Source organism: Pseudophryne corroboree (genome assembly GCF_028390025.1).
Source record: "Pseudophryne corroboree isolate aPseCor3 chromosome 5 unlocalized genomic scaffold, aPseCor3.hap2 SUPER_5_unloc_4, whole genome shotgun sequence".
Lineage (NCBI taxonomy): Eukaryota > Metazoa > Chordata > Amphibia > Anura > Myobatrachidae > Pseudophryne > Pseudophryne corroboree.
This window is the reverse complement of record NW_026967601.1, coordinates 99,072-167,500: the sequence shown is the minus strand read 5'-3', so window position 1 is coordinate 167,500 and position 68,429 is coordinate 99,072. Positions and strand designations below refer to the sequence as shown.

Sequence of the window (68,429 nt, the reverse complement as noted above, 5' to 3'; positions counted from 1 at the left end):
GGTCTGTCTCCTGCTGGCCTGGGGATCCTGGGAAAGTGTAGCACATTGTCTATCCGTTATGTTCCTGGCCCGGTGTCGTGAGTGTGGAGAGTTCTGTTAGGGTCTGTCTCCTGCTGGCCTGGGGATCCTGGGAAAGTGTAGCACATTGTCTATCCGTTATGTTCCTGGCCCGGTGTCGTGAGTGTGGAGAGTTCTGTTAGGGTCTGTCTCCTGCTGGCCTGGGGATCCTGGGAAAGTGTAGCACATTGTCTATCCGTTATGTCCCTGGCCCGGTGTCGTGAGTGTGGAGAGTTCTGTTAGGGTCTGTCTCCTGCTGGCCTGGGGATCCTCGGAAAGTGTAGCACATTGTCTATCCGTTATGTCCCTGGCCCGGTGTCGTGAGTGTGGAGAGTTCTGTTAGGGTCTGTCTCCTGCTGGCCTGGGGATCCTGGGAAAGTGTAGCACATTGTCTATCCGTTATGTCCCTGGCCCGGTGTCGTGAGTGTGGAGAGTTCTGTTAGGGTCTGTCTCCTGCTGGCCTGGGGATCCTGGGAAAGCTATTGCAGAACACTTACTGTTACTCAGCGAGCCATAAGCAGCGATAGCCTCTGTACTACCTGGTGATCATTGCCTCGTGCCTCATCTGTGTCTCATTGTGGTAACTGCAGCTGTCAGTGCGTACAGGGGTCCTGTATATGTAGTAACTATTATTTATTTCTAGTACCCCTAATAGGTTGAATTTAATTCTTTTTGATGGATAATTTTTATTAAAGAATTTTGAATACAAAGAATGGATATTATCCGGTTAAATATACATTCAAATTAGACTGGAGTAGAATTTAAGGGTACCCCTTGTCAAATACAGTATACAACATCAGAGGAACAATAAGATCCCATTAAGGAAGATATTATATTCATATAGGGTATGACCCCAATTATAGAAAGAAAAAGGAAACAGAAATAAAATACATAGAAGTGTATAATAAAAGTCAGAGATATCTGGGGAGGACATAGACAAGACACAAGAGGGAAGAAACTTTGAGTCATGTCTCTTGATGAGAGATAATGGAATTTAGATCTGAGCCGAAGAGTCATTAAACAAGGCTATTAGAAGACATGGTTACAGTGTCAATACAGATAAAAGTTAACATTTCTCCTGCAGGGTCCACAGGTTATCCACAGGATAAACATTTGGGATATGAGGTAGGGACAGTGGATTGGCACCAACGATCAAAGCTTTCAGCAATGCAACAGGCCAGTCCCCTATATCCCCACCTCCTGGCTCAGGCAAATCCGTTTTTTTGTTTGGTGCGGCAGGAGCCGGACCATTCACATAGACATGAAACAACATCTTCACAGTCTACACGTTTCAGATTGGGACTCTTTGGAGGATGAGGACTCATCGCACTCCAGTTCTGCATGCAGAGATGAGGATGAAGGTCTCAGTTCAGTGAAGATACCTGAGCTAATTAGTGCTACGCACATGGAAAACTGACTCAGAATCCAAGAAGGTTCTGGAGTCTTTGCCTTTTCCTGGAGATATTCTTTTTGGTAAAGAATGAAACAGTATTTTGGAATCAGAAGCAGACTCCAAGAAAGTGACGACTTCCAAGTCAGAAGATAAGCCATCAGCCTGATGGTGCGGGCCTCCACCTGAGGACCCCGGGGTGGGATGCTGATTTCTTCATTTTGCACAGATCTGCCAGTAGTCCACCACAGATGCCTGGGTGCAAGGAGCAGTATCTCACGGTTATGCATTTGCTTTCAAGAAACACCCTCCACAAAGGTTTTTTTGTACCAGCCCGTCTTCGGTGGAAATGAAGGCCAGGGCATTACAATAGGCAGTTCAGAAGTTGCTTCAGTCAGGAGTGATATTTCCAGTTCCTCCTGCACAACGAGGACAAGGTTTTTATCCCAACCTGTTTCTAGTCCAGAAGCCAAATGGGTCGTTCCGGCCCATACTGAATCTCAAAGTGCTGAACAAATACATTTGGGAGCCTCGGTTTCAAATGGAGACTTTACGTTCCATTATTTTGGCCATGGAACTGGAGGATTTTATGGCATCTCTGGATAACCAGGATGCTTATCTACATCTTCCTATAGCACTGTCCCATCAGCGCTATCCTAGGTTTGCTATCCTCCAGTTTCAGGCCCTACCATTTGGACTGGCCACAGCTCCCAGAGTATTCACCAAAATGATGGTGGTAATGGCAGCTTATCTCCATAAGCAGGGAATAAGGCTTTTTCCATACCTCAATGATTTATTAATCCTGGCACAATTTCAGGAATTGCTTCAGTGTCATCTGCAACAGAAAATAGCTGGTTTGCAAAGACACGGTTGGTTCATAAATTGGGCAAAGTCATCCCTGGTTCCGTCGCAACAGATGACTCGCTTGGGGGCTGTGTTGGATTCAGGCCTTCAGAGAGTAATTTTACCTCTGAACAAAATATCCAAAATTCAGTCAAGGTTTCAGGAGCTGCTACACAGTCAAAGGGTATCCATTCACGCAGCAATGCGTGTGATGGGGTTGATGGTGCCGACATTCGACATGGTGGATTATGCTCCGTTCCACTCGAGGCCTCTGCAACGTCTGATCATTTCCAAATGGAATGGTCTTCATCAGAGAATAAAAATGCTGACTATGGTCCTTCCTCTGGAAGTAAGGAGGTCATTAGCATGGTGGCTACAGACATCTCATCTGGACAAAAGACCCTTTTGGATATCAGATTGGGAAATTCTGATAACGGATGCCAGTCTTCAGGGCTGGGGGGAGCGGTGTCAGGAAAAATTTGCTTCCAGGGGCAGTGGACGAAGGAAGAAAGTTGTCTGCCAATAATTATATTGGAACTACAGACCATATATGGCACTCATTCAGACATCCTTTAGGGGAAACCAGTCCATATCCGCTCGGACAATGCAACGGCAGTAGGGTACTTCAACCATCAGGGAGGAACTCACAGCCAAAACGCAATGAAGGAGGCAAGTCGCATTTTAAGGTGGGCAGAACTTCATCATCCGGCCTTGTCCACAGTGTTCGTTCCGGGAGTCCTAATCTGGGAAGCGGATTTTCTCAGTCGACACACCATTCATGCAAACGAATGGGCTTTACACCCCAAGGTCCTCCAGACTCTGATAGAAGAGTGGGTGTTATCGGAGATAGATCTCATGGTGTCCCATCAGAACAACAAAGTTCCCGCATACGGGTCAAGAACAAAGGATCCCAGAGCGACCTTTGTGGATGCCCTGTCAGTGAGATGGGACTTTTCGTCTGGCCTATGTGTTTCCACCAATCTCCCTGTTGCCCAGGGTGATGTGAAAGGTAAAGCAAGGAGAGGGCGCCGTGATAGTAATAGCTCCGGCTTGGCCCAGAAGACATTGGTACAAAGATCTGCAGAGGCTGTCGATGGATGCTCCATTCCTACTCCCACAGCAGTCCAGATCTACTGTCACAAGGTCCTTGTTATCACAAACACCTGGATTGACTGTCTTTGACGGCGTGGCTCTTGAGACTTCCATTCTGAAAGCAAGAGGATTCTCACAACATGTAATTCAAACAATGCTCAGAGCAAGGAAACCTTCCTCAGTTCGCATTTATCACCGAATATGGAAAGCCTGTATTCAATGGGGCAGTGAACGGAAATATGACCCTAGGTCTTTCAGAGTTTCCAGAGTCCTAGCATTCCTTCAGGCAGGAATGGACAAAGGGTTACAGGTGGCTTCCTTGAGAGTGCAGGTGTCAGCATTGACTGTATGGTTCCAAAACAAAATTGCTAACCTACAGACTGTTCGCAATTTCTTCCAGGGAATGCTTTATATCCAACCTCCTTTTGTTCCTCCTACAGTGCCTTGGGATTTAAGTTTAGTCCTAAAGGCGCTTCAAGTTGCCCCATTTGAACCACTAAAGCAAGTGGATCTTAAATGGTTGACAGCTAAAGTTCTCTTTCTACTGGCCATTGCTTCAGCTAGAAGAGTTTCAGATTTAGGAGCGTTATTATGTCGCCCTCCTTTTTCTGATTTTTCATCCAGATAGTGCAGTTCTTAGGAAGATAATCAGATTTGGTTCTAAGTTGGTGTCTAAATTCCACCTTAACGAAGAAATTGTTGTCCAGGCCTTCTAAGGGCCGGATCTTTGTGAGGGAGTTGCATAATTGGATGTAGTCTGTGCCTTAAGTATCTACGTGGATTGTACCAGTGCTATCACAAAGACAGACACTTTCTTCATTCAGATTTCACAAGAGAGGATGGCCTGCTAATAAGCAGACATTGGCGAGGTGGCTTCGGATGATGGTTTCAGAAGCATATTCTCAGGCTGATCTCCCTGTTCCAGCTAATGTCTCTGCTCACTCCACTAGTTGGTTAGGTCCATCATGGGCAGCACAACGTGGTGCTTCAGTAGAATAGATATGTAAGGCAGCCATATGGTCTTCCATTAACACATTCATTAGACATTATGCCTTTGATACATTTGCTTCTCAGGACGCTGAATTTGGGCGAAAGATTCTCCTGTCCAATCAGTAGCGTCCCCACCACTAAATTTGCTTTGGGACATCTCAATGTTTATCCTGTGCATAACCTGTGGATCCTGCAGAAGAAATAATAGTTATGGTAGACTTACCGCTGATAACTCGATTTCTCCTAAGTCCATAGGATCAACAGGGATCCCACCGTGATGCACCTGATTTGAGGATCCTTTCACCTACTAACCTCTTCCTTCTTGTACGGCAGGGTGTGCATGTGTGTTCTCGCCTGATTAGGGCTCTACATGATGCTCCTGCCTTGATCTTTGGAAAAACATCTAATTTGCCTGAACCAGGAGGCGGGGATATAGGGGACTGGCCCGTTGCATTCTGGGAGGCCAAAAGCTTTGATCGTTGGTGCCAATCCGCTGTTGCTACCTCATATCCCCAATGTTTATCCTGTAGATCCTGTGGACCTAGGCGAAATAGAGTTATCAACGTAAGGCTACCATAACTATTATTTCTAAATGATATCAAATTGCATTAAATTATACAGAAGGAGATACAAGTAAATCTCTCTGGAGAGGTCTAAGTGGACATATATACCAAAGATGGCGTTATTAAAAGCATATTCTAAAGACAGAGTAAATCCTTTTCCAATGAGGTTTGTTAAAATTCCCCATATACATGTTATATATATCATGCATACAAACTGTGAAGATACCGGGTTTAAAATCACTCAAGCTTGGTAGTAGATGAAAAACCAACGTGGTTTATTGACAGATTGGGTTATAACACAGTTCAGCACACTTCTGTAATCCAATTCTACACGACGATTCCCTCCTGGAACTCCTGACAGAACATTACTTCTTAGCCAGTCTCCTGCCACTCTCTGACCTTCTGTGTAGATCTCTCCCTCACCAGTAGAGGTCACTCCTCTTGTTATACCCTCCCCTGTCTTTTCATCACACAAGCTGGTCAGTGAGGAGGTCACAGAGGAGTGGAGATGAGGTGTCTGGGCTCCTGTACACAATGGGGTGTATAGGATCAGATTACCTGCAGCTCCATACATAACCTGGTTACTACTTACCTGCTCCTCCTAATCACATCTGACTGTACAGCTAGGGGACTTACATTACACAATGACCTGATGTAACTATGTTACTAACACTCTGGCCTACAATCACACACATTGCACACAGTATAACCAAATAAACTGCATATCCTAATATAACAGATACACATAACTGTACACTGTAACAATAACATCATACAATATAATCAGAGGCGTAGCTAGGGTTTTTGGAGCCCAGGGCAAGATCAATAATGGCGCCCCCCAAAAAATAAATAAATAAATAAAAATAAATAGATTTACAAAAGAAAAGTATTTGCACATGCCACCGGTGTCACTGTATATAAAGATGTCAGGGTGTGTATGTATAGATGTAGGTGCAGTGGTCGAAGTTGAATTTTTGAAGGGGGAATGAAAAAGTGTAGATAGCAATTATGTGCGCACTCCGGAAAAGGGGTCGTGGTCACTCAAAAGGGGCGTGTCCTTCAGTGTAGTAGGACCCCTTATACTATCTAGTACTGGTGCCCCTTTCACATTATAGCACACGGTGTGAGCTGAAATTCACATTACCTCACACAGTATGAGCCGAAATTCACATTATAGCACACGGCACGAGCCGAAATTCACATTATAGCACACGGCACGAGCCGAAATTCACATTATAGCACATGGCACAAGCCGAAATTCACATTATAGCACACCGTATGAGCCGAAATTCACATTACCCCACACGGTATGAGCCGACATTCACATTACCCCACATGGTATGAGCCGAAATTCACATTACAACACACAGAATGAGCAGAAATTCACATTACCCCACACGGTATGAGCCGAAATTCACATTACCCCACACGGTATGAGCCGAAATTCACATTACCCCACACGGTATGAGCCGAAATTCACATTACAGCACACGGTATGAGCTGAAATTTACATTACCCCACACGGTATGAGCCAAAATTCACATTACAACACACAGAATGAGCCGAAATTCACATTACAGCACACAGAATGAGCCGAAATTCACATTACAGCACACAGAATGAGCAGAAATTCACATTACCCCACATGGTATGAGCCGCAATTCACATTACCCCACACGGTATGAGCCGAAATTCACATTACCCCACACGGTATGAGCCGAAATTCACATTACCCCACACAGTATGAGCCGAAATTCACATTACAGCACACGGTATGAGCTGAAATTTACATTACCCCACACGGTATGAGCCAAAATTCACATTACAACACACAGAATGAGCCGAAATTCACATTACAGCACACAGAATGAGCCGAAATTCACATTACAGCACACAGAATGAGCAGAAATTCACATTACCCCACATGGTATGAGCCGCAATTCACATTACCCCACACGGTATGAGCCGAAATTCACATTACCCCACAGGGTATGAGCCGAAATTCACGTTACAGCACACGGTATGAGACAAAATTCACGTTACAGCACACTGAATGAGCCAAAATTCACATTATAGAGCGAGGGGATCCTACCCCCTTACTTAACAAGGCCTGTGGGGCACTGTGGTGAGGGGAGCCTACCCCCTTAATTGACTAATTGCAGAGTTTTGCAGCGGAAGGGTTGCAGCGGTTTCTCACCCCAAGCTGCGGCGCTTCTGCCACCTCCGACACTCCACATGATCGGCGCCACCCGGGATGCAGAGCACCGCACCGGGCATGCACCCTTTTCAGTGTGGTCTGCTGCGCTCCGAAGGGGTTCTTCTCTCCAGCTGCAGGATCCCAATGTGTGCCGTCCTCCCCGCTGTTACTGCCACGGTAAGCATTAGTATCGTTTACCGCAGAGGCTATTTACTGAGGCATATGTTTTAAACCTCGGGAACTGAGATGCCCTTCTCACCGTACAGCTGTGTGGCCGAGCCGGGCGGGGGGACAGCCAGCAGCAGCAGCATGCCGGATATCAGCAGCCGAGGGTGCGGGCTGTACATATGAGGCAGCTGGATATTCAACAGTGCTGAGAGCCTCCGGAGCCCGCACCACCGGAGCTGCCGTACACCGGCAGAGGACACCCATCCCCCGAGCCCTGCGTAGCCCAAAGCCGGAGATCGGCAGCATGTTGAACGCGGAAGCAAAAGCCGCTTGTTGCCGGTCAACATGCTGCCGAACTCCGGCTTTGGGCTCCGCACGTGCCTTACAGCCCCCACCCTCGGCTGCTGATATCCGGCATGCTGCCACTGCTGCTGGTTTTCTACCCGCCCGGCTCGCCCACCCACCCAGCTGGATGGTGAGTGAGATGGGCATATCAGAGCCCGTGGTTTAATACATATCCCTCTTCGGTAAATGGCCATTAGTACATCCCGCCCACACACACAGACTGCCCCTCCCCCTTACTTGCACACACACACACACACACACACACACACACACACTGTAGAAGACACACACACACACACTGTAGATTACACACACACGCACACACACACACACACACACACAGACTGTCCCTTACTTACACACACACTGTTGATTATATACATACACACACACACACACACACACACACACACACACACACACACACACACACTGTAGATTACACACACACACACACACACACACACTGTAGATTACACACACACAGACTGGCCACCCCCAAACCCCACACACACCCACTCAGACTACACACACATTCTCATACTTTCCCCTCCCCCCCACACACACACACACACACACTGGACCTGCAAAAAGTAACACACACACACACTGTCCCACACACACACAATTAACACACACGCACACTGTCCCTCACCGCCCCCCCCCCCCCCTTCCGACAGGAAAGTTTAAACAGCGGTGGCCTGCTCACCTGCACCTCCGAGGTCGCGCACGCGATATGTAGACTGTGCAGGGGGGGGGGGGGGGCCTCCTGGCTGCCACTGCCTGTACAGTGTGACAGGCACAGCAGCCGGAGCCGGGGAACAGAGGCGGAAACCTTGTCGCATGGGGCGAGCGGGTCGTGCAGGTGCCGGTGGCGCCCCCTTCTGCTGGGGCTGCCACGGCACCCAGGGCACGTGCCCTTCTTGCCCCGTGCTAGATACGCCTCTGAATATACTGTAATACAATATTGCCTAGTCTATAGCCAAATACAGATCAGCGATTAGTGTAGTCCATGGGTAGGACCAGGGCTAGGGAAGTAGCTGCGTGTCTTTTACCACTGTGTGACACAACGCGCCGGCTGTGTTGTCACATTTCCTCCCTCTACTTCCAAGCCCGGTGTCCTGGGTGGCTTAAGCTTGCTGAGAGTAATGGTATTCTCCTGTACCCTGGGTATTTGTAGCGAGGGATTTCCTGGGCTTGCTCGGCGCTTGGTCTGGTTCCTGCTGACGGGACAGGCCATCTGCGTTCCCGTGATCTCTGCCCTTTTTGTGAGAGATAGAGAAATTGTATAGTTGTAGGGCTAAGCTCCATCTCAGCAGTCGTCCATTGTCTCCGGCAGTGCGCTGTAACCAACTAAGGGGACTGTGGTCTGTTACCACTGAGAACTCGCGCCCGTACACATATGGCTGCAATTTCCTGAGTGCCCAGACTATGGCCAGGCACTCCTTTTCAATAGTGGCATAGGCTATCTCACGGTCCATAAGTTTTCAGGAGAGAAAGGCAACTGGGTGTTCACAACCATCCTCCCCTACTTGGCTCAAGACAGCTCCTATTCCACAACCCGAGGCATCTGTTTGCACAATGAACCGCCGGCGGAAGTCGGGGGCTGCTAACACTGGGGATTGGGACAAAATGTCCTTCAGCTGGGAAAAAGCCTGCTCACACTCTGGGCTCCAGTCAATTTGTCGGGTGTACTTTTTTGTCGTTAGGTCAGTCAGGGGTTTGGCAATGGTGCTGTACTGGGGCACAAATTTACGGTAGTACCCTGCTGTTCCAAGGAAGGCACGCACCTGTGTTTGGTTAGTGGGGCGAGGCCATTTCAGGATGGCCTCAATTTTCACTGGCTCTGGACGAATATGGCCTCCACCAACCCTATGCCCGAGGTACAACACCTCTGCCATCCCCATCTGACATTTGTCAGGTCTGATTGTTAACCCTGCCTTGCTGATCCAACACCTGGGCCACATGCTGCAGATGCTCCTCCCATGTCTGACTAAAAATGGCTATGTCGTCAAGGTATGCCTGGGCAAAGTCCTGACACCCTGTCAGTAGGTGATCTATGGTACGCTGAAAGGTGGCTGGGGCATTCTTCATCGCAAAGGGCATGGCAGTAAATTCAAAGAGCCCAAATGGGGTGCTGAATGCAGACCTCTCTTGTGCCTCCCTGGTAAGGGGTATCTGCCAGTATCCTTTGCTAAGATCCAGAGTGGATACATAGCGAGCCATCCCCAACCTGTCCAACAGCTCATCTACCCGGGGCATGGGGTATGCGTCTGTCACTGTCACCTCGTTCAGCCTCCTATAGTCCACACAGAAGCAGGTACTGCCATCCTTCTTTGGCACTAGGACTACGCTGGTGACCCAGGGACTATGATACGGTACAATAACACCAAGCGCCAGCATTTCATCAATCTCCCGTTTGATCATATCACTCACCTCGGGGTTCACCCGATAAGCGGATTGCCTAGTGGGCCAAGCCTCTCCGGTGTTGACATGATGGGCCACTACATGAGTGCGCCCTGGCCTGCTCGTGAATTGTGGCCTCTCTACCTCCAATACCTCCCTCATGTGTTGGGCCTGGGTTTCGGTGAACTGCGAGCCTATGGGCACCGCCTCCACTCCTAGGTCCCTCTTGGTTGCTGCTAGAATGTCAGGGATGGGGTCAGTCTCTGTGTCATCCATAGGTTGGTAGAAAATTGCCACTGCCACTATCTCCCTGGTGACATATTTCTTTAACCTATTTATGTGGTAGGTACCCACCCGCTTCCCTGTTGGGTCTAGGGCAATAATGTAATCTACCTGGCCCTGCTGATCCACTACAGTATAAGGCCATGCCCAGGTCGCCTGTAACTTATGCTTTCGGGCAGGTACTAGCACCATCACTTTCTGTCCAACCTCTAGCTCTTTCCTGCGCTCGTTGGTTATAGTACCGGCACTGTCTTTCCTGCGCGCCCAGACTGTGGTCATGTGCAAGCTGCATCAGTCTGTACAAGTCTCCTTCACTTGGACTACATATTCCAAGATGGGAACCTCAGGTTCCTGGAATAACCCTTCCCAGCTTTCCCTGACTAGGTCAAGTGGTCCCCTTTCGGGCATATAGTAACTCGAAAGGAGAAAATCCGGTTGAATCCTGTGGCACTTTGCGGTACGCGAATAATAGCTGCTGCAAGGACTTTTCCCAGGCTCCCCCCTCTGATTCAGCAAATGCCCGCAGCAACTGCTTTAGGGTCGAATTGAATCTCTCACAGAGACCATTAGTCTGGGGGTGATAAGGGGTGGTGCGTAAGGGATGGACCCCAAAGTTGTCCCATACTGTCTGCAGCAATTCCCCTTGAAATTGCGTACCCTGATCAGTAACTACTTCTTGGGGAAATCCTACACGACTTAAAATATCCATAAGAGCCTGGGCGATATGTTCAACATCTATGGATGCCAGTGCCACTGCCTCAGGGTATCAGGTCGCGTAATCAATTACAGTCAGTATGTATCTCTTTCCTGTTTGGCTCTGTTTCTTAGAAGGCCTAACAATGGCCCTCATTCCGAGTTGTTCGCTCGCTAGCTGCTTTTAGCAGCTTTGCACACGCTAAGCCGCCGCCTACTGGGAGTGAATCTTAGCATAGTAGAATTGCGAACGAAAGATTCGCATAATTGCGAAAAGAAACTTCTTAGCAGTTTCTGAGTAGCTCGAGACGTACTCTGCCACTGCGATCAGTTCAGTCAGTTTCGTTCCTGGTTTGATGTCACAAACACACCCAGCGTTCACGCAGACACTCCCCCGTTTCTTCAGACACTCCCGCGTTTTTTCCCAGAAACTGTAGCGTTTTTGCGCACACACCCATAAAACGGCCAGTTTCCGCCCAGAAACACCCACTTCCTGTCAATCACATTCCGATCACCAGAACGAAGAAATTTCTTCATAAAGCCGTGAGTAAAATACCTAACTTATTAGCAAATTTACTTGGCGCAGACGCACTGCGGACATTGCGCATGCGCATTAGCGACTAATCGCTCCGTTGCGAAAAAAAATAACAACGAGCGAACAACTCGGAATGAGGGCCAATGTCCATGGCCACTCTCTTAAATGGCTCACTTATGACAGGCATGGGTTGTAGGGGAACCCAGCGCGGGGGTCCCCCGAGGCGTTGGCAGACCTCACATGACTCTCTATACTGTTTTACCTCCTGGTTCACCAAGGCCAGAAGAGATGTCGCAGCAGCCGGGCACTGGTTTTCCGAACCTCTAAGTGGCCTTCTAAGGGAATGTCATGGGCAAGGGCCAGCAACCGGGCACGGTACTGCTGTGGAACAATCAACTGTTTTCTTATAACCCCGGGCTCTAATGGGTCTTGTTTTGCCAGCACCCGGTACAGTCTCCCCTCCTCCCACATAATGCGATACTCCTGAGGCCCCCAATCTGTTTGTCCCGCTGCCCTGCGGAGGCTAGCTAGGGAGGGGTCGGTCCGTTGGGCTTCCCTAAATGCTACCCTATCTACTTCCCTCAGATTCTCATCACAGTCAGGCCAGTCTGGTACAGGGTTACTCACCGCCGACGGTTCAGGGTTTGTGGCTGTCGTTTCCATTGAGACTACTGGTGCTGGCATGGGAGGGTCCTCATGCACTGCCTCCAAAGCCTGTGCTTGGTTTCGGGTGATAGCTCCCACAAAGTAACTAGCCAATCCAGTACCCAGATCATTGCCCAGAATGACGTGAGTGGGTAATCCATCCAAAAGTTCCACATTTACCTCTCCAGAGTCCAGGCCCCAGTCCAGGTGTACCCTTGCCATAGGTATTACAGTGATCTGCCCTCCTGCCATGGAGATTTTAACCTTCGTTTCTTCAGTAGTTGGCAGCGGGGAATTAATTCTGGCCGGATAAGGGTGATAGAAGCTCCAGAGTCTCTCAACCCTTGCAGCTCCTTCCCATTAACTTTTACAGGTTGTAGGTGGGTCTATTATCCGGGGTGGCTTTCCCAATAGCTGCTACCACCTCTACTTGGTATGCTACTTCCTCCACCTCTGGCGCATCAGGAAAGTAGTCCCCCCTCCCCAAATGATTCGTGGCACACAGCCACCCGTGACACGGCAGGTTGGGCACCTGGGAATGGCCATCTTACCCGTGTACAGTCTCTGAGTAAATGCCGCACCTGGTCCCAGTTGTTGCAGCACCGGCTTCCAGGTGACGCTGGTCCCAGAGGCCTTGAATTTCTGGCTAGGGAAGCTGGGGTATGTATTGGGGCCGTCCAGTGAGGGAGCAATGGTAGATCACGATCCTGCTGGGGCCATCGGAGGGTTGTCCTCTCCTCTGTGTTGGTACCTCTCCACCGAGGCCTGTTAGCTGTGAACTCATCTGCTAGGTGTGCTGCTTTTTCCGGTCTGCCACCCACTTCCTGATCCCTGGAGGCATCTTGTTTAGCAACTGCTCCAAAATAAAAGCATTTTTAATGTCTGCTACAGTAAGGGCCTTCTTCACGGCCAGCCACTTATCACAGTTCCTCCACAGCAAGTTACTGAACTCTATAAATGAGTCATCTCATTTCCTTGCTATAGACCGGAATTTTATGCGATACGATTCAGCGGGTCACCGCATATCTGGCAAACAGCACACTCCGTACCTCCTCATATACCAGGATCTGCTCTGGACTCAGGGCATGGCATGCCTCCAGTGCCCGTCCTCTCAGACTGGGTACCAAATACCGAGGCCACTCTGCCGCCTCGATTCCATGCATGGTCATAACAGATTCAAACATCTGCAAATGAGTATCAATATCCGAACTGACCTCATCAAAAGGTGGGACCTCATTATACCTCAGCCGGGATGTCTGCCTTATCGCTACTGCCAGGGCGGTTATACCGGTCTGCGCCCCCAATGTGGCTCCCAGTACTGATGCTCCTTGTCCTAGTGCTGCCAGCAACTCCCGCAACTGATCTGTACTTCCAACGGCCAGTGCAGGGCCCGTTGTAGCGGTTTCAGTGGTTCCTTGACCCTTGGCCTGCTCTGGGATGCAGTCCTCATCATCCTCCTGCCCGGGTGTTCTTGGTCCCATTCCGCTAGCTTTGCCATTAAGACTGCTCTGGTGTCCGATGCATTAAACTCAATCTGTCTTGTTCGACAGAGGTCCTGTAGTTGATCCTTCTTGCTGTATCTGTAGCATAGCGGGGTGGAATCCATTGCCTGCTGTGTTTTATTCCTTTCTGCTGGTGTCTTGAGTGATCCCACTGCTGCCGCCAAATGTGATGGGTTCCAAATCACTCAAGCTTGGTAGTAGATGGAAAAACCAACGTGGTTTATTGACAGATTGGGTTATAACACAGTTCAGCACACTTCTGTAATCCAATTCTACACGACGATTCCCTCCTGGAACTCCTGACAGAACATTACTTCTTAGCCAGTCTCCTGCCACTCTCTGACCTTCTGTGTAGATCTCTCCCTCACCAGTAGAGGTCACTCCTCTTGTTATACCCTCCCCTGTCTTTTCATCACACAAGCTGGTCAGTGAGGAGGTCACAGAGGAGTGGAGATGAGGTGTCTGGGCTCCTGTACACAATGGGGTGTATAGGATCAGATTACCTGCAGCTCCATACATAACCTGGTTACTACTTACCTGCTCCTCCTAATCACATCTGACTGTACAGCTAGGGGACTTACATTACAATGACCTGATGTAACTATGTTACTAACACTCTGGCATACAATCACACACATTGCACACATTATAACCAAATAAACTGCATATCCTAATATAACAGATAAACATAACTGTACACTGTAACAATAACATCATACAATATAATACAATATTGCCTCGTATATAGCCAAATACAGATCAGCAATTAGTGTAGTCCATGGGTAGGACCAGGGCTAGGAAAGCAACTTGTGTGTCTTTTACCACTGTGGGACACAACGCGCTGGCTGTGTTCTCACACAAACATTTACACGTTCAGGCGTCTGACAGGAAGGTTAGGTAGCGTGCGTGGAGTGACTGTGTCACCTCCTCTAGAGCGGATATGTAAATACTCCATTTCTTCATAAACTTTTTTTACTGGGTAATTGGCTTCAAATGTCCATGACCGTTTATCAAAGTAAATCAGTAGTAGGAGTCTATAGTCTATTTTTGAGTTGAAGGAAACTAGGTACAGTCGATTTAGCCCAAAACTACAAAATCAATATTTTAGCTATAGTCAAAGTTATCGTAATAAAAGGAATACTGTTAGATTTGTGTAGGCCTAGGTTCCAGTTCTGAGAATGAATACAGAGACAGAGACCTAATTAAATGAAGGGATAGTGTGTCAGGGCGGGATGTACTAAAGAAAAAATGCGGTAAAACCCCCGTTTTCGGGGGTTTTACTGCATTTTCAAATGTACTATCACCCGACCGCCGCGTTTTCGCTGATGAGGGTATCGTTATCTCTGGATGGCGATACCCTATAGAATCCTATGAGCTTGTTTTCGCCCCCCCCCCCCCCCCCCGCTTATCTTCCTCCAGGAAGCCTGGAGCCGGAAGGTAATCTCCTCCTCCCCCTAGCAACACTGCCGGAGGTCCTTCCGGCTGCAGGGGGGAGGAGGCGGCATCGGGGACAGCCTGCTTCTCAGCAGGGGAGCAGGGGAAGAGCCCAGGGAGGTTACGGAGACCCCCCGCACACCACCAAACAGGTATCGTGGGGGGCCTCCGTCACCGCATTGCGACATTGATCGCATATCAACATCACTGCGAGGGGCGGCAATGTATCTTAATACATCCCGCCCTCATTGAGAAATGGCAAAACTCTGTGCCAAAATTTTAAAACCTTACGACATGACAAAAAGCAATAAAAAAATGGTAATTTGTCATTTTACGTGTAACGCAATCTCCACTTTCTGAAGCCATCATATGCTTGCGCTGAGCAGGGGCTATATATATATATATATATATATATATATATATATATATATATATATTCTGTGTGTAGTTTGAAGTGTTCTTCCTCAAGACATGCAGATTGCAGAATCTTCATAGTGGCAGTGTAGTTTTGAAAAATAACATTTGGAATACACGGAATATCAGCATTCCAAGAAGTGATTAGGGAAGAGAACGGTGATGAGTCTTGGGAGGCAATAAGAAGGGAATAGAACATTTTAGTTTTGTATTTGCGCGTTTGGAGAGTTTGTATAACCTTCATCAGAGGGTCAGGAGTAGTGAGACTAAGAAGCAGAGGATAGCGAGGAAACTTGGTGTTGAAGGTATAGATAAAAGTGCTGGTTAGACAGTGTCACTGACCTAGGCTGGGGGTGTTGTGAACTCGGGGACTCCTCCGATGACTGGGAAGAGGAACCACAACTGGGTCGGAACAGGGGTGGCCTGATATAGGTTTTCCTCATACAGGACTCTGACAGTAAGGCTTGGTGAAATATTAAAGAACTTTATTGCAGGAAGAGAGCAACACAAAGTCATATAGCAGAAAGGAAACTTATGGGGGAGTGTCCAGGCCTATTGAAGAACTTGTGAACGATGTTAAAGATACTGGTAACTGAAGAACTTGTGAGCGATGTTTTAAAGACGCTGATGATTTGTAAAACTTGAGAGCGGTGATTAAGACGCTGATGATTTGAAGAACTTGAGAGCGGTGATTAAGACGCTGATGATTTGAAGAACTTGAGAGCGGTGGTTAAGCCCGCAGCCCACGCTGACTCCAAGGAGCACTGGTGACTGGACCGCAGAGGGATACACCAGCCGCTGGGAACGCTGGAGACTCTGTAGCACCTGGAAGCGCCGGAGACACTGGAGAGACTTGCCGGGAACAAGAGCGCTGGCATCCACTTCAGGGGAAAAGACGATACTCAGGCGCCGAGGCTGTGTCCGGCGTCTGACTTTGAATCTCCCGCCTCCGCTGGATTGGCGGAACAGTCTGATGACGTCACCTGCTCCCCGCCCACGTGATGCCGGGTGTCATGGCGGCGCCCCTGCCCCAGAGAACCGCCGGAAGCCGCGCCAGCCAGACGCCGGAGCCCGTGGCCCACCGAAGGCCGCAACACAGACCAGCAGGCACGCAGGGGTAAGCGCGGCAAACGCCGCCTCTGGCGTATGACAGTACCCCCTCCTCCAGGAGTGGCCCCCGGACACTTTACAGGTTTTGTTGGATGTCTGGAATGGAAGATCCGCACCAGTCGGGGAGCCGTAACTTCAGTAGCCTTGACCCCAGCTCCTTTCCTCGGGACCAAAACCTTTCCATTCCACCAAATACTGTAGATTCTTGTGAAGATAACGAGTCAAGAATCGCTTTGATTTCAAAATCCATTCCATCTTCAGCCTCTGCAGAGGTTGGCCTCGGGAACTTTGAATGAAACTGGTTTAAAATAAGAGGGCGGAGGAGAGAGACATGGAAGGAATTTGGTATCCGAAGGTGGGAAGGCAATCCCAATTTGCAAACAACTGGATTTAGGATTTGTAACACAGGGTAAGGACCAATGAACCTCGGAGCGAACTTCATAGTGGGCACCTTTAAACGAAGATTGCGGGTAGAGAGCCATACCCTGTCACCAACCTTGTATTGAGGAGCTGCCCGTCGTTTCCTATCCGCAAAGAACTTATAGCGGCCGGAGACTCTCTTGAGATTAGCATGAACACGACTCCAGATTTGACTGAAGTGCCGGTGAGTAGAGGCTGCAGCAGGAACTTCTTCCGGAGGACAAATGGGTAATTCTGGAACTTGGGGATGAAATCCATAATTAATGAAAAATGGGGACTCGCCAGTCGAAGAATGGTACAGATGATTATGGGCAAACTCGGCCCAAGGCAACAGTTCCAGCCAATCATCTTGCGAGGGAGAAAGATAAACACGGAGAAAAGTCTCTAAATCTTGATTGGTGCGTTCAGTTTGCCCAATGGTTTGTGGATGGTAAGCGGATGAAAACTTGAGTTTTATTTGTAAGGCCGTACAGAGGGCTCTCCAGAATCTTGCAGTGAACTGTACCCCCCGATCAGAGACTATTTCCTGAGGTAACCCGTGCAGGCGGAAGTGTTCCTGGATAAATAACAAAGCCAATTTAGGAGCTGATGGTAACCCGGTCAACGGAACAAAATGTGCCATCTTCGAGAAACGGTCAATAATTACCCAGACGGTGTTATGACCCTTAGAGAGGGGCAATTCAGTCACAAAGTCCATAGAGATATGGGTCCAAGGCCTCTTAGGAATGGATAATGGATGCAGCAACCCCGCAGGAGGCAGATGAAGAATTTTGTGCTGAGCACATTGAGGACATGAGTTGACATAATCTTGAACATCCTTTTTCATAGTGTCCCACCAATAAGATATTCGTAGAAATCCCCACATCTTTTGAACTCCAGGATGACCGGAAAACTTGGAAATGTGGGCCCACTGCAACAATCTTGGTCGAAATTTAGCTGGCACAGACATTCTTCCAGGAGGAGGGCCCAAAGCGGTGGGAGCCGCTGAAATAGAAACTGGACTGAGAATCAAAGCCTTTTCAACGGAATTCTCCTCATCCAAAGCTGTTAAAGAACGGGACAGAGCATCAGCCTTGGTGTTAAAAGTTCCAGCCCGGTACTTAATAACAAACGAGAATCGAGTAAAGAAGAGCGCCCATCTAGCTTGACGGGGATTCAAGCACTGGGCCGTCTTGAGATACAGCAAATTCTTGTGATCAGTGAAAATTGTAATTAGGTGTTTAGCACCTTCCAAAAGATATCTCCATTCTTCCAAGGCAGATTTTGTTGCCAAAAGCTCTTTGTCTCCAATGGTGTAATTTCGTTCAGCAGGAGAGAACTTGCGAGAATGGAAACCACATGGATGTAACTTCCCATCTGGAGCGTACTGCGAAAGCACGGCACCAACGCCGTACCGTAGAAGCATCAACCTCAAAAAAGAATGGTTTAAAAAAATTTGGTTGCTGAAGTACCGGAGCGGTCATAAAGGCTGCCTTCAACTGAGCGAACGCTGCTACAGCTTCAGAGGACCAATGACTTGGGTCAGACCCCTTCTTGGTTAGGGCGGTAATAGGCGCCACAATGGTAGAGAAACCCTTTATGAATTTCCGGCAGTAATTTGCAAAACCCAGAAATCGTTGTACCGCTTTCAAAGAAAGAGGCTGAGTCCAGTACTGAATGGCAGAGAGTTTCTCCGGATCCATACGAAGCTCCGTGCCCGAAATGATATAACCAAGAAATGGAATAGCAGGCCGAACGGCATTACCAGATACTCATGATGCCCGTCCCTAGTATTGAAGGCCGTCTTCCATTCGTCCCCCTGTCGGATACGTATCAAATTATAAGCTCCCCTTAAATCGAGCTTGGTGAAAACTCGGGCTCCGCGAACTCTATCAAACAGCTCCGTGATGAGCGGCAAAGGATACTTATTCTTAATGGTGACATCATTTAGACCACGATAGTCGATACATGGCCTCAGCCCTCCGTCCTTTTTCTTCACAAAAAAGAAACCTGCTCCCGCCGGGGAGGTAGAGGGGCGGATGAATCCTTTCTGCAGATTAGACTTGATATATTCCGACATAGCTTGGGTCTCGGGTAATGATAAGGGATAAGTGCGACCCCGAGGTGGCATTTTCCCCGGAATGAGCTCAATAGGGCAGTCCCAGGGTCTATGCGGTGGTAACTGATCGGCCGCCTGTTCTGAGAACACGTCTGAAAACTCCCGATAAGCCTCCGGAATGAGTCCTTCATCCGACTTGGAAGATACACGGAGCGGGTAGACAGGAGTGAGACAATTTGAATGACAAAATGGACTCCAAGAGATTATTTGTGTCGACCTCAAGTCGACGTGAGGGTTGTGAAGTTTAAGCCAAGGAAGACCAAGAACGAGATCGTGGGGCATCTCCGGAACCACTAGGAACTCCAGGTGTTCTTGATGCAAAGCTCCCACTTGCAGCTTAATTGGCACTGTACAACTTGAAATCAGACCATTAGAAATTTGGGTACCATTGATAGCAGTCAACGTAATAGGTCGTTCGACCGTCCGTAACTGTAAACCCAGATTCTGGGCACAGGAAAGGGAAATAAAATTCCCCGCAGCCCCAACAGTCCAACAGTGCCTTGACGGTTTTGACTACTGACTCAGAAAACAGAGACACGGAGAGTAAACAGTCCACTGTCAGAGAAGGTTTAGAAGAAACCCCTAGCTCGACTTCTCCAGAACAAGCTAGGACTGCCCGTTTCCCGGGCGAGACTTGCAAAACTTGAGAAAATGATCCGCGGCTCCACAGTAGAGGCAGAGTCTACCCTCACGACGACGCTGACGTTCTTCTGGGGACAGCCGAGACCGATTAATCTGCATGGGTTCGTCTGGACTCGGAATAACTGTTTGCTTAGACGGAAGAGATCGGAATCTTGACCGATCTGACCGACTACGTTCACCACCTCGTTCCTGCATGCGAAGATCCACCTTTACACAGAGTGAGATCAACTGTTCCAAGGAATCTGGCAGATCTCTAGTGATCAACTCGTCCTTTAAACGATCAGAGAGCCCATTCCGAAAAGCAGCCCGAAGGGCATCATTATTCCAGCACAGTTCTGAGGCTATGGTTTGAAAATGAATCACATACTGTCCCACTGAACGAGAGCCTTGTCGGACACGGAGCAAGTCAGTAGAGGCAGCGGTCGTCCTGCCGGGCTCATCAAAGATCTTCCGGAATGACGTGATGAAGTTGGTATAACTGGAAACCAACGGATCTGATCGCTCCCATAACGGTGACACCCACTCCAACGCTGAACCCTCAAGCAAAGAAATAATGTATGCCACCTTAGACCAATCAGTAGGAAAGTTATGTGAAAGGAGTTCAAAATGTACCTCACACTGATTGAGAAAACCACGGCAATTCTTTGGATTCCCATTATAGCGAGAAGGAGTAGGAAGCTGAAGGCGTGACCTGGTTCCAGACAAGGGTGGAACATTACTAGAGACAACCACTGGAGCGAGTACTGGAACTGGAGCTGGAACTACTGAAGCCAGAGAAGCCTGAATTTGATCCAGCCGGCCAGATAATTCCTGGAGATAATGCATCACCTGATTCTGTGCTGCTTCCTGACTCCGTACTCGGGAAACCAAGTCCTGCATGGTGCTTGCCTCTGGGTTCCGATTCCCCGGGTCCATGTGCCTGTGTCACGAACCGGTCTCTCACCTCTGCGGGTTCTGGGGTTCATCCGTTGCCAGTGCGGTTGCTCGCGGTGCTGTGCGCCCGTGTGGGGACGCGGCGTGATCAGTGGCACAGGTAATGCAGAGTCTGGGAACTGGGAGTGCGGGGACCAAATGGCCTAAGGCACTGCGGTGTGTCTGCTGTATAGGAGGTGGCCATGTTGGAGACCAAATAGGTAATACAGAGTAATACAGAGCACTTGTGAAAACACCTGTGGGCAGGTGTAAGCCAATCCCGTGCTTGTGCTGCCTTTAAGTAGGCTGGGATTATGTTACTCTGAGCCAGTGCTTTGTTGTATCAACGCTGTGCTCTAGCTCTGAGCTCTCTCCGTGCATTCCTGTGTGATTCCCGTGGTCCAGATATCGCCTCCGTTCCCAGAGGTCCGTCTGCAGCCTTCACTGCTAAAGATCCACCGGCTCTCCGCTGTGCTGTCAGTTAATTGCACACCTACTGGAAACGGTTGGATTCCCAGAGTCTTGCATGAGGTTACCTTGTCTGCCTGCTTTCAACCATACAAAGTTTGGAGGATTCCACTACCCTCAGCTGTTCGTTTGTTCTACTCTGCATTTAACCCGTTCATCACCTTGTCATCTGCTACAGTTTTCACAGTGATCTCCGGAACCCGCAAGTAACCCAATTCAGTACTTTTATTTTCTATGTTACCATAACAAGGATAATTCTTCACAGCCTCTCAGTTAACTCTCAAAACTTCATTGCAAATCCTTACAGTTATTTCTTCATGTCTGCATTACCCAGTTAAACACATTCTGCAGTTCAGCATCAAAGCTTGTTTATATTTGGACAATTCAACATTTATTCATCAGCTTGTTTTATATACAGTTCCATGAACATTTCTTTTATTTGTCTTTGAGATTTATCCTGCATATTATTTCTGCCATTCCTGCAATACTTCAGTATAATATGATGATTAACAACTTGTCATTTAATTCTTTACTGAATTGTTATTTTTAATAAATATATGAAACGGAACTTTCTTCGTCCTCCCTGCTTTCTTCATACCCCAGCACCTACACCTGTGGTTGGTCCCGGGTTAACGGATTCACAAAAACACCCGGACCTGACAGCCTGAGAATACTGTCACTGACCTAGGCTGGGGGTGTTGTGAACTCGGGGACTCCTCCGATGACTGGGAAGAGGAACCACAACTGGGTCGGAACAGGGGTGGCCTGATATAGGTTTTCCTCATACAGGACTCTGACAGTAAGGCTTGGTGAAATATTAAATAACTTTATTGCAGGAAGAGAGCAACACAATGTCATATAGCAGAAAGGAAACTTATGGGGGAGTGTCCAGGCCTATTGAAGAACTTGTGAACGATGTTAAAGATACTGGTAACTGAAGAACTAGTGAGCGATGTTTTAAAGACGCTGATGATTTGAAGAACTTGAGAACGGTGTTTAATAACACTGATGATTTGTAGAGCTTGTGAGCAGTGATTAAAGACACTGATGATTTGTAGAGCTTGTGAGCGGTGGTTAAAGACACAGATGATTTGAAGAACTTGTGAGCGGTGATTAAAGACACTGATGATTTGTAGAGCTTGTGAACGGTGGTTAAAGACACTGATGATTTGTAGAGCTTGTGAACGGTGGTTAAAGACACAGATGATTTGAAGAACTTGAGAGCAGTGATTAAGACGCTGATGATTTGAAGAACTTGAGAGCGATGATTAAGACGCTGATGATTTGAAGAACTTGAGAGCGGTGATTAAGACGCTGATGATTTGAAGAACTTGAGAGCGGTGATTAAGACACTGATGATTTGAAGAACTTGAGAGCGGTGATTAAGACGCTGATGATTTGAAGAACTTGAGAGTGGTGATTAAGACGCTGATGATTTGAAGAACTTGAGAGCGGTGGTTAAGCCCGCAGCCCACGGTGACTCCAAGGAGCACTGGTGACTGGACCGCAGAGGGATACACCAGCCGCTGGGAACGCTGGAGACTCTGTAGCACCTGGAAGCGCCGGAGACACTGGAGTACAACTTCAGAGAGACTCGCCGGGAACAAGAGCGCTGGCATCCACTTCAGGGGAAAAGACGATACTCAGGCGCAGAGGTTGTGTCCGGCGTCTGACTTTGAATCTCCCGCCTCCGCTGGATTGGCGGAACAGTCTGAAGACGTCACCTGCTCCCTGCCCACGTGATGCCGGGTGTCATGGCGGCGCCCCTACCCCGGAGAACCGCCGGGAGCCGCGCCAGCCAGACGCCGGAGCCCGTGGCCCACCGAAGGCCGCAACACAGACCAGCAGGCACGCAGGGGTAAGCGCGGCAAACGCCGCCTCTGGCGTGTGACAGACAGTTGGTGGTCTATTCATGAAGCAGTGATAAGAGCGGAGAAGTGAGCCAGTGGAGAAGTTGCCCATGGCAACCAATCAGCATTGAAGTAACATTTATAATTTGCACACTATACAGTTGTACGGAGCAGCTGATTGGTTGTCATGGGCAACTTCTCCACAGGCTCACTTCTCCACTCTTTTCACTGCTTCGTGAATAAACCTCTCGGTCTCTATCCCGTAATACAGAGAAGGAAAGATCACTCCACCAGGGTCAAAGATTGCTGTTGCTAAACGCCATCCTTTAGTCCTCCAGATTTTGTAAGTGGGATTCAGGAGGGAAGTGGGGAAATAGTGTGTGACCTGCCCGGTTTCTTATTTAATAGTATCCAGCTATTCTGTGTGTCTCTGAAAAGAATATGTGTAAGAATTTGTTGGGCCATCAAGCGAGTGGTGTATGAAGTAGATCTCCAGGCGACACGCTGATCCAATTCATAATCTGTAAATACTGATTTTTCCAACAACCAATCTGATCTATACCTGAAGAGCGTAGAAAAAGGCGAAGTCTGGAATATTTAAGCCACCGGCATGTTGGGACCTGATCTGGGTCTTTTCCCCTCCACAGAAAGGATGACCTCTATTTATTAATATGAATGATATCAGGCTTATTAAGGGAACATGGAAGCATTTGGAGATGATAGTACATTTTTGGGAACATCACGCTTTTTAGTACCACAGCTCTCCCTAATAGAGAGAGAGGTAATTTTGACCGGGTGTCTAATTGGGCCTCTATTTTGGAGAGTAAGGGATGAAAATGTATTTTATACAGCTTATGTGGGTCACGGGTTATGTTTACCCCTAAATATTTAATATGTGATGGCTGAACCATGAATTGTGACCGTATAGGGAGCTTCGTGAGTGCGGCTGAAAGGTTCGTTATTGGTAGTATTTCAGATTTATTAATGTTGATTTTATATCCGGAGATATGGCCGTAGGAATTAATGATATCCATGATCACTGGAATAGATTTAAGGGGATCCGAAATAAATAAAAGCATGTCGTCTCCAAATAAACTCCGTCACCTGCCTGCTTCCTCAGGCAGCGTTTCCCGTCACCTGGCCGCCTCCCCAGGCAGCGTTTCCCGTCACCTGGCCGCCTCCCCAGGCAGCGTTCCCCGGCAGTTGGCCGCTTCCTCAGGCAGCGTTCCCCGGCAGTTGGCCGCTTCCTCAGGCAGCGTTCCCCGGCAGTTGGCCGCTTCCTCAGGCAGCGTTTCCCGGCAGCTGGCCGCTTCCTCAGGCAACGTTTCCCGGCAGCAGGCCGCTTCCTCAGGCAGCGTTTCCCGGCAGCAGGCCGCTTCCTCAGGCAGCGTTTCCCGGCAGCTGGCCGCTTCCTCAGGCAGCGTTTCCCGGCAGCTGGCCGCTTCCTCAGGCAGCGTTTCCCGGCAGCTGGCCGCTTCCTCAGGCAGAGTTTCCCGGCAGCTGGCCGCTTCCTCAGGCAGAGTTTCCCGGCAGCTGGCCGCTTCCTCAGGCAGAGTTTCCCGGCAGCTGGCCGCTTCCTCAGGCAGAGTTTCCCGGCAGCTGGCCGCTTCCTCAGGCAGAGTTTCCCGGCAGCTGGCCGCTTCCTCAGGCAGAGTTTCCCGGCAGCTGGCCGCTTCCTCAGGCAGAGTTTCCCGGCAGCTGGCCGCTTCCTCAGGCAGAGTTTCCCGGCAGCTGGCCGCTTCCTCAGGCAGAGTTTCCCGGCAGCTGGCCGCTTCCTCAGGCAGAGTTTCCCGGCAGCTGGCCGCTTCCTCAGGCAGAGTTTCCCGGCAGCTGGCCGCTTCCTCAGGCAGAGTTTCCCGGCAGCTGGCCGCTTCCTCAGGCAGCGTTTCCCGGCAGCTGGCCGCTTCCTCAGGCAGAGTTTCCCGGCAGCTGGCCGCTTCCTCAGGCAGAGTTTCCCGGCAGCTGGCCGCTTCCTCAGGCAGAGTTTCCCGGCAGCTGGCCGCTTCCTCAGGCAGAGTTTCCCGGCAGCTGGCCGCTTCCTCAGGCAGAGTTTCCCGGCAGCTGGCCGCTTCCTCAGGCAGAGTTTCCCGGCAGCTGGCCGCTTCCTCAGGCAGAGTTTCCCGGCAGCTGGCCGCTTCCTCAGGCAGAGTTTCCCGGCAGCTGGCCGCTTCCTCAGGCAGAGTTTCCCGGCAGCTGGCCGCTTCCTCAGGCAGAGTTTCCCGGCAGCTGGCCGCTTCCTCAGGCAGAGTTTCCCGGCAGCTGGCCGCTTCCTCAGGCAGAGTTTCCCGGCAGCTGGCCGCTTCCTCAGGCAGAGTTTCCCGGCAGCTGGCCGCTTCCTCAGGCAGAGTTTCCCGGCAGCTGGCCGCTTCCTCAGGCAGAGTTTCCCGGCAGCTGGCCGCTTCCTCAGGCAGAATTTCCCGGCAGCTGGCCGCTTCCTCAGGCAGCGTTTCCCGTCACCTGGCCGCTTCCCCAGGCAGCGTTTCCCGTCACCTGTCCGCTTCCCCAGGCAGCGTTTCCCGGCACCTGGCCGCTTCCCCAGGCAGCGTTTCCCGGCACCTGTCCGCTTCCCCAGGCAGCGTTTCCCGGCACCTGGCCGCGTCCTCAGGCAGCGTTTCCCGGCACCTGGCCGCGTCCTCAGGCAGCGTTTCCCGGCAGCTGGCCGCGTCCTCAGGCAGCGTTTCCCGGCAGCTGGCCGCTTACTCAGGCAACGTTTCCCGGCAGCTGGCCGCTTCCTCAGGCAGTGAGAGTGTATGGATTCTAGGTTAGAGGATGAGTGACCTGCAGAAGGCAGGGAGGAGTCTCCAAGTACATGTGAAAGTAACAGGGACTGAGTTGGTCAGAAAATGTAAGCAAAAAGCCACCAGGGTCAGACACTTGGTGATATTCAGTCCTTTACCTCACCAGAGTAGAAAATGAATAACGATGGAGGGAAGGATGGGTTTCCCCATAGCGGTATAAAGGGGTATGGAGTTGGGATCAGGGTTTTTGTTAAGGGATATCCAGATAAAGTAGTTATCATAGAATATAATATGTTCTAAGAGTTTCCTGGGAATAGCGGAAGCTTTAGCATTAGGAGGGCACTAGGCAAGTGTCCACCGTTTAATTGAGTATTTTCCTGTAACCAATCACTAATATACCTAAAAAAGACTGTCAAAGACGAGTGTAGGTCAGGAACTCCCAAACCTCCTGTTTTACAAGGAGCCATTTGTAGTTTTTTCGTGTTGCCGTAGGAAGTGAGACATAAGGTGGCCCGAGAGGATCAGCAGTTTTTCCACGGCACCCCTAGGCCAAAAGTTAAGTAAATTTTGCTTACTTGTCATCCTTATGGTCAGGAATGTGGTGGTGGACACGGTTGTGCTTGTGTTTGTCTACGTGTTTTGTGATAGACAAAACCAGCGCTGGTGGCTGCCAATCACATTGACTATAAATAATTTGATTTAGTCGTGGACCACCAACCCAGGGCACCACTGCAAGTGTCATGTGGCACCCCAGGGAGCCACAGAACCCAGTTGAATTCGATAAATCTGAGATGACCTGGGTTCCTAAATATTTCAGTTGGTAGGAAGCATGTTTAATGGAAGCTTCAGTGGGTGTTGAATGGAGAGGTAAGGGTGCATTATTCACAGGATGCCATAGATTGCAGGAAGCCATGTTTAATGGAAGCTAGAGTGGGTATTGAATTGAGAGGTAAGGGTGCATTATTCGCAGGATGCCATAGATTGCAGGAAGCCATGTTTAATGGAAGCTAGAGTGGGTGTTGAATGGAGAGGTAAGGGTGCATTATTCGTAGGATGCCATAGATTGCAGGAAACCATGTTTAATGGAAGCTAGAGTGGGTGTTGAATGGAGAGGTAAGGGTGCATTATTCACAGGATGCCATAGATTGCAGGAAGCCATGTTTAATGGAAGCTAGAGTGGGTGTTGAATTGAGAGGTAAGGGTGCATTATTTGCAGGATGCCATAGATTGCAGGAAGCCATGTTTAATGGAAGCTGCAGTGGGTGTTGAATGGAGAGGTAAGGGTGCATTATTCGCAGGATGCCATAGATTGCAGGAAGCCATGTTTAATGGAAGCTGCAGTGGGTGTTGAATGGAGAGGTAAGGGTGCATTATTCGTAGGATGCCATAGATTGCAGGAAACCATGTTTAATGGAAGCTAGAGTGGGTGTTGAATGGAGAGGTAAGGGTGCATTATTCGCAGGATGCCATAGATTGCAGGAAGCCATGTTTAATGGAAGCTGCAGTGGGTGTTGAATGGAGAGGTAAGGGTGCATTATTTGCAGGATGTCATAGATTGCAGGAAGCCATGTTTAATGGAAGCTAGAGTGGGTGTTGAATGGAGAGGTAAGGGTGCATTATTCGCAGGATGCCATAGATTGCGGGAAGCTATGTTTAATGGAAGCTGCAGTGGGTGTTGAATGGAGAGGTAAGGGTGCATTATTCGCAGGATGCCATAGATTGCAGGAAGCCATGTTTAATGGAAGCTGCAGTGGGTGTTGAATGGAGAGGTAAGGGTGCATTATTTGCAGGATGTCATAGATTGCAGGAAGCCATGTTTAATGGAAGCTAGAGTGGGTGTTGAATGGAGAGGTAAGGGTGCATTATTTGCAGGATGCCATAGATTGCAGGAAGCCATGTTTAATGGAAGCTAGAGTGGGTGTTGAATGGAGAGGTAAGGGTGCATTATTCGCATGATGCCATAGATTGCGGGAAACCATGTTTAATGGAAGCTAGAGTGGGTGTTGAATGGAGAGGTAAGGGTGCATTATTTGCAGGATGCCATAGATTGCGGGAAGCCATGTTTAATGGAAGCTAGAGTGGGTGTTGAATGGAGAGGTAAGGGTGTATTATTCGCATGATGCCATAGATTGCGGGAAGCCATGTTTAATGGAAGCTAGAGTGGGTGTTGAATGGAGAGGTAAGGGTGCATTATTCGTAGGATGCCATAGATTGCAGGAAACCATGTTTAATGGAAGCTAGAGTGGGTGTTGAATGGAGAGGTAAGGGTGTATTATTTGCATGATGCCATAGATTGCGGGAAGCCATGTTTAATGGAAGCTAGAGTGGGTGTTGAATGGAGAGGTAAGGGTGCATTATTCGTAGGATGCCATAGATTGCAGGAAACCATGTTTAATGGAAGCTAGAGTGGGTGTTGAATGGAGAGGTAAGGGTGCATTATTCGTAGGATGCCATAGATTGCGGGAAGCCATGTTTAATGGAAGCTAGAGTGGGTGTTGAATGGAGAGGTAAGGGTGTATTATTCGCATGATGCCATAGATTGCGGGAAACCATGTTTAATGGAAGCTAGAGTGGGTGTTGAATGGAGAGGTAAGGGTGCATTATTCGTAGGATGCCATAGATTGCAGGAAGCCATGTTTAATGGAAGCTAGAGTGGGTGTTGAATGGAGAGGTAAGGGTGCATTATTCGTAGGATGCCGTAGATTGCAGGAAGCCATGTTTAATGGAAGCTAGAGTGGGTGTTGAATGGAGAGGTAAGGGTGTATTATTCACAGGATGCCATAGATTGCAGGAAGCCATGTTTAATGGAAGCTAGAGTGGGTGTTGAATGGAGAGGTAAGGGTGCATTATTCGCAGGATGCCATAGATTGCAGGAAGCCATGTTTAATGGAAGCTGCAGTGGGTGTTGAATGGAGAGGTAAGGGTGCATTATTCGTAGGATGCCGTAGATTGCAGGAAGCCATGTTTAATGGAAGCTGCAGTGGGTGTTGAATGGAGAGGTAAGGGTGCATTATTCGCAGGATGCCATAGATTGCGGGAAGCCATGTTAATGGAAGCTAGAGTGGGTGTTGAATGGAGAGGTAAGGGTGCATTATTCACAGGATGCCATAGATTGCAGGAAGCCATGTTTAATGGAAGCTAGAGTGGGTGTTGAATGGAGAGGTAAGGGTGCATTATTCACAGGATGCCATAGATTGCAGGAAGCCATGTTTAATGGAAGCTAGAGTGGGTGTTGAATGGAGAGGTAAGGGTGCATTATTCGCAGGATGCCATAGATTGCAGGAAGCCATGTTTAATGAAAGCTGCAGTGGGTGTTGAATGGAGAGGTAAGGGTGCATTATTCGTAGGATGCCGTAGATTGCAGGAAGCCATGTTTAATGGAAGCTGCAGTGGGTGTTGAATGGAGAGGTAAGGGTGCATTATTCGCAGGATGCCATAGATTGCGGGAAGCCATGTTTCAGGTTTGGTAAGGAAGAGCTGCATAAAGAGCTACTTAAAGGTCAACAGCGCCAATTCAAATAACATAAACTAGAGGGTAGCTGTGAAGGTCTATGGTCAAGGGTTCCAAAATTATAGCGAAACGTGAGGGGATAAAGGCATGAGCTTTTCCTTGTATAATAAAAGGTAAGGACAGGTGTCCACTTCATGAGACTTGATTGAGAGTTAGTATAATGAACTTCTGAGAGTGTCAATGAAAGATTCTGGCAACCCAAAACGCCACATTGTCAACAAATGACGTGTGCCTGTACTCTGAGCATGATATGGTATGAGGGCACCAGTGATGGCATCTATTGGTCCAGTGTCCCCAGTATAAGCATGTGTTGGTGCATAATAGGCAAGTCATATCATATAAAGTCCATCATTGGTGGTCCCAAAACCTGTACTGGCTAATCCAGAAGTCTTCAGAAAATGCATCTGTTCAGGTTTATTACATTCCCAAGACAGCTTCCTAGCCTCCCTATATTACTGATCCCACATATTACAAGTCACAGTGTCACTGATCCCTAGAGCAGCATTACTGTGTGACTGGGTCATAGAGCCACTATAGACTCTGTGGATCGCTGTGTAATCTGTTTCCTGTAGATTGTGAGCAGTGCGTTCTACTTTCTGTTAGTTTCCAATCTTGTTTTATTCCTGTGTTTGTTCCAGACCATAAAGTACTGTGGAATATTCTGGCCGGATATAAATAAATAAAAATCATTTATTATGTTTGAACTTGATATCTCTGATTTCTGCCTCTCAGATTTCATGCTCCAGCTCGCGAGCCGGCCCTGGATTATGATGTCATTCTCCCTCTTGATGACGACATTCAATTGTCTGTGGCTGAATATCGAAATAAGTTGTATGAGGTGAGTAATTTGGAAAATGAACCATGTATCTTCCCGGTTGTCTCCAGATGCCAGCGGGGGTCATGAAACTATCAATAAGGGTAGATTACGCACCCATCCACTTGTCTGAATGATTGTCCAATGTTTACTTAAAATGTCTTCAGTTCTGGTTCACGTTGTCTTTCCATATCCCCTTAAGTCAATGCCAGTTCTGGAAACCACCACATAGAATAACCCTGTCAGACAGGCCCATAGAGGAGGATTAACCCCGCCACTGCCCCTCTCTGGTGTGCTTCTGCCTATGGACACCAGACATGTCCCAGATGTATCCTCCAGAGACACATCCATCTTCCAGATGCCTGAACAGGCTGCTATTGCTCCCTCCTTCCCCTCTATGTCTCCGTAGTAATTTTAGAGGGGATTGTTTGCCTTTTACAACATTGCTGTTTGTATAATGGGGGTCATTCTGACATTGCTCGCTGCAGTTCATTGCAGCGCAGCGATCAGGTCAGAATTGCGCGTGTGCCAGAGCCGCAGTGCGCCTGCGCATGGCTGACAGCCCGGCTGTCGTTGCCTAGTGATCGCCTCTGCCTGATTTACAGGCAGAGGCGGGAGGGGGCGGCACGGCAGTGTTTGGCGTGACCGGACCGCGTGGGGGGTGGTACGCAGCGGTTGTGTGACATCACACGCAGCCGCTTCAAGCCGAGCAGCAACGAGTAGGAGCTACTCCTGAAGTGCAAAGGCACTTCAGCGGCGGGGCAGGGTCTGGCATGCGGGGTGGGCTAGCCCTGTGCTGGGCGTCCCCCCGCATGTCAGTGGATGATCGCAGCTGTGCTAAATTTATCACATCTACGATCAACTCTGAATCACTGCCAATGCCTCTGAGGAAAGGTTGGATTGTACATATTCTGTTTACCCTGTCCTGCCTCTTTCCTTTTCTCTGTAAAGTGTTTGGGAATGGTAATAAAGCCGTGACGCTCTCTGACAAGAGTAGAACAGGGGCGTTTTTTGCTTGTCCTAAGTGTAAGGTGATACAGGCACGGTCTGGCTGGAGCTGTCTGTGTGACTTGTCATGCGATGGCCCAGGTAGATGCTTTGCCTGCGAGTGCTCCCCTACCTGCGGAGACTGGCTTGGGTGGCAACCCTATGGCTGTACCTGAGGACTGGGAGTCTGCTTCCTTTTTCATCTCCATCTACTGAGCCTCCTTGAGCTCAAGCTTTTGCTAGATCTGTTCATACTTTGGTGCATGTCTCTCGAGAGTCTGATGAATCCTTCCGTAGCACCTAAGACACAGAAGAGGAGACTGCCAGGAATCTTTTAATCTTGGCAGAGTTCCAATGCAAAGGTCTGCTGGGGATAACATTATTTACTATGAGTATGATCTTCAGCAGTGAGAGCTTTGTGTTTAGGCTTGTGGCAAGCAGACTCTGAGTAGAAAGGATGCTTGGAGTCTCTGTCCTTCTGTCGACATATTTTATTCAGTCCACAGTTGGACAAGATTAACACCCTGGGCAAAGTGAGAAGACTTCCTTTCTCTCCTCTTCAGCACCTATCCAAGGGACCTTTCTTCCATTCCTTTTTTCCTGACAAGAGGTCAGTCTGCTTCATCCAGGGGAGGTAGATCCAGGGGATGCCAATGTTGGTTGTCTTACCGTCCAAAATTCAGACTATCCATTAAGCCTACTGCATGACAAGTTGCCCTCCAATATAGCGGATTCTATGGCAGGAGACAGTCTCTCCTTTTTTCAGGACAGAGTGGAAAGTCTCTCTCCAGATGCCTGAATTTGGAACATTGTCTTCATGTGATACCAGGAATATTTTATGGGACCATCTCCATAGGTTTTTATTTATAGGTCTTTCTGCATCATTACAAAATCATCTGGCCCTAAAAGGGGCTGTCTGTTGATTGAACAAGTGAAGATTATGTCCCCCCCAGCTTCCAGCTATACGCAGTGGGGTATGTCCTTTGTTGCCCATAGCATAGCCAACATCATGCTGCGGACAAGGTTAGGGTTACTAATCCCAATCACAGTCCACGTAGATGGGGTCGACCTATAGACATTGTCTGTCTATATCCGGTTTCTTTATGGAGATGGGGAAACTCTGCATTGTGTTCTGTAGTTTTATGGGATCAAGTGAAGATGATGTCCCCCTAGGAAGATTAGTTGTGTCAAGTGAAGATTATGGGGGCATGTGTTAAGCAGTGATAAAAATGGAGAAGTGGCCCACTGCAACCAATCAGCATTGATGTAACATTTATAATTTGCATACTATAAAAGTACACAGAGCAGCTGATTGGTTGCCATGGGCAACTTCTTCACTGGCTCACCCCTCTACTTTTATCACTGCTTAGTACATGTCCCCTTAAGTCCTAGGGGGACGTAATCTTCACTTGATCCAGAAAACAGTCATTGATGTGTACTTGTTTGGAATGCTCTTCTAATCCTTCGAGTTGGTCCAGGTCAGCAGCTTCCATTGTAAGGAATTCCAGATCTGGCTGCTTTCTGAAGGGAACAGGTCACATATTTTCCTGTTCCAGGGAATCCATCTTTATGCAATGGCTCGACTATTATTTCTCCAGGACCAGAGATCCAACTGCTCTTCTGGATGATGTCATGGTGGTTCCATGGGATGTTCAACTAACTTATCTCCTTCCTCCAATCTCAGTGTTGGGTTCTCAAGTGACTGGAATTCCCGGGGACTCCAGGTTAATCATCCATGCACTCCTATGACAAATTCTCCAGGATTGACACATTTGTATCCAAGATACAGTAATAGATTGTTGGTCCCAAGGTGCTTTGCACTGCTACAGGCACTCCCTCCCTTGAGGACAGCTTTGGGACGTCTCCAGTGTTCCGGTGTCCCCCAGTGGAAGTATTTTTGCACTTACTGTAAAATCCATTTCTCCGATTCCATGGAGCACACTGGATGCCCTCCCAGCGCTTTCTGTTATTTGTTCTTGTTCTGACCATAGCTCTGTTTGGATAGTTTCATTCTGTGTTCTCTCTATCTCCGCTTGGGCTTGGTTAGCGTTACAGAAGTTTGTGATGATCACGGATATATAGGGGGAGGAGCAAGTTTTAGTGTCTAGCTCTATACACCTCCATCTGTACACCGTATTTCAGTATCCTCCATGGAATCACAGACTGGTTTCACCATAGGTACAACAATCCTGCTTTTTCTTTCAGCAGTACATACACAATCAACTTACTGACCTGTTTCTGTTTTCCTGCAGATGATTCTTGAGAGAAAAATTAACACTCGGCGACAAAAACGAGAAACCCTGAAAGAAAGTGCAGACCCTATGGCCAAACATTCCGAAGAGCCAAGTTGTGTGCAAGCAAAAGAGGACACAGAAGCTCCTATGGGAAATACTGGCAGTGTTCCAGGATCCCTCAGCCACACTGTTCATCATACTACGGACTGCGTTACTGCACCTGCTGGGCAATCAGACACCCTGCAATCTGCTCCTAAACCTAAGCCTCCCATTTATAACCCTATAACACACAGTGTGACACAGTGTATGTAATATAGACGTGATTACATGCCTTTTATCATATGTTATCTTTTACTTTTATTTAGTGCACAGGTTCTCAAACTCGGTCCTCGTTACCCCACACAGTGCATGTTTTGCAGGTCTCCTCACAGAATCACAAGTGAAATAATTAGCTCCGCCTGCGGACCTTTTAAAATGTGTCTGTGAGTAATTAATACACCTGTGCACCTGTTGGGTTACCTGCAAAACATGCACTGTGTGGGGTAACGAGGACCGAGTTTGAGAACCTGTAATTTAGTGTTATTCATCACTTCTCTCTTTCACCCTTCTGCCCTCACATCTTGTTCTCGAAGTTCTCTCTATTGCACTCCTGCACTCACCCCTTCCTCTGGCACTTCTCTCTCTTTCCTTCACCCCTTCCTCTGGCACTTCTCGCACTTTCCCTCACCCCTTCCTCTGGCACTTCTCGCTCTTTCCCTCACCCCTTCCTCTGGCACTTCTCGCTCTTTCCCTCACCCCTTCCTCTGGCACTTCTCGCTCTTTCCCTCACCCCTTCCTCTGGCACTTCTCAGTCTTTCCCTCACCCCTTCCTCTGGCACTTCTCGCTTTTTTCCTCACCCCTTCCTCCGGCACTTCTCGCTCTTTTCCTCACCCCTTCCTCTGGCACTTCTCGCTCTTTTCCTCACCCCTTCCTCTGGCACTTCTCGCTCTTTTCCTCACCCCTTCCTCTGGCACTTCTCGCTCTTTTCCTCACCCCTTCCTCTGGCACTTCTCGCTCTTTCCCTCACTCCTTGCTCTGGCACTTCTCGCTCTCTCCCTCACCCCTTCCTCTGGCACTTCTCGCTCTTTCCCTCACCCCTTGCTCTGGCACTTTTCGCTCTTTCCCTCACTCCTTGCTCTGGCACTTCTCAGTCTTTCCCTCACCCCTTCCTCTGGCACTTCTCGCTCTTTCCCTCACCCCTTCCTCTGGCACTTCTCGCTCTTTCCCTCACCCCTTGCTCTGGCACTTCTCGCTCTCTTCCTCACCCCTTGCTGTTTCACTTCTCGCTCTTTCCCTCACCCCTTCCTCTGGCACTTCTCGCTCTTTTCTCCTACGTCTTAGAGGATTCTGGGGTCCACTTCAGTACCATGGGGTATAGACGGTTCCGCAGGAGCCATGGGCACTTTAAGACTTCTTCAGAGTGTGAACTGGCTCCTCCCTCTATGCCCCTCCTCCAGACCTCAGTTTAGAAATGTGCCCAGTCAGACTGGATGCACTCTAGGGGAGCTCTACTGAGTTTCTCTGAAAAGTCTTATGTTAGGTTTTTTATTTTCAGGGAGACCTGCTGGCATCAGACTCCCTGCTTCGTGGGACTGAGGGGGCAGAAGTAGGAACCAACTTCCTGAATAGCTTCATGGCTCTGCTTCTGGCTGACAGGACACCATTAGCTCCTGAAGGGAACTGAATGCTGGGTACACCTAGATGCTCACTCCCACAGCACGCCGTCACCCCCCTCACAGAGCCAGAAGTCAGATGAGTGTTAGAAGAGAGATCTTCAATCAAGGTGACTGCTAAAGGTACCGCGCGGCTGGCGGGAGCGCAGTGCGCCATACTGCCCACACAACACAGGCACTGCAGGGTGCAGGGCGCGCGGGGGGTGGGGCGCGCTGGGCAGCATGAAACCTTATAAAACTGGTAGAAAAGGGGCATAAGATGCCGAGGCACAGCCCTACCCCCGCGAGTGTAAATATAGTTATCAGAATCTCTGAGGAGAAACGCGCCAGTCAGCCAGCACACTGCTCAGCGCCATTTTCTCTCCTCAGGCTGCAGAGACAACGCTGGTCCTCCTCCACTACTGAATACAAGTATCAGGGTGCAAAACAGTGGGGGCACAGTGAAATTGGTGTGTCAGGTCTCTGGTTTTGTCTGTCCCCGGCGGGGGCGCTAGTGGGTCAGTGTTGGTGCGATGTACAAAGCGGGGAGGCAATATGAAAGTCCTGTGCATAAGCGCTGATATTTATTAATGTGAAGCAGATGGTATAATACTGAATACAATGGAAACCGGTAATGTGGAAAACTATGACAGGTAACTGAATCCAAACAACATAAAAGTCTCTTGCAGCAGAACGTGAAATAACTTGATAATGAATGCAGGTAAAATAATAGAACTCCAGTAGTATTTGGAAATACACAGTCTCTGAATAACACAGGATAAACGGATAATGGTTAGGGAAACAGAACTCCGGAATATATGAGTAACTCACAGTCTCTGTAAAGCACAAGTCCATATAGCCACACTTAGGCTAAAGCAGGAGACAGTCTCTAAGCCAGTAGATGTTATACTGCTGAGTTGCACAGATGGTATGCTGACAATTAGTGCACAGGTAAGTAATGAGAAAGAACACCTGAGGAGAGTCTCTTACTGCTAATGGGTTTGAAGCTGGATGTACCTGAAGACCGGAGTAACAGGTGAGCTGTAGAAATGGAAGCTGGAACAAATGAGGTAACCACAGGGGAACGCTGGAAACAGGAACACAGGAACTGGGAGAACTAGACACAGGGTATGTGACTCGTTGTCCGAGGCGATGAGAGTGAGCCCCGGACAGGAACTTATACCCCTTGCTCTGCAGTGATTGGTCGCAGTGTTCTGGCTGGAAACACAGGGCTGGATTAGATGCCGGGATTAGCTGAGTGCAGGCAGCATCCATACAGACCGGATGCCGGCACACAGCGGAACACAAACGCAGGACCAGACTCAGGGGTACTCAGCGACACGGGAGATGACGCTCGCGGTCAGCGCATCCATGCAGCCGCAACTGGGGCCATGACCTCCGGAGGCCTGCACACCAGCGCGCTGGTAGGTGAGACGCAGCTGACCGCCGATTCCTGACAGTACCCCCTCCTTTATGGGTGGGCACCGAACACCCACGAGGCTTGGCAGGGAAGAGTCTGTGGAAGGCTTATACCAACCGTGGAGCGTGCACATCCGTAGCGTTTACCCAACTCCTCTCTTCAGGACCATATCCAGACCAGTCAATTAGGTATTGCAAATGACCGTAGCGATGACGAGAGTCCAAGATCTTTTCCACCTCGTATTCCACGCCCCGATGAGTTTGTACCTTTGGGGCTACTGGAAGCGCTCTCTGGAAACGATTGGGAATTAGTGGTCTGAGGAGAGAAATATGGAATGAGTTGGGAACTTTCAAATAGGAAGGCAGTTTTAATTTATAAGCCACCGGATTAATAACATTTTCTACTGGAAATGGTCCAATAAACCGTGGAGCAAATTTCATCGAAGGAACTCGGAGACGGAGATTCCGAGTAGATAACCAGACTTTGTCGCCTAGCTTTAAACTAGGAACTGCTCGTCTCTTTCGATCAGCAAACATTTTATACTGTTGAGAAACCTTTTTAAGAGATAGGTGAATCTTCTTCCAAATTTGAGAGAACCGTTGAAGAGCAGAAGCAGCTGCAGGCACGTCTATGACGGGTAAATTTTGGAAATCCGGTACTCCTAGGATGTTGACCATAAACTGCGAAAAAAGGAGTTTTATCTGTAGAAGTATGATAACGGAAATTATGAGCAAACTCCGCCCAAGGCAATAAATCTACCCAGTCATCCTGTGAAGAAGAAATATACAGTCTTAGATAGGTCTCAAGCTCTTGATTTACCCTCTCCATCTGCCCATTTGTTTGAGGGTGATAGGCCGTAGAAAACTTAAGTTTGACTTGTAGCGCAGAACACAGAGCCCTCCAAAACCTTGCCACAAACTGTACACCACGGTCAGATATTATTTCTGTTGGAAGTCCATGTAACCTAAAGATTTCACGAAGAAATAACTGTGCCAGCTTTGGAGCAGAGGGTAACCCCATGAGTGGGATGAAGTGTGCCATTTTTGAAAACCTATCAACCACTACCCAGATGGTATCATATCCATTAGAGGGAGGAAGGTCTGAAATAAAGTCCATTGATAAATGAGACCAGGGGCGCTTGGGAATGGAATTTGGTAGCAATTGGCCTGCAGGAGCCTGACGAGGAACTTTGTGCTGAGCACATTTGGGACATGAAGCTATGAATTCTTGAACATCTACTTTCATATGAGGCCACCAATAAGTTTGGGACAGAAACTTGAAAGTTTTTAGGACTCCAGGGTGACCAGTAAATTTAGACGTATGAACCCAGGACAGAAGATTTGGACGAAGCTCAGGAGAGACAAACATATTGCCTGGAGGTGTAACTTGGGATACCCCTGTAGCTGCGAACACCACAGGATTTAATATGGGTCGAGCAGCTTGTTCTGATGATTTCTCAGTTGAACTCATAGAGCGAGATAATGCATCTGCCTTAACATTTTGTGAGCCAGGTCTAAACATCAACTTAAAATCAAAACGAGAAAAGAATAGGGCCCACCTTGCTTGTTGGGGATTCAGACACTGCGCTGCCTTCAAGTAAAGAAGGTTCTTGTGATCCGTGTAGATGGCAATAGGGAATCTCGCACCCTCCAGCAGATATCTCCATTCTTCAAGGGCCAATTTGATTGCCAACAGCTCCTGGTCACCGATGGTATAGTTCATTTCTGCGGGCAAGAATCTACGAGAGAAAAACCTGCAAGGGTGAGTCTTACCATCAACGCCCACCTGGGACAGGACTGCGCCCACGCCAACAGTTGAGGCGTCTACTTCCAAGATGAAGGCCTTGTTGACATCTGGTTGTTGTAACACGGGAGCTGAAATAAAAGCCTGTTTTATTTTATGAAAAGCAGACAGCGCTTCATCAGACCATTGGGAAGGATTTCCCCCTTTTCGGGGTAGGCAGGTAATTGGGGCTATTAATGTGGAAAAGCCTTTAATAAACTTCCTGTAGTAGTTAGCGAAGCCAATAAAACGTTGAACTGACTTGAGTGTTGTTGGAAGAGACCAGTTCTCTATGGCTTCTAGTTTAGCTGGGTCGATTTGAAGGTCTGTTCCGGAAATAATGTATCCCAGGAAAGATATTGAAGAAGCTTCAAACGTGCATTTAGATAGTTTGCCATACAGATGATTCTGTCGAAGACGTCGAAGAACCTCTTTTACCTGTTGGCGATGAGTAACTAAATCACGGGAAAATATCAGGATGTCATCGAGGTAAACTACCACACACTTATACAGGAGATCTCTAAATACTTTGTTGACAAAGTTTTGAAACACAGCCGGGGCATTACTCAAACCGAAGGGCATCACTAGATATTCGTAGTGGCCATCACAAGTATTGAAGGTGGTTTTCCACTCATCACCACTTCGAATCCTGATTAGATTGTAAGCCCCGCGAAGATCCAGTTTCGTGAAGATGGAGGCACCTCTGACTCTGTCAAACAGCTCTGTGATGAGAGGTAACGGGTAACTGTTTTTAATCGTGATGTCATTTAAACCCCGATAATCAATACAGGGGCGTAGTCCTCCATCCTTCTTCTTAACAAAGAAGAATCCCGCACCGGCCGGGGAAGAAGATGGACGGATAAATCCTTTCTGTAAATTCTCCTTTATATATTCGCTCATTGTTTGAGTCTCTGGAACTGAAAGAGGGTATGTACGCCCTCTAGGTGGCTTGCTCCCTGGAACCAAATCGATGGGACAGTCCCATTCTCGATGAGGCGGCAAGACATCAGCAGCTTTCTCACTGAAGACGTCAGTGAATTCCTGATAGGCCTCTGGAAGGCCAGACTGAGGTTTTACACTTGTGGATTTTATTGGACATACTTGAGCTAAGCATGAATGGAGACATGAGGGACTCCACGCCGTCAACTGTAAGGTAGACCAGTCAAATTGTGGATTGTGCAATTGAAGCCAAGGCATACCCAGTACAATCTCATAGGTAGCTTTTGGTATGACCAGGAATTTGATGAGCTCAGAATGCAGGAAGCCCATTCCCAGAACTACTGACTTGGGGGTTTATTTACTAATATTCGTGTTTTGTCCGTTTTGAAGGGTGTTTGAACTTGAATGGTATCGGGTGCATTTTACTGCAACTTTTTGAATCCTGATACGGTCCTTCACTAAGCTGCCGAGTTTTGCACAATCGTTTTTTCCGATGTCGATGTGATTCGTAATATCAGGTAGTGTTTTTCGGGAGTCATGAGTAAAACACTGCCTGAAAAAACACAAGAAAACCCGGCCGGATCTGTGAGATCCGTGCAGGGCTTCATTGTGTACCTTAAAAAGTTCATTAAAGTCTTTAAAATCCTGGAAAAAATAGCGTGGGGTCCCCCCTCCTAATCATAACCAGCCTCGGGCTCTTCCCAGAGGAAGACCCTAACAGGTCGAAACGCGTTGGAGCTACCCATCTATACTACATTGGACTGAGGACGAATATTCACTACAAAGAAGGACAGTACTGCTAATCCTTTCCGCAAACCATCCGGTCACGTGATCCGGAGTTCCGGAAGCAACCGGTTGCCAGGCGACGGAAGAAGCCCGAGACAGAGGAGAGTGGAAGGCGGAGGGGAAGGGAGAAGGTAAGTCCCTGTAGGAGGAGGAGAGGCGCGGCCAGCCGCTCGGAGAGCCCCGGCCGGGTCCACTTCGCCTCTGTGACAGGCGCACACCCCAGGTCAGCGGCCCCACAGAGCGGGCCTGATTCGGGCGCTCTACTGTGGGACGTGCTGCAGGAGGAATAGCGCCAGTCCAGGGTCCTTATTCTCCACTCTAACCAAAGCATACACTACCGCTGTCAACTGTTCATCACTTCACAAGAGAATCCTTCACTTCAGAGCACAGATTAGCGGGACGCCGCTGTCTGTATAGACTTGTAAACCATTTGGACTTTAGTACATATTATCATTAATATTTTTTTGTGGCATTTTTCTTTTTCTTTTTTTCGACTTTACAAAGATTACAGCATTTGTTCTTTCAATTGAACCTTGCACTTCAGAATTTAAGCTCAAACCAGGAGCGTGCCCCAATCACTGATTGACTTTTAAACCGAATTTATACCTGTTGGGAAAGAAAGTATCTCAGCATCTTAGAATAAACAACCTTAAGTATATTACCTGCTTTTTCATTATTGATTTTAGCTTCACTTTATAACCGTATCACTCACCACTACAAATAGGGTTTGAGCGCTGGTTCCCTGTGGTTTTATCCACATCTGTATAGTTCCCCCATATTGAATCAACCAGCACCGGGCTCTGCGCCTGGTCCTGGTTCCAAAAATACGGGGGACAAACAGCGTAGGGGTCCCCCGTATTTCTGAAACCAGCACCGGGCTCCACTAGCTGGGGAGATAATGCCACAGCCGGGGGACACTTTGATATCGGTCCCTGCGGCCGTGCCATTAAAACCCCAACTAGTCACCCCTGGCCGGGGTACCCTAGAGGAGTGGGGACCCCTTCAATCAAGGGGTCCCCCCCTCCAGCCACCCAAGGGCCAGGGGTGAAGCCCAAGGCTGTCCCCCCCATCCAAGGGCGGCGGATGGGGGGCTGATAGCCTTGTTGAAAAAATTTGAATATTGTTTTTAGTAGCAGTACTACAAGTCCCAGTAAGCCTCCCCCGCCAGATGGTACTTGGAGAACCACAAGTACCAGCATGCGGTGGAAAACCGGGCCCGCTGGCACCTGTAGTAGTACTACTACTAAAAAAATACCCCAATAAAAACAGGAGACACACACCTTGAAAGTTTAAGTTTATTACATACATGCACACCTCCAAACATACATACTTACCTATGTTCACACGAGGGTCGGTCCTCTTCTCCATGTAGAATCCATGGGGTACCTGTGGAAAAAATTATACTCGCATAATCCAGTGTAGATCGGTCCTCTTCTGTTCTCTGTATAATCCACGTACTTGTAAAAAAAATAAAACGCAAACCCGACCACGCACTGAAAGGGGCCCCATGTTTTCACATGGGACCCCTTTCCCCGACTGCCAGGACCCCCCCCCTGACTCCTGTCTAAGAGGGTTCCTTCAGCCAATCAGGGAGCGCCACGTCGTGGCACCCTCCTGATTGGCTGTGTGCTCCTGTAGTGTCTGTCAGGCAGCACACGGCAGTGATACAATGTAGCGCCTATGCGCTCCATTGTAACCAATGGTGGGAACTTTGTGGTCAGCGGTGAGGTTACTTTCGGTCAACCGCTGACCACAAAGTTCCCTCCAGCTAGTGGAGCCCGGTGCTGGTTTCAGAAATATGGGGGACCCTTACGCATTTTGTCCCCCATATTTTTGGAACCAGGACCAGGCGCAGAGCCCGGTGCTGGTTGATTAAATATGGGGGAACCCCTGTCATTTTTTCCCCCATATTTTTTCAACCAGGATCGGCTCAAAGAGCCCGAGGCTTGTTATGATTAGGAGGGGGGACCCCACGCAATTTTTTTTTCCAGATTTTAAACTAAACAGACCCTTTCCCATAGATAACCAAGCACAGATCTCACTGATCCGGGCATGGTTATCCAAACTAGACTGGAAAAAGCAGGTCTATTTTTTTGCTGCTTTTTTTAACGAATCGAAAAAAAACAGACCCGCACTTGAGCACTCAGAAACTAACACCCAAATACGAATGAATAATGAATGGCCGTATTCTATGAAATAACAGCCGCGTTTGACCGATGGTCTATTCATTCGTATTTCGGGACGTTGTCATTCAAACCATTACGAATAGACCAGACACTGCCGAGATTGGTGCTTAGTAAATTCCCGGATTGGGACTTAGAAAAAAGCACAAATCGACCAAACTCGGATTTTCAGTAAATACTGGCCTAGGTCTGCTGAGTGATGGATCCATCAGCAATACAGCTTCCGTCTACGGCAGTAAGATAAACCGGATGAGACCGCTTTGACACTGGGAGAGAGAGTCTATCCACTGCAGCTTGTGTGATAAAATTCCCAGCAGCACCACAATCCACTAAAGCGGACAAAGACTGGAGTCCATCTGGCATTTCCAAAGTGACAGGCAATATTAGGTCTTGAGATGAAGGAGCTTTATTCAAGGTCCCTAACTTGACTCCTCCTTTGCAAGTTAGGACCTGGCGTTTCCCCGACCGAGCAGGGCAGGAACCAATCAGATGACCATCCGCAGCACAGTAGAGACACAGTCTTCCCTTTAATCTTCTGGACCGCTCCTCAGGTGTTAAACGAAATTTGTTTACCTGCATGGGTTCGTCAGCAATGATAGGTGGAGACTGTACAATAGGCATAACTCTGTGCTTGCGAAGATCACCTTGAGAACGTTCACAGGCTCGCTCGCGTAGACGTAGGTCTAACTTGACACATAGAGAGATTAGGGCCTCCAGTTGCTCTGGTAGATCTCGAGTAGTCAATTCATCCTTTATGCGGTCAGACAGACCATGCCAGAAGGCGGCAACCAATGCCTGGTTGTTCCACTTCACCTCTGATGCCAATGTCTGGAACTGAATGACGTACTGACCCACAGTACGTGTTCCCTGGCGGATCTGAAGGAGGTCTGAGGAATCAGAAGTCGTACGCCCAGGCTCGTCAAAGATGCGTCGGAATGCGGCAACAAACTCTGTATAATTATTCAGCAATGCATCTGCTCGCTCCCACAGCGGAGAAACCCAATTCAGAGTAGACCCAGCTAAAAGAGAGACAATATATGCAACCTTTGCTCTAGGTGTTGGAAAGTTCTGTGGTTGCAATTCAAAGTGGACTTCGCATTGATTCAAAAATCCACGACACATTTTAGGATTACCATCAAATTTACTTGGTGTAGGAAGATGGATACGAGACATTGGAATAGAAGCAACTGGAGAGCTAGAAACTATGGAACTAGGAACAGGAGCAGAAACTGATGGGGACACTGGAGGAGCTGAAGTTGGAAATGACTGTTGCAGAGTATCTAAGCGAGAAGACATTTCCTGCAGGTATTGTATAATCTGCTGCTGCGCAGCCTCTTGACCATCCAGTCGTGACACTAAGCCTTGGAGTGTCCCTGACCCCACACTCTGACCACCGTCCGGGTCCATGGGCCTCGCCTCGGACAAACTGTCAGGTCTCTGGTTTTGTCTGTCCCCGGCGGGGGCGCTAGTGGGTCAGTGTTGGTGCGATGTACAAAGCGGGGAGGCAATATGAAAGTCCTGTGCATAAGCGCTGATATTTATTAATGTGAAGCAGATGGTATAATACTGAATACAATGGAAACCGATAATGTGGAAAACTATGACAGGTAACTGAATCCAAACAACATAAAAGTCTCTTGCAGCAGAACGTGAAATAACTTGATAATGAATGCAGGTGAAATAACAGAACTCCAGTAGTATTTGGAAATACACAGTCTCTGAATAACACAGGATAAACGGATAATGGTTAGGGAAACAGAACTCCGGAATATATGAGTAACTCACAGTCTCTGTAAAGCACAAGTCCATATAGCCACACTTAGGATAAAGCAGGAGACAGTCTCTAAGCCAGTAGATGTTATACGGCTGAGTTGCACAGATGGTAAGCTGACAATTAGTGCACAGGTAAGTAATGAGAAAGAACACCTGAGGAGAGTCTCTTACTGCTGATGGGTTTGAAGCTGGATGTAGCTGAAGACCGGAGTAACAGGTGAGCTGTAGAAATGGAAGCTGGAACAAATGAGGTAACCACAGGGGAACGCTGGAAACAGGAACGCAGGAACTGGGAGAACTAGACACAGGGTATGTGACTCGTTGTCCGAGGCGATGAGAGTGAGCCCCGGACAGGAACTTATACCCCTTGCTCTGCAGTGATTGGTCGCAGTGTTCTGGCTGGAAACAGGGCTGGATTAGATGCCGGGATTAGCTGAGTGCAGGCAGCATCCATACAGACCGGATGCCGGCACACAGCGGAACACAAGCGCAGGACCAGACTCAGGGGTACTCAGCGACACGGGAGATGACGCTCGCGGTCAGCGCATCCATGCAGCCACGACTGGGGCCATGACCTCCGGAGGCCTGCACACCAGCGCGCTGGTAGGTGAGACGCAGCTGACCGCCGATTCCTGACATGGTGCTTTATATTGTGTTTACATTATAAAAAAGCGCTTGTGTCAGTGGGCATTTTATGTTTCACAGGCATTGTGATACTGACGCTGGGTTGTGAACTGGCTGCTCCTATCTGTGTCCCTCTGACAGATTTTACTGTGCGTCTGTCCCCTATAAGTCCCGGAGTGTCTGTGGTGTGGTTGTGCACGTGTGTGACATGTCTGAGGCAGGGAGCTCTTCCCCTGAGGGATCCATTTTAGGGACACAGAGTTGTAATGTGGTGGCGCTGCCGGCACACCACGAGCCTGAAAGAAATACGTGATAGTGTGAATCATATCAGTAAGAGATTAGATAAGTCTGAGTCTCATGCAGAATGCTGGAGAAAATCAGTGGAAGATTTGATTTTTCAGGGTTCTGCTTTCTCATCCGAAGTCGACCCCTCTGGGTCACATAAGAGACCGTTTGCAAACATTGTACATACTGATACCGACACGGACTCTGATTCCTGTGTCGACGATAGTGATTCCAGGGGAATAGATTCCAAATAGGCAAAAAGCATACAATATATGATTGTTGCTATAAAGGAGGTCTTAGAAGTTACGGAAGCCCCTACTGTACCTCAGGAGAAGGCTTATTTCTATAAGGAAAAGAAATGTAAGGTAACTTTACCTCCTTCCCACAAGCTAAATACTCTTTTTGAGGGAGTTTGGGTGAATCCTGAAAAGAAATTTCATATTCCCAAAAGGATTCAGATTGCTTATCTTTTTCCATTAGAGGACAGGAAAAGATGGGAGTCATTCCCGGTGTTAGTGCACTGTCAAGGTTAACAAAAAAGGTGATTCTCCCTGCACCTGGGACGGCTTCACTAAAGGAGCCGGCAGACCGCAAAATGGTGACTACGTTAAAACTATTTATGTGGCCAATGGTACGCTGCTCAGACCCACCATTGCTTGCGCGTGGGTGAGTCGTGCTATCGAAAAATGGTCAGATAACTTGTCATCGAAAATTGACACGGTTGATAGAGACGAGATACTCCTAATGTTAGGTCATATCAAAGACGCTGCCGCATACATGCTGGAAGCTATGAAGGATATTGGACTCTTGGGTTCAAAAGCCGCTACCATGGCAGTATTGGCTCGGAGGGCGTTGTGGATTCGCCAGTGATGTAGCTGATGTAGATTCCAAAAGAAATATGGAGGCTCTCCCGTATAAAGGTGAGGCCTTGTTTGGTGATGGGCTGGATGCGTTAGTCTCGGCGGCTACCGCAGGTAAGTCGACATTCTTGCCTTATACTCCTACACCGGCGAAAAAGACACATCACTCTCATATGCAGTCCTTTCGGCCCAACAAATACAAAAAGGCCAAAGGTTCCCCCTTTTTTGCAGGTAGGGGAAGGGGAAAAGGAAAGAAATCCGCAGCGTCTCCCTGATCGCAGGAGCAGAAGTCCACCCCTGCTTCTGCCAAATCTGCAGCATGACGCCGGGGCTCCCTTGCGGGAGTCCGCTCGGGTGGGAGCACGTCTGAAACTTTTCAGTCAAATCTGGATTCAATCTGGCCTGGACCCATGGGTCTTTCAAATAGTGTCCCATGGGTACAAACTAGAGTTTCAAGACGTCCCCCCATGCCGATTTTTCAAATCGACCTTGCCAGCTTCTCTTCCAGAAAGAGAGGCTATAACAACAGCAATTAAAAAATTATGTCAGGATCAGGTCATTGTCCTGGTACCCTTGTCACAACAAGGAGAAGGTTTTTATTCAAGCATCTTCGTAGTTCCGAAGCCGGACGGCTCGGTCAGACCGTTTTTAAACCTGGAAAATCTGAATCTCTACCTGAAAAGGTTCAAGTTCAAGATGGAATCCCTGAGGGCAGTGATTTCCAGTCTGGAGGAGGGGGACTTCATGGTGTCAGTAGACATAAAGGATGCTTACTTGCATGTTCCCATTTATCCTCCTCACCAAGCTTATCTGAGATTCGCTGCACAGGATTGCCATTACCAGTTCCAGACGTTGCCGTTCGGACTTTCCACGGCACCGAGGGTATCCACCAAGGTGATGGCGGAGATGATGGTCCTCCTTTGTCAAAAAGGAGTCAATATAATTTCTTATCTGGATGATCTCCTGATAAAAGCGAGATCCAGGGAACAGTTGGTGCAGAACATCGCACTCTCCCTGTCAGTTGGAACCGACGACAAGATTGTCCTTTTTAGGGATGATTCTGGACACAGAAGTATGGAGAGTATTTCTTCCAGTGGAAAAGGCTCGGGAAATCCAGAAAATGGTCAAACAAATATTGAAACCAACAAGCGTGTCGATCCATCAATGCATTCGGTTGTTGGGGAAAATGGTAGCGGCCTACGAGGCCATACAGTTTGGCCGATTTCATGCCAGAGTATTCCAGTGAGACCTGTTGGACAAGTGGTCCGGATCCCACCTACACATGCACCGGAAAATAATCCTGTCCCCCAAAGCCAGGATTTCGCTCCTGTGGTGACTACACTGTTCTCGCCTACTAGAGGGACGCAGGTTTGGGATTCACGACTGGGTCCTAGTAACCACGGATGCAAGTCTCCGAGGCTGGGGAGCTGTCACACAGGGGGAAAGCTTCCAAGGAAAATGGTCAAGTCAGGAAGTCTGCCTTCACATAAACGTTCTGGAATTAAGAGCCATTTACAACGTCCTTCTACAAGCGGTACATCTTCTTCAAGATCATCCCGTGCAGATCCAGTCGGACAATGTAACAGCAGTCGCGTACATAAACAGGCAAGGCGGAACGAAAAGCAGAGGAGCAATGGCAGAGGTGACAAGGATTCTCCTCTGGGCAGAAAGACATGTAAGAGCTCTGTCAGCAATTTTCATTCCGGTAGTGGACAACTGGGGAGCAGACTTCCTCAGCAGACAAGATCTCCATCCAGGAGAGTGGGGCCTCCACCAAGAAGTCTTCGCAGAGGTGACAAGTCTTTGGGGAGTTCCTCAAGTAGACATGATGGCTGTCAGGAATCTGCATTCTCCATCGCATCACTACTGTGGAACTACAGGTTCCAGCAGTTCAGTTCAGTTCCAGTTTTCAGTCTACTGCAGCCTGGAGTACACAGTGCTTCAGCTAACTCACAGCTGATCTGAACACCCAATCCAGCGGGGTGTGTTCTCACAGATGCAACATCCAATCATCACAGACCAAGGGGGTATAAACTCCAGTTCCTGGCTCAGTCTCAGGGCCTTGGACAACACGTCACATTCTGTGAACAGGCGTCTCCTGTTTGCAGTCATCTGTCTGCAGAGATACCCCTGTGTATTGGACCTGTGGAACTACAGGTCCCAGCAGTTCCAGTTCCGTTCCAGTTCCAGGTTCTGGTCTTCAATCCTTTGTTTCCAGCAGTCTTCTATTTCTGGCATCTCCAAGTCATCTCCCTGTTCCAGTGTTCCTGTGGAACTACAAACTCCAGCCACAGCCAGCCACAATCCACCAGCAGTAAGAGACTCTCCTCAGGTGTTTTATCATTACCATATGTGCATCTCAGCAGTTAACATCTATTTGCTTAGAGACTGTCTCCTGCTTAAGCCCGTTAGGCTATCTGGACTTGTGCTTCATAGAGACTGTACATTTATCAGAGTTCTGTTTTTCCAAATTTATTTCATCCTGAGTTTTACTGAGACTGTGTGCTTTTTACAATTACCGGAGTTCTGTTTGTTTCAATCATAGTTACCAGTGACTTTTGAATATTTATTTCCTGTTATTTCTGGTTTTGCATTCCACTGCACCTGTTATTCAATTGCTTTGTGATCCCTGTGACATGATAAATATCAGCGCCTATGCGCAGGACTATTCTTCGGTCTCCTCGTGTATTACGTCACACCAACACTGACCCACTAGCGCCCCCACCGGGGACAGACAAAATCAGAATCCTGACAGTTGGCATCTCGTCTAAACAAGAAGCTTCAGAGATAGTGTTCCAGGTCGAGAGACCCTCAAGCACTAGCAGTGGATGCACTGGTGACCCAGTGGGTGTTTCGGTCGGTATATGTTTTCCCTCCACTTCCACTGATTCCAAAAGTTCTCAAAATAAGAAGAAGAACAAGAGTTTGAGCAATCTTCATTGCCCCAGACTTGCCAAGGAGGGCTTGGTATCCAGATCTTCAGGAGTTGCTCATAGAAGATCCTCGGCCTCTTCCTCTTCGAGAGGACCTACTACAGCAGGGACCATGTGTGTATCAAGACTTACCGCGGCTATGTTTGACGGCATGGCTGTTGAGCGCCAGATCCTAGCCCGAAAAGGTATTCCCAAGGAAGTCATCCCCACTCTTATTCAGGCCAGGAAAGGAGTAATGTCTAAACATTACCACCGTATTTGGAGAAAATATGTGTCTTGGTGTGAATCCAAGAAGGCTCCTACGGAAGAGTTTGAGTTGGGACGTTTTCTCCATTTTCTGCAGGCTGGTGTGGATGCGGGCCAGTCAAGGTCCAGATTTCGGCTTTATCAGTTTTCTTTCAAAAACAATTGGCCTCCTTTCCAGAAGTTCAGACGTTCGTGAAAGGGGTTCTGCACATCTAGCCTCTATTTGTGCCTCCAGTGGCACCATGGGACCTTAATGTGGTGTTGCAGTTCCTTCAATCAGATTGGTTTGAACCTCTGCAGGAGATAGAATTGAAGTTTCTCACTTGGAAAGTGGTGATGCTTTTGACCTTGGCATCCGCAAGGCGGATGTCTGAGTTTGGGGCCTTGGCTCACGAGAGCCCTGACTTGATCTTCCATGAAGATAGGGCGGAGTTAAGAACTTGTCAACAATTTCTTCCAAAGGTGGTTTCATCCTTCCACATAAACCAACCTATTGTGGTGCCAGTAGCTACTGACACTTTCACTGAGTCAAAGTCTCCTAGATGTGGTTAGAGCTTTGAAGATTTATGTCGCAAGAACAGCTCGGTTACGGAAAACAGAGGCTCTGTTTGTCCTGTATGCTCCCATCAAGATTGGGTGTCCTGCTTCTAAGCAGACTATTGCACGCTGGATCAGAGGTACGATTCAGCAGGCTCATTCTACGGCAGGCTTGCCGGTACCGAAGTCGGTGAAGGCCCATTCTACTAGGAAAGTGGGCTCATCCTGGGCGGCTGCCTGGGGTGTCTCGGCTAAACATCTTTGCCGAGCAGCTACTTGGTCAGGGTCAAACTTATAAAATTTAGCAAACGTATTTGACACTTTGGCCGATGAGGACCTCAAGTTTGGTCAATCAGTGCTGCAGGGTCATCCGCACTCTCCCGCCCGTACTGGAGCTTTGGTATAACCCCATGGTACTGAAGTGGACCCCAGCATCCTCTAGGACGTATGAGAAAACAGTACTTTAATACCTACCGGTAAATCCTTTTCTCCTAGTCCGTAGAGGATGCTGGGCACCCGACCCAGTGCGTACTTTACCTGCAGTTTGTTCATTTTAGTTACACAGGTGTTGTTACATTTGTTTTCAGCATGTTGCTGCAAATGGTTCATGCCTGTTGGCGTGTGTTATGTTGAATGCCATGTTGTGCGGCATGGTGGAGCAGGTGTGAGCTGGTAAGAATCTCACCATTAGTATAAAATAAGAATTTACTTACCGATAATTCTATTTCTCATAGTCCGTAGTGGATGCTGGGGACTCCGAAAGGACCATGGGGAATAGCGGCTCCGCAGGAGACTGGGCACAAAAGTAAAAGCTTTAGGACTACCTGGTGTGCACTGGCTCCTCCCCCTATGACCCTCCTCCAAGCCTCAGTTAGGACACTGTGCCCGGACGAGCGTACACAATAAGGAAGGATTTTGAATCCCGGGTAAGACTCATACCAGCCACACCAATCACACCGTACAACTTGTGATCTGAACCCAGTTAACAGCATGATAACAGAGGAGCCTCTGAAAAGATGGCTCACAACAATAATAACCCGATTTTTGTAACAATAATTATGTACAAGTATTGCAGACAATCCGCACTTGGGATGGGCGCCCAGCATCCACTACGGACTATGAGAAATAGAATTATCGGTAAGTAAATTCTTATTTTCTCTGACGTCCTAGTGGATGCTGGGGACTCCGAAAGGACCATGGGGATTATACCAAAGCTCCCAAACGGGCGGGAGAGTGCGGATGACTCTGCAGCACCGAATGAGAGAACTCCAGGTCCTCCTCAGCCAGGGTATCAAATTTGTAGAATTTAGCAAACGTGTTTGCCCCTGACCAAGTAGCTGCTCGGCAAAGTTGTAAAGCCGAGACCCCTCGGGCAGCCGCCCAAGATGAGCCCACTTTCCTTGTGGAATGGGCTTTTACAGATTTTGGCTGTGGCAGGCCTGCCACAGAATGTGCAAGCTGAATTGTACTACAAATCCAACGAGCAATAGTCTGCTTAGAAGCAGGAGCACCCAGCTTGTTGGGTGCATACAGGATAAACAGCGAGTCAGATTTTCTGACTCCAGCCGTCCTGGAAACATATATTTTCAGGGCCCTGACTACGTCCAGCAACTTGGAATCCTCCAAGTCCCTAGTAGCCGCAGGCACCACAATAGGCTGGTTTAAGTGAAATGCTGAAACCACCTTAGGGAGAAATTGAGGACGAGTCCTCAATTCTGCCCTGTCCGTATGAAAAATTAGGTAAGGGCTTTTATAGGATAAAGCCGCCAATTCTGAAACACGCCTGGCTGAAGCCAGGGCTAACAGCATCACCAACTTTCCATGTGAGATATTTTAAGTCCACAGTGGTGAGTGGTTCAAACCAATGTGATTTTAGGAACCCCAAAACTACATTGAGATCCCAAGGTGCCACTGGAGGCACAAAAGGAGGCTGTATATGCAGTACTCCCTTGACAAACGTCTGAACTTCAGGAACTGAAGCTAGTTCTTTTTGGAAGAATATTGAGAGGGCCGAAATTTGAACCTTAATGGACCCTAATTTTAGGCCCATAGACAGTCCTGTTTGCAGGAAATGCAGGAAACGACCCAGTTGAAATTCCTCTGTAGGAGCCTTCCTGGCCTCACACCACGCAACATATTTACGCCAAATACGGTGATAATGTTGCACAGTTACATCCTTCCTGGCTTTGATCAGGGTAGGGATGACTTCATCCGGAATGCCTTTTTCCTTCAGGATCCGGCGTTCAACCGCCATGCCGTCAAACGCAGCCGCGGTAAGTCTTGGAACAGACATGGTCCCTGCTGGAGCAGGTCCTTTCTTAGAGGCAGAGGCCACGGGTCTTCCGTGAGCATCTCTTGAAGTTCCGGGTACCAAGTCCTTCTTGGCCAATCCGGAGCCACGAGTATAGTCCTTACTCCTCTACTTCTTATGATTCTCAGTACCTTGGGTATGAGAGGCAGAGGAGGGAACACATACACTGACTGGTACACCCACGGTGTTACCAGAGCGTCCACAGCTATTGCCTGAGGGTCCCTTGACCTGGCGCAATATCTGTCCAGTTTTTTGTTGAGGCGGGACGCCATCATGTCCACCTTTGGTTTTTCCCAACGGTTCACAATCATGTGGAAGACTTCTGGGTGAAGTCCCCACTCCCCCGGGTGGAGGTCGTGTCTGCTGAGGAAGTCTGCTTCCCAGTTGTCCACTCCCGGAATGAACACTGCTGACAGTGCTATCACATGATTTTCCGCCCAGCGAAGAATCCTTGCAACTTCCGTCATTGCCCTCCTGCTTCTTGTGCCGCCCTGTCTGTTTACGTGGGCGACTGCCGTGATGTTGTCCGACTGGATCAACACCGGCTGACCCTGAAGCAGAGGCCTTGCCTGACTTAGGGCATTGTAAATGGCCCTTAGTTCCAGGATATTTATGTGAAGTGACGTTTCCATGCTTGACCACAAGCCCTGGAAATTTCTTCCCTGTGTGACTGCTCCCCAGCCTCTCAGGCTGGCATCCGTGGTCACCAGGACCCAGTCCTGAATGCCGAATCTGCGGCCCTCTAGAAGATGAGCACTCTGTAACCACCACAGGAGAGACACCCTTGTCCTTGGAGACAGGGTTATCCGCTGATGCATTTGAAGATGCGATCCGGACCATTTGTCCAGCAGATCCCACTGAAAAGTTCTTGCGTGGAATCTGCCGAATGGAATCGCTTCGTAAGAAGCCACCATTTTTCCCAGGACCCTTGTGCATTGATGCACTGACACTTGGCCTGGTTTTAGGAGGTTCCTGACTAGGTCGGATAACTCCCTGGCTTTCTCCTCCGGGAGAAACACCTTTTTCTGTACTGTGTCCAGAATCATCCCTAGGAACAGCAGACGTGTCGTCGGAATCAGCTGCGATTTTGGAATATTTAGAATCCATCCGTGCTGTCGTAGTACTACTTGAGATAGTGCTACTCCGACCTCTAACTGTTCTCTGGACCTTGCCCTTATCAGGAGATCGTCCAAGTAAGGGATAATTAAGACGCCTTTTCTTCAAAGAAGAATCATCATTTCGGCCATTACCTTGGTAAAGACCCGGGGTGCCGTGGACAATCCAAACGGCAGCGTCTGAAACTGATAGTGACAGTTCTGTACCACAAACCTGAGGTACCCTTGGTGAGAAGGGCAAATTGGGACATGGAGGTAAGCATCCTTGATGTCCAGAGACACCATATAGTCCCCTTCTTCCAGGTTCGCTATCACTGCTCTGAGTGACTCCATCTTGAATTTGAACCTTTGTATGTAAGTGTTCAAGGATTTCAGATTTAAAATAGGTCTCACCGAGCCGTCCGGCTTCGGTACCACAAACAGCGTGGAATAATACCCCTTTCCCTGTTGTAGGAGGGGTACCTTGATTATCACCTGCTGGGAATACAGCTTGTGAATGGCTTCCAATACTGCCTCCCTGTCGGGGGGAGATGTTGGTAAAGCAGACTTCAGGAACCGGCGAGGGGGAGACGTCTCGAATTCCAATTTGTACCCCTGAGATACTACCTGCAGGATCCAGGGGTCCACTTGCGAGTGAGCCCACTGCGCGCTGAAATTCTTGAGACGGGCCCCCACCGTGCCTGAGTCCGCTTGTAAGGCCCCAGCGTCATGCTGAGGACTTGGCAGAAGCGGGGGAGGGCTTCTGTTCGTGGGAAGAGGCTGTCTGCTGCAGTCTTTTTCCCCTTCCTCTGCCCCGGGGCAGATATGAGTGGCCTTTTGCCCGCTTGACCTTATGGGGACGAAAGGACTGAGCCTGAAAAGACGGTGTCTTTTTCTGCTGAGAGGTGACCTGGGGTAAAAAGGTGGATTTCCCAGCCGTTGCCGTGGCCACCAGGTCCGATAGACCGACCCCAAATAACTCCTCCCCTTTATACGGCAATACTTCCATATGCCGTTTGGAATCCGCATCACCTGACCACTGTCGCGTCCATAACCCTCTTCTGGCAGAAATGGACAGCGCACTTACTCTTGATGCCAGAGTGCAAATATCCCTCTGTGCATCTCGCATATATAGAAATGCATCCTTTAAATGCTCTATAGTCAATAATATATTGTCCCTGTCCAGGGTATCAATATTTTCAGTCAGGGAATCCGACCAAGCCACCCCAGCACTGCACATCAAGGCTGAGGCGATAGCTGGTCGCAGTATAATACCAGTATGTGTGTATATACTTTTTAGGATATTTTCCAGCTTCCTATCAGCTGGTTCCTTGAGGGCGGCCGTATCAGGAGACGGTAACGCCACTTGTTTTGATAAGCGTGTGAGTGCCTTATCTACCCTAGGGGGTGTTTCCCAACGCGCCCTAACCTCTGGCGGGAAAGGGTATAATGCCAATAATTTTTTAGAAATTAGCAGTTTTTTATCGGGGGAAACCCACGCTTCATCACACACCTCATTTAATTCATCTGATTCAGGAAAAACTACGGGTAGTTTTTTCACACCCCACATAATACCCTTTTTTGTGGTACTTGTAGTATCAGAAATGTTCAATGCCTCCTTCATTGCCGTGATCATGTAACGTGTGGCCCTACTGGAAAATACGTTTGTTTCCTCACCGTCGACACTGGAGTCAGTGTCTGTGTCGACCATCTGAGGTAACGGGCGCTTTAGAGCCCCTGACGGTGTTTGAGACGCCTGTACAGGTATTAACTGATTTGCCGGCTGTCTCATGTCGTCAACAGTCTTTTGTAAAGTGCTGACACTATCACGTAATTCCTTCCATAAGACCATCCAGTCAGGTGTCGACTCCCTAGGGGGTGACATCACTAATACAGGCAATTGCTCCGCCTCCATACCATTTTCCTCCTCATACATGTCGACTCAACGTACCGACACACAGCACACACACAGGGAATGCTCTGATAGAGGACAGGACCCCACTAGCCCTTTGGGGAGACAGAGGGAGAGTTTGCCAGCACACACCAGAGCGCTATATATATACAGGGATAACCTTATATAAGTGTTTCTCCCTGATATAGCTGCTGTATATATTTAGCTGCCAAATTAGTGCCCCCCCTCTCTTGTTTTACCCTGTTTCTGTAGTGCAGGACTGCAGGGGAGAGTCAGGGAGCTTTCCTCCAACGGAGCTGTGAGGAAAAAATGGCGCCAGTGTGCTGAGGAGATAGGCTCCGCCCCCTTCTCGGCGGCCTTTCTCCCGCTTTTTTATGGAAAAATTGGCAGGGGTTAAATGCATCCATATAGCCCAGGAGCTATATGTGATGTATTTTTTGCCATATAAGGTGTTTTTATTGCGTCTCAGGGCGCCCCCCCCCAGCGCCCTGCACCCTCAGTGACCGGAGTGTGAAGTGTGCTGAGAGCAATGGCGCACAGCTGCGGTGCTGTGCGCTACCTTATTGAATACAGGACGTCTTCTGCCGCCGATTTTCCGGACCTCTTCAGTCTTCTGGCTCTGTAAGGGGGCCGGCGGCGCGGCTCTGGGACCCATCCATGGCTGGGCCTGTGATCGTCCCTCTGGAGCTAATGTCCAGTAGCTTAAGAAGCCCAATCCACTCTGCACGCAGGTGAGTTCGCTTCTTCTCCCCTTAGTCCCTCGATGCAGTGAGCCTGTTGCCAGCAGGTCTCACTGAAAATAACAAACCTAAACTAAAACTTTCACTAAGAAGCTCAGGAGAGCCCCTAGTGTGCACCCTTCTCGTTCGGGCACAAATATCTAACTGAGGCTTGGAGGAGGGTCATAGGGGGAGGAGCCAGTGCACACCAGGTAGTCCTAAAGCTTTTACTTTTGTGCCCAGTCTCCTGCGGAGCCGCTATTCCCCATGGTCCTTTCGGAGTCCCCAGCATCCACTAGGACGTCAGAGAAAAGTAAATCCTTTCCTCAAAATGTCAGTCTTCCTGGGCACAGTTCCTATAACTGAGGTCTGGAGGAGGGGCATAGAGGGAGGAGCCAGTTCACACCCTTTGCAAAGTCTTAGAGTGCCCATGGCTCCTGCGGAACAGTCTATACCCCATGTTCATGAAATGGAACCCAGCATCCTCTTCCTCCCCTTGCTCTGGCATTTCTCGCTCTTTTTCTCTCCCCCCTTGCTCTGGCACTTCTCGCTTTTTCCTTCCCCCATTGCTCTGGCACTTCTCGCTTTTTCCTTCCCCTCTTGCTCTGGCACTTCTCGCTTTTTCCTTCCCCTCTTGCTCTGGCACTTCTCGCTTCCCCCCCCCCTTGCTCTGGCACTTCTCGCTTTTTCCTTCCCCCCTTGCTCTGGCACTTCTCGCTTTTTCCTTCCCCCCTTGCTCTGGCACTTCTCGCTTTTTCCTTCCCCCCTTGCTCTGGCACTTCTCGCTTTTTCCTTCCCCCCTTGCTCTGGCACTTCTCGCTTTTTCCTTCCCCCCTTGCTCTGGCACTTCTCGCTTTTTCCTTCCCCCCTTGCTCTGGCACTTCTCGCTTTTTCCTTCCCCCCTTGCTCTGGCACTTCTCGCTTTTTCCTTCCCCCCTTGCTCTGGCACTTCTCGCTTTTTCCTTCCCCCCCTTGCTCTGGCACTTCTCGCTTTTTCCTTCCCCCCTTGCTCTGGCACTTCTCGCTTTTTCCTTCCCCCCTTGCTCTGGCACTTCTCGCTTTTTCCTTCCCCCCTTGCTCTAGCACTTCTCGCTTTTTCCTTCCCCCCTTGCTCTGGCACTTCTCGCTTTTTCCTTCCCCCATTGCTCTGGCACTTCTCGCTTTTTCCTTCCCCCATTGCTCTGGCACTTCTCGCTTTTTCCTTCCCCTCTTGCTCTGGCACTTCTCGCTTTTTCCTTCCCCCCTTGCTCTGGCACTTCTCGCTTTTTCCTTCCCCCCTTGCTCTGGCACTTCTCGCTTTTTCCTTCCCCTCTTGCTCTGGCACTTCTCGCTTTTTCCTTCCCCCCTTGCTCTGGCACTTCTCGCTTTTTCCTTCCCCCCTTGCTCTGGCACTTCTCGCTTTTTCCTTCCCCCCTTGCTCTGGCACTTCTCGCTTTTTCCTTCCCCCCTTGCTCTGGCACTTCTCGCTTTTTCCTTCCCCTCTTGCTCTGGCACTTCTCGCTTTTTCCTTCCCCTCTTGCTCTGGCACTTCTCGCTTTTTCCTTCCCCCCTTGCTCTGGCACTTCTCGCTTTTTCCTTCCCCCCTTGCTCTGGCACTTCTCGCTTTTTCCTTCCCCCCTTGCTCTGGCACTTCTCGCTTTTTCCTTCCCCTCTTGCTCTGGCACTTCTCGCTTTTTCCTTCCCCCCTTGCTCTGGCACTTCTCGCTTTTTCCTTCCCCCCTTGCTCTGGCACTTCTCGCTTTTTCCTTCCCCTCTTGCTCTGGCACTTCTCGCTTTTTCCTTCCCCCCTTGCTCTGGCACTTCTCGCTTTTTCCTTCCCCCCTTGCTCTGGCACTTCTCGCTTTTTCCTTCCCTCTTGCTCTGGCACTTCTCGCTTCCCCCCCCCCCCCCCCCTTGCTCTGGCACTTCTCCCTTTTGCCCCTCCCACTTTAGCACTTTACTGTCTCAGCCTTCCTGTCCTCTGGTGATTTGTTGTGTCTGCTATGCAGTCTTTATAGTATAGCAGTAGGACAGTGATGGCTAACCTTGACACCCCGGCTGTTGTTGAACTACACATCCCAGCATGCCCTGCATCAGTTTTAGCATGGCCAAATAACAAAACTGTAGCAGGTCATGCTGGGATGTGTAGTTCAACAACAGCTGGAGTGTCAAGGTTAGCCATCACTGCACTAGGAGATGTTTCATTGTGTGTGATAACTATCATTATCTTTCTGCACAGCTTTGTGCGGTTTCCCCACCTAATAACACTGTAACTTTATGTGATTATCAGCTGGATCTGGGCACTGGCGAGGTGGCACAGCACCCAAGAAGTCAGGATGTCAGCCAAGCCAGGAACAGAACTCGTCCTCACAGCCTGGCATGCATGGGGTAAGGTGCAGACAGGGAGACGTAGCAGCTGCTTCTGTATATAGCATTATATATAAACACTCTCACACTTACAGAAGTAAAAAGATATTTGTTCTACCATATAAAATAACCGATCTTGGCTGAATCACTAGAACTAAAAATAACACATAAATGTACTTATATTTCCACAAAGGTCAATAAAAACGTGGAACCAAGAGGAAAAACTGCTCCTGTTATCAGGGCGCGTTCTTTCTCACTAACCCAGCAAGCACGTGCTGCAGCCCCTAACCACCTTCTCACTCGTAAGGAGGCAGCACCCAAAGGAGCGGTGAGCGTAGCCGCAGTCAGTGCAAGGCTGGTGAGTAGGGGGGTATACTGGTGAGGTCTATGCTAGACCGATGTGTATAGGGAGGGGGTACACCTTGTATGGCAGAGGTCCAGGCTAGACTGATGATTATGGGAGGGGAGTACACCTGGTGTGAATGAAGTACAGGCCAGACTAGTGGAAGGGGGAGAGGTGTACACCTGGTGTGACTGAGGTCCAGGCTAGACTAGTGGAAGGGGGAGAGGTGTACACCTGGTGTGAATGAAGCACAGGCCAGACTAGTGGAAGGGGGAGAGGTGTACACCTGGTGCGAATGAAATACAGGCCAGACTAGTGGAAGGGGGAGAGGTGTACACCTGGTGTGACTGAGGTTCAGGCCAGACTAGTGGAAAGGGGAGAGGTGTACACCTGGTGTGAATGAAGCACAGGCCAGACTAGTGGAAGGGGGAGAGGTGTACACCTGGTGTGACTGAGGTTCAGGCCAGACTAGTGGAAAGGGGAGAGGTGTACACCTGGTGTGAATGAAGCACAGGCCAGACTAGTGGAAGGGGGAGAGGTGTACACCTGGTGTGACTGAGGTCCAGGCTAGACTGTGTAAGAAGGAAGTGGGGGAGGGGGGGACACGGTATGGAGTTGGTGGCAAATGTGTGACTGGCTTATAAATATCTGTCTGTAAGCAGTGATGCCACAATAATATTCTACTGAATTTGAAGACCGTTTAGTCGGCCCTGATATCTTTGTTCTCTTCAGAATCAGCGCACTCCAATAGCCGGGACTCGTGAGCTGCGATCGGCTCAGAAATTCAGCAGAAAGATGTTCCAGGGTACAAACAACATTGGCACAGCCGGTGACCCTAAGGCTTCTCTTCAGAGTTACACACAGGCCTATGGGACCATCAGCAAGTCAGCGTTACAGAGTCTGCCCTTACAGAGCTGCTCAAATGGGGAAAAGTGATGAGGCGAAGAAACGCGGGATATCCTGCTGTAAGCACATGAGCGGCTAGTGGCCCTACTTTCCAGGGGCCAGAGTGTTACAGTTGTCTGCTGGATCTTCCATCCAGTCTAAGTGCCTGTTCTCCGCTGTCCTCAGATGACATTTCATGTCTGTCACATACATCGTAACACACCATATGATATGTGCCTTGTCTGTAGCCCAAACCTGGGACCACCCATCAGGCAATAAACAAAGTGCAATAAAGTCCAAGTGATGTGTTTTCCTGGGTGTCGGACCCTTTGTGAAGTGATATTTCTCCTTGAAGAGCGTCTTTTATAACAGCCCAATGAGATAATAAAGGTGGTTTATTTATTCACGCTGTCTGGCGTGGTTATTTACTAAATGTTCTGTGTATATTGAAAGTAACACTTGCCGTAATGTAATACATTGTAAAACTCTGCATGTGAAGGAAGATTATTTATATTTGGGGGAAGAAAGGTAAAAAGTGTCCGAATCCATGGGCCAAGCGGTTCTTATCAATTCATATCTCTCTGACACAATTAGAATGTGATACAGTAGATATAACGTTAGTAATTTGCACGTGGATTGCTGGATACATTATGAAAACATATTGCTTAATTGTAACGCAAAGAACAATACATAATAATACATATGTAATTAGCATAATCAGTTGTGCTAATTACTGCGCCAGCCAATTCAATTAGCAGAGAATAACCCGCGCATTAATACCCGTGGGTGTACTTTTCTCCTGCAGGGTCCACAGGATAACATTAGGATATGAGGTAGCGATAGCATATTGGCAAACGATCAAAGCTTTTGGCCTCCCAGCATGCAACAGGCCCGTCCCTATATCCCCGCCTCCTGGCTCAGGCAAATCACTTGTTTTTTGTTTGGTGCGGCAGGAGCCGGACCATGGTCAGAGGGTTGCTGGTTTTTAGCAGCCCTAAGCTTTTTTATTTTATTTTTGCTAACGTCCTAGAGGATGCTGGGGTCCAAATAGTACCATGGGGTATAGACGGGTCAGCAGGAGCCTTCGGCAGTTTAAGACTTTTCAACAGTGTAAACTGGCTCCTCCCTCTATGCCCCTCCAGATTTCAGTTTAGAATATGTGCCCAGGAGACTGGATGCACACTAGTGGAGCTCTACAGAGCTTTGCTGGAAAAGACTTTGTTAGGTTTTTTATTTTCAGGAAAGCTGCTGGTAACAGCTTCCCTGCTTCGTGGGACTTAGGGGGGGTGAAGTAGGAACCAACTTCCTGTGTAGTTCCATGGCTCTGCTTCCGCTGACAGGACACCATTAGCTCCTGAAGGGTACTGAACATAGCCCGCGCCTGGACAGCGTTCACTCCCACAGCACTGCCGCCACCCCCTAACAGAGCCAGAAATCAGAAGGCTGGTGAGTATATTACCGGAGTCCTGCAGAGAGGAGCCCTCCGGTCGTCATTGGCGGCAAAAGGTACAGCGCAGCGGCGGGATGGCTGCGCTGACATATCTCCATAACACTATAAGCCCTTCACGCACAGGGTGCAGGGCACGGATGGGGGCGCCCTGAGCTGCATGATAAATCCTACTCTCACTGGCAAAACATAAGACACAAGTACAGCCTCTGGTTTTACACAACCCCAGCCAGTATAAAAAGAATTGCTTCTGAGGCAGAATCGCGCCATTACAGGGGGGCGGAGCTTCTTCTCAGGCTTGCCAGCACTCACTCAGCGCCATTTTCTCCTGCAGATACACAGAGAAGAAAGACTGACAGACGCTGTTTCCTCCTCATAACGTCGCTGAACAAGTACCAGGGTGTTATAGATAGGGAGGGAGTGTATAGTAAATTAGGTGAGCGAGCCTAATATTGAATATTACAGCGCTGAAGGTTTTGTCTATATTTTATACACAATTCACCTCATAGGGCGCGGTGTGTGAGCTGGCAAATCCCTCTGCGTGTTCTCTGACAGATTTTAGTGGGTCTGTCACTGATAGCTCCCTGTGTGACTGTGGTGTGAAAGTGCACGATAGTGTCATGTCGAATGTAAACATGTCAGACATTACAGAGAGCTCTTCCCCTGAGGAAGCCATTTTAGATACGCAGGAGTGGTGGCCCTTCCCACAGGGAAGGACCCAGTGTAGGTGGAAAATCTACAACAAATGATTTCCCAGCTTTCTAGAAAGTTCTCAGAGTTTGAACAAGAGACTAAATATTGGAGGAAGATGTGCTGTATGCCGACCCCTCCACGTCATCCACACGGCCCCCCTCTAGTTCCCAGAAGAGGTCACTTGTGCAAATTATGCAAGGTGACACAGACACAGATTCCGACAGATGTCGACACTGGGGATTTGAGAGGGGGTAGACGCCAAATTAGCAAAAAGCATTCAATATATGATAACGGCTATTACAGAGGTGTTAAAGATTACAGAGGCAACACCTGAACCAGAGGAAAAGGCTGATTTTAATTTAAATAAGAAATCTGTGGTAACTTTTCCTCCTTCAAAGGAATTGAATACATTCTTTGAAAAATCCTGGGCTAACCCAGAAAAGAAATGTCATATTCCCAGAAGAATACGTTTGGCGTATCCTTTCCCTGAAGAGGATAGGAAGAGCTGGGAATCACCCCCATGGCCGACACCTCCGTGTCTAGGTTGTCTAAGAAAATTGTTCTACCTGCTTCCTTAAAGGAGCCGGCTGACCGTAAAATGGAGACAACTTTAAAATCCCTTTATATGGCTAATGGAGCAGCACTCAGGCCCACCATTGCATGCGCCTGGGTGGGAAATGCTATAGTAAAATGGTCAGAAAACTTGCTAGATAATATAGACACAGTTCATAGGGATAATGTGGTCTTAACTCTCGGTCACAAAGGATTCTGCAGTTACATGGTGGAAGCCATGAAGGATATTGGTTTATTCTGTTCAAAATCCTCGGCTATGGCGGTTTCGGCTCACAGAGCACTGAGGATTCGCCAGTGGAATGCAGATGCAGAATATAAAAAGAATATTGAAGCTCTCCCCTATATACTGTTGAGGCGCTTTTTGGGGACAAGGTGGATACCTGGATTAAGTGAACCGGGATGGTTGGATAAGGTTCTTAGACAAGCAGAGGATTAGGCACTGAAGCCCGAAGGCGTGACGAAGGCAACGTGGTAAAATAAAGTCTGTTTATTAAACACACAGTTCTGATACACCTAGGCAGTTCAGGTAATTCAATGGTAGATTGAGCAATGCCAACAGTACCGTTCCTTTAGCACAGTGGTAGAAGGATATTGTGGCAATATAGAATGAGTTGGTATAAAGTCATTGCAAGACCCGGAGATGTAATGTCCATTGGCCACAACTAACCACTGTAGAGGGAAACAAGCAAGTACTGACCAGCAGGTTATACTCTGAGAGCCGGAGTCCAGATAGATGCACAGAGGTTGAGAAGAACACAGAAGAACTGCCGGGGATGCCGGATGGAACCGGACCAGACGGTAATGGTGTAGCAGAACTCGCCGATGATGCTAGAGTCCGATGGTGAGTACCGATGGTGATGAATATCAATGAAGCTGGAGATAGATGGCGGAACACCAATGGAACTGGAGATCGATGGCGGAACACTGATGGAGCTGGAGATTGATGGCAGAACACCGATGGAGCTGGAGATCGATGGCGGAACACCGATGCATAGATGGGTCCACGGTTATCTTGACTAGTTTTCTGCGCCTAGGCACAACATGACTTATTAGCATAAACCCTTCATCTACTGTTCTCAGCTGCAATACAATACAGAGAACAATACAGCAGGGGAATAAGTCCGACTGGCCAGTCTCAGTTAATCCTTTTAAAGGTCAAGATAAACGTGGACCCATCTGTAGCTGGAGATCGATGGTGGAACACCGATGTAACTGGAGAGCTGCAAACAACGGGAATGGAGAGATACCAAACACTGCTGGAAGCGGAGCAGAGTCCAACGCTGGAAGCTGGAAGCCGATGTTCGGTATCACAGCAGATAACCAAGGAGCAGAGCTGGAACAATGGAAGTCAGGCTGCAGCGCAAGCTGGTGACCGGTGCTGGTCTCTAAGTGGAGCTGAAACACAGGAGTTGAACACAGGAGCTGGAATACCTGGAGACTCGAACTATAAATTCCACAGACAGGAGAGACATGTGTACAAGGATTGACAACCAAAGCACGGACAACTATCCAGCCCTGGAGCAGGATATTTATCCCAGCTGGGAAGCAGGGATTGGCTGGATAATTAGGCAGAGTCCAGAGTGCAGCTGCTGGTTAATCAGGCAGAGTCCAGAGTGCAGCTGATAGGCTGTAAAGCAACATGTGATGAATCCAAACATGGCTGCGCCCATGTTTGAATCTGGAGGGAAAGTCTGTTTGAACTTTAGCATGTGAGAGACTGAGGCCATGTTACACAGCGTGCTGCACGCAGACAGCGCAGGTGGAATCCAGGCTTGGAGCGCTGGGCCAGTCTCAGGAGACACTTGGAAGGTAAGAAATGGTGATGAATTACCTGGATCGTGTGGGAAGAGGTAAGAAACTTTTCAACAGCATCAGGATCTCAGGAGCAGAAGTCAGCCGTTGCTTCTGCAAAAACCACAGCATGACGCTGGGGCTCCCCTTCGGGAGTCCGCTCAAGTGGGGGCGCGTCTGAAACTCTTCAGCCTGATCTGCATACAATCAGAGCTGGATCCATGGATATTGCAAATAGTATCTCAAGGTTACAAGTTGGAATTTCAGGATCTCCCCCATGCAGATTTTGCAAATCAGCCTTACCAGCTTCTGGACAAGACTGACAGAAAATAACGGAAGCAATACAAAAATTACATCAGGACGAGTTAATCACCTTAGTCCCATTGCTACAACGGGGAAAGGGATTTTATTCAAGCCTGTTTGTAGTACCGAGGCCAGACGGCTCGGTCAGACCGATTTTAAACCTAAAATCATAGAATCTTTGTCTAAGAGCAGTGATCTCCAGTTTGGAGGAGAAGGAATTCATGGTGATGGTGGACATCAAGGATGCTTATCTGCATGTTTCCATTTACCATCCACATCAAGCATAAATGAGGTTTGCGTTTCAGGACTATCACTATCCGTTCCAGACATTGCCATTCGGGCTCTCCACAGCACAGAGAGTGTTCACCAAGGTGATGGCAGAGATGATGGTTGGAGTCAACATAATTCCTAACCTGGATGATCTCCTAATAAAAGCGAGATCCAGGGAAAAGTTAGTGCAGAGCATTGCACTATCCCTAACAGCACTTCAGAAACATGGCTGGATCATAAACTTTCCAAAATCAGTTGGTACCGACGATGAGATTGTCATTTCTGGGAATGATACTGGACACCGAGGTACAGAAAGTATGTCTACCAGTGGAAAAGGTTCTGGAAATCCAGACAATGGTCAAACACATTTTGAAACCAGCACGGGTGTCGATTCATCAGTGCATCCTCCTGCTGGGGAAGATGGTAGCGTCTTACGAGGCTCTACAGTATGGCCGATTCCATGCGAGGGTGTTCCAGTGGGATCTACTGGACAAATGGTCCGGATCGCATCTACACATGCACCAGAGAATAATCCTGTCAACGAAAGCCAGAATTTCGCTCCTGTGGTGGCTACACAGTTCTCACCTCCTAGAGGGACACAGGTTCGGGATTCAAGCCTGGATCCTAGTGACCACGGATGCAAGTCTCCGAGGTTGGGGAGCAGTCACGCAAGGGGAAAGCTTCCAAGGAAGATGGTCAAGTCAAGAAACACTTTCTCACATAAACATTGTGGAGTGGAGAGCCATTGTGGCCGGAGAGAGCCCTCAGCCACATGGTTAATGGCGGCCGTGGCACTGGAGGGGTTAATCCTCAGCTGCCAGGCACCATTTGGACAATAGGCGCTTGGCGTCACTGTTAAACGTACTTACGGCGCTGGGCGCGGACTGTTTAAAAATATGTTTAATGATGTGTTTTAACATGTCACATGTAGTGCTCTGTGCACAATTGTAGGATTGCATGTTTAAATGTATTTATATTTAAGATATGGTCACCTGTATTTTAAAGGGGAAAATGCACTTACTATATCTGTCTGAATAATCATCTCCTATCCTCTGGAAATAGGAAGTGGCATACTAATCGCCTCTGCTAGCGGAGAGGTGTGAATGACAAAACCCTTTTGATGTTGGACAGTGCACGGCAGGTAATGGCTGTGAGTGTCAGATTGGGTTGGGAACCTGTATTTATTTATGCAGCTGGTTTCATTGATATACGAATCCTGAATGGTAGATGCAGGAAGGAATAACATTTGTTTGGGAAATAAAATACAAACCGTATTTGAAGCTATGTGATAAATTTATCAATAGTGAATGTTAAACTGAGACCAAACGTTGTCTGTGTGGCAGGAAGGAGGATATTGCTTCATGCACTTATGTCCTTTTGAAATGTAATTTACTTATTTATTTGTATTTTGTAAGATATCCTGATTGGATAGAAAGGACTCAGGGGGGGACATGACCCCCTGTGGTACGGTGTGGTTTTATTGTATAAAAAGAGCTAGCCTGTGAGCTCCAGAGTGTATTATACCAGTTTCATTCTGCTGTAACATCTTGCTGTATTGCTGAGTTCTTTTCAGAACTATTTGTTGGCATTAAAACATCATCTGCCTCAAGAAGATTGCTTCATCTTGTGACCTACAGGGCTATGCCAAACATAGACCCGTTCCCCATTTGTCCAGGAAGCACCCAACGTCTCCAAGTTCCGCCTTCCGTCAGCTACCGGTAGAGGCCTAGTCAAGCGACTAGTGAGGATTCGTCAACACCACACCGGTGTGGTAAGGCAGCGTGTCGGCACATACATAGCAGAACCGTGGTTCCAAATGCCACGGCAGGTTAGGAGTTTGGTGGTGGCAGCATATACCCGCCCACGGTGCAGTGGGTGGAGTCAGTAACAGACTGGTACTGATGGTAAGCAGGAATCCCCTATGTGGCCAGGTCCCGTGTGACCTAAACATCCATTCTGTGTACTGGGTACGGGACGCGATAGCGGTGAGGGCTTTTCGTACGGGGCCGTCCGATCACAGAAATTGGTGGGATAATCCCAGACGGCTTTTCAGTCACCCGATTGGAGAAGCCGAGTTACTCAGGAGAGGAGTAACTGCAGCGCAGGAGAACGCACATGATGGCGGACTTCAGCGGAATGTCTAAGGACAATTTGGAAATCGTGTGTTGGCAGAAGGGCGTGGAGATCCCTTTCAACGCGTCCAAGAGCGTCATGAGGGCAGCACTCATGAGCTTGGAGGAGTCCCACCGGACGGAGGTAGAGAGCCCTGAGGGCGTCAACATCGGAGAGGACGGCCCACCAGTGGACCTTCATAAGGAACCAGTGAGACCCACAAGCCCCACCCCCTCTCACAGCAATGTTTCCCAGCAATCCCTAGCAGGGCCAGGATCCCAACGTCCCAGGGGGGGCGGTACGGATAGCCAAGCGGATCGGCTAGCAGAATTGGGGCAAAGGGCAACGGAGCAAGAGCGCTTGATCATCATCCAGATGTGGCGTGATGAGCGGGCAGCACAGGCCGTGGTACCCCGGGAGCCGTTGTCAGCTTGGGTACACAGATCGGGACGCATTCAGTTTGCAGACAGTGATGGGGACATTGATGGACATTTACAAGTTTTTGAGAGGACTTGCAGACTACATGAGTGTGAGTGAGTGGGTGAGACACCTTGTGCCCACTCTGCATGGAGAGGCCTATCGAAAAGTGGCCACGGAGGACTGTGGGGATTACAACGAAGTCACGAAGGCCCTCCTCCAGCGATTCTTCATCACTCCAGAGTCATACAGGAAGAAATTCCGGGACATGCCCAAGAATCCTAGCAGCACCCATGAGCAGTTCGCCACCCAGCTGCGGCAGCACATGGTGAAGTGGGTGAAGGAATCTGAAGCCACTACATGGGACACACTGATCGACCTGATCTGCAGGGAGCAGTTCTATCGCAGGTGCGCCCCAGAAGTGAAGGAGTGGGTGCTAGACCGGGAGCCACCCAGCTTAAAGATGGCTGCCCAGTTAGCTGACAAGTATGTGGCAATTCGGCCACAGGGGCAGAAGCGCCCAGACAGCAGCCAGCTCCAAAAGACTGTACCACCAGGGCGACACCCCTCTTCAGCTCATCGCCCCCCAAAGCAAGCATCTTCCAACCTGGGTGTTCTTGGCCAGCAACCGTACCGCAGTGTCCCTGCAACTGATCAGAGATCATCGGTGCCACAACTGGTGAAGAAGTGCTTCAGCTGTGGGAAAATCGGACATCTGAGGATGAACTGTCCTGCATCCCAAGCACCCCAGACTCGCGTTCCAAATCCGAGTGCTGGAGCCTAGATTGCTTGCTTAACCCGTGGAGGTGAACCTTCAGAGGCTGTACCCCCTCCAGTCAGTCCGATGGAGTGTAGCGAGAAACAGGTTCACTCTGTGGAGAGTCTAGAGAAAAGAACCTAAGCGCTTAGGTGAAAAAACACTGCACTAAGATTGTCAGCAGCCTCCTGATAAAGGGAATTGCCAATCCCTTACATAGACCACTAACCAACAAAATAACAGGTGGCGCTTGACAATCAAAAGAATATCAAAAACATTTATTAATATACAATAATTAAAGTTACAGCACACTCCCGGGAGAAATGAAATAATATAACAATGTTTCACAATCTATAAAACTTCACAATAGTAAAAAACTGTGCACTGTAAAGAAACTTCTTGTTCAATTCCTCAGGGAACTATTTATAATCTATGAACTTCAATGCACATGTTTATAAAAAATATGTATGTAACTGTGCCTGAAGGATAACACTATGTTTGATACACTGTATTGCAAAACACATTTGAAGTGTAGAATTTATATCTGTGAATGATAAGTAAATAAATATAATATCATATCATAAGTCACTCACGTCTTGGTATGTCATAAGGTGCTGAATGCGTTACAGATCCAAAAAAAATTGGATAATTTCTTTTTGAAGGTGGATGGGTAAATTTCCTCCGCTGGGCAGGAGCCTGTGATTTCCTTGCTCCCTGGTGTCGTCTCGCTTCGCTAACAGAGACACACACCAGAGCCACAGCGTTAAAGGTGATGCTGCACCGTGTAGTATGCCTGAGTGGGCCGTGCAGGTAGATCTGTAAACCTCCGGTATCTCCGTCCTTGCAGACAGGAGGCTGTGGTGTTGGTTTTCCGGAGTGCACCCGACTACGCTGGGCAGGAGCCTATGTTGACCTTGCTCCGTGGTGTCGTCTTGCTGTTAGATGTGTGACGCGCACCAGAGCCTCAGCGGGTATAACGATGCTGCACCGTGATGTGTGCCTAGATGGCCGTGCAGGTAGATAGTGTTGCCTCCGGTACCTCCGTGCTTGCAAATG

At 48.7% G+C, this 68,429-nt stretch overlaps 1 protein-coding gene across 1 annotated transcript; it reads left to right on the top strand.

Moving 5' to 3' along the window:
• The first annotated feature begins 29,392 nt into the window (after positions 1-29,392).
• On the top strand, positions 29,393-59,416 carry LOC134985590 (mitogen-activated protein kinase 15-like). Its single transcript, XM_063950406.1, has 6 exons — positions 29,393-29,418; positions 30,038-30,143; positions 33,359-33,644; positions 57,706-57,803; positions 57,976-58,140; positions 58,858-59,416. Exons 1-6 carry the CDS (start codon positions 29,393-29,395, stop codon positions 59,059-59,061), a joined length of 885 nt encoding a protein of 294 aa, XP_063806476.1. The 3' UTR covers positions 59,062-59,416.
• The last annotated feature ends 9,013 nt before the right edge of the window (positions 59,417-68,429 follow it).

What these genes read in the sequence shown, in the direction of transcription:
- LOC134985590 (XM_063950406.1), top strand. Translation starts at nt 29,393, where the DNA reads ATGAGCTTTTCCTTGTATAATAAAAG. An exon ending in ATCGAAATAAGTTGTATGAG is followed by an intron (nt 30,144 to 33,358) that starts GTGAGTAATTTG and finishes GTTTTCCTGCAG; the next exon opens with ATGATTCTTGAGAGAAAAAT. An exon ending in CCGCAGTCAGTGCAAGGCTG is followed by an intron (nt 58,141 to 58,857) that starts GTGAGTAGGGGG and finishes TGTTCTCTTCAG; the next exon opens with AATCAGCGCACTCCAATAGC.